General features: G+C 45.3%; 1 protein-coding gene and 4 long non-coding RNA genes across 12 annotated transcripts; 3 read left to right on the forward strand and 2 right to left on the reverse strand.

Moving 5' to 3' along the window:
- Window positions 1-2,016: 2,016 nt before the first annotated feature.
- LOC118382015 (cytohesin-1) lies at window positions 2,017-54,734 on the forward strand. The gene is made up of 12 exons (XM_052519642.1): window positions 2,017-2,124; window positions 4,291-4,355; window positions 13,464-13,530; window positions 14,204-14,322; window positions 20,702-20,782; window positions 24,584-24,696; window positions 28,671-28,819; window positions 32,010-32,121; window positions 38,503-38,579; window positions 44,309-44,377; window positions 45,707-45,861; window positions 53,826-54,734. Exons 3-12 carry the CDS (start codon window positions 13,471-13,473, stop codon window positions 53,902-53,904), a joined length of 1,014 nt encoding a protein of 337 aa, XP_052375602.1. The 5' UTR covers window positions 2,017-2,124; window positions 4,291-4,355; window positions 13,464-13,470; the 3' UTR covers window positions 53,905-54,734.
- LOC127930167 (uncharacterized) lies at window positions 20,789-21,775 on the forward strand. Of its 2 annotated transcripts, none has more exons than XR_008137104.1 (4): window positions 20,789-21,002; window positions 21,086-21,129; window positions 21,225-21,490; window positions 21,667-21,775. It is a non-coding gene; the product is annotated as an uncharacterized LOC127930167 (long non-coding RNA). The 2 variants fall into 2 exon arrangements; XR_008137105.1 differs by having other exon boundaries at window positions 21,225-21,402; window positions 21,623-21,775.
- LOC127930168 (uncharacterized) lies at window positions 29,727-32,099 on the reverse strand. The gene is made up of 3 exons (XR_008137106.1): window positions 31,955-32,099; window positions 31,614-31,749; window positions 29,727-29,822 (listed from the first exon to the last, which is right to left on the reverse strand). It is a non-coding gene; the product is annotated as an uncharacterized LOC127930168 (long non-coding RNA).
- LOC127930165 (uncharacterized) lies at window positions 41,492-43,891 on the forward strand. Of its 4 annotated transcripts, none has more exons than XR_008137101.1 (5): window positions 41,492-41,571; window positions 41,684-41,979; window positions 42,792-42,976; window positions 43,235-43,641; window positions 43,790-43,891. It is a non-coding gene; the product is annotated as an uncharacterized LOC127930165 (long non-coding RNA). The 4 variants fall into 4 exon arrangements; XR_008137102.1 differs by having other exon boundaries at window positions 43,235-43,604; XR_008137099.1 differs by having other exon boundaries at window positions 41,506-41,571; window positions 43,716-43,853.
- A 1,643-nt stretch (window positions 54,735-56,377) lies between the features above and the next one.
- On the reverse strand, window positions 56,378-59,498 carry LOC127930169 (uncharacterized). 4 transcript variants are annotated; one of them, XR_008137109.1, is made up of 4 exons: window positions 58,433-59,498; window positions 57,877-58,006; window positions 57,563-57,757; window positions 56,761-56,876 (listed from the first exon to the last, which is right to left on the reverse strand). It is a non-coding gene; the product is annotated as an uncharacterized LOC127930169 (long non-coding RNA). The 4 variants fall into 4 exon arrangements; XR_008137107.1 differs by having other exon boundaries at window positions 57,920-58,006; window positions 58,433-59,497; XR_008137110.1 differs by lacking the exon at window positions 57,563-57,757 and having other exon boundaries at window positions 56,378-56,852; window positions 57,920-58,006; window positions 58,433-59,496.
- Window positions 59,499-71,441: the final 11,943 nt, after the last annotated feature.

Here is a 71,441-nt window from a genome sequence, read left to right on the forward strand (position 1 = left end):
TCCTGGCACTGCTGTCCTGGCACTGCTGTCCTGGCACTGCTGTCCTGACACTGCTGTCCTGACACTGCTGTCCTGGCACTGCTGTCCTGGCACTGCTGGCCTGAGACACTGAAGTCCTGGCACTGCTGTCCTGGCACTGCTGTCCTGGCACTGCTGGCCTGAGACACTGAAGTCCTGGCACTGCTGTCCTGGCACTGCTGTCCTGGCACTGCTGGCCTGAGACACTGAAGTCCTGGAACTGCTGTCCTGGCACTGCTGTCCTGGCACTGCTGGCCTGAGACACTGAAGTCCTGGCACTGCTGTCCTGGCACTGCTGTCCTGGCACTGCTGTCCTGACACTGCTGGCCTGAGACACTGAAGTCCTGGCACTGCTGTCCTGGCACTGCTGTCCTGGCACTGCTGTCTTAACACTGCTGTCCTGGCACTGCTGTCCTGGCACTGCTGTCCTGGCACTGCTGTCCTGACACTGCTGTCCTGACACTGCTGTCCTGGCACTGCTGTCCTGGCACTGCTGTCCTGGCACTGCTGGCCTGAGACACTGAAGTCCTGGCACTGCTGTCCTGGCACTGCTGTCCTGGCACTGCTGGCCTGAGACACTGAAGTCCTGGCACTGCTGTCCTGGCACTGCTGTCCTGGCACTGCTGGCCTGAGACACTGAAGTCCTGGCTTCGGGTTGTTCTGGCTTGTTGCCCTTTGTGGTGTTGGTGGTGGATGTGATGTCAGACATGAAGCGGAGCTGTTAGTCCTGAACTAGGGCATCATGTCCTGGCAGGTGGAGTTCTCTGTGTGAAGGGGGTCGGGTTGTTCTGGCTTGTTGCCCTTTGTGGTGTAGGTGGTGGATGTGATGTCAGACATGAAGCGGAGCTGTTAGTCCTGAACTAGGGCATCATGTCCTGGCAGGTGGAGTTCTCTGTGTGAAGGGGGTCGGGTTGTTCTGGCTTGTTGCCCTTTGTGGTGTTGGTGGTGGATGTGATGTCAGACATGAAGCGGAGCTGTTAGTCCTGAACTAGGGCATCATGTCCTGGCAGGTGGAGTTCTCTGTGTGAAGGGGGTCGGGTTGTTCTGGCTTGTTGCCCTTTGTGGTGTAGGTGGTGGATGTGATGTCAGACATGAAGCGGAGCTGTTAGTCCTGAACTAGGGCATCATGTCCTGGCAGGTGGAGTTCTCTGTGAGAAGGGGGTCGGGTTGTTCTGGCTTGTTGCCCTTTGTGGTGTTGGTGGTGGATGTGATGTCAGACATGAAGCGGAGCTGTTAGTCCTGAACTAGGGCATCATGTCCTGGCAGGTGGAGTTCTCTGTGTGAAGGGGGTCGGGTTGTTCTGGCTTGTTGCAGTGTTTCCTACCACACTGTATAGGCAGTGTTTCCCCCTGTCTAAAATCATTTGGTTTCAAATGGTTTGACTTTAGGCCCTTGGTGTTGTTGTAGTGTGGCCTTTACAACCCACTTGTAAATGAATGTGGGGAAACACTGTCTTATTCCTTCACTGTGATGTGCTGTGGACCTGACTGTTCTTGGAGTGTCTGTAAACATGGGCAGTAGACTTCCGGCAGGCTGCCCTGTACTGCTGGAAAATCTCAACTCTTTCTCTTGGACTGTTCTCCCCCGGACTGGCTTCTAATGTAGGCTAAGGCTCAGTGTGCAGGAAGCCTTATCTTCTCCTTAGCTTTCAGTGTTTTTGTCGGTTATCGATTTGTTTTACTTCCAAAACAGACCTCTCACCCTCTCCTCTAGTTATTTCCTTCTCTCTCTGTCTCTCTCTTCCTCTCTTTCTCCTCATTCTTTCTCTCTCTGTCTCTCTCTTCCTCTCTTTCTCCTCGTTCTTTCTCTCTCTGTCTCTCTCTCTTCCTCTCTTTCTCCTCGTTCTTTCTCTCTAGGCTCCCAGACCCTACTCAGAGCCTTCAATCTCTTTTTGCTAGGTTTGTCTCATTACCCTGCCTAAGGGAACAGGTAGGCTACAGTGAGAACGATAGGGCCCAGGAAGGTGTGTTCTGTGAGTATTTTGGGATACCCAAACCTAACCTTTCTCTCTGTGTCCCCACAGTGCCAGATGACCTCACCCCTGAGGAGCAGCATGAGCTGGAAAACATCCGCCGACGCAAGCAAGAGCTGCTGGAAGACATTCAGGTATAGTGTGTGTGTGGAGGAGGAGAGGTGTGTGTGGGGAGGAGGAGAGGTGTGTGTGTGGAGGAGGAGAGGTGTGTGTGTGGAGGAGGAGAGGTGCTGGAAGACATTCAGGTATAGTGTGTGTGTGGAGGAGGAGAGGTGTGTGTGTGGAGGAGGAGAGGTGCTGGAAGACATTCAGGTATAGTGTGTGTGTGGAGGAGGAGAGGTGTGTGTGGGGAGGAGGAGAGGTGCTGGAAGACATTCAGGTATAGTGTGTGTGTGGAGGAGGAGAGGTGTGTGTGTGGAGGAGGAGAGGTGCTGGAAGACATTCAGGTATAGTGTGCGTGTGGAGGAGGAGAGGTGCTGGAAGACATTCAGGTATAGTGTGTGTGTGGAGGAGGAGAGGAAATATTGACTTCAGCTGCCAGTTAGCTCCACCTTGCCTTGATCCTCCAGATGCCCCTCACTGCAAAGAGACTGCATATATCCTCCAGATGCCCCTCACTGCAAAGAGACTGCATATATCCTCCAGATGCCCCTCACTGCAAAGAGACTGCATATATCCTCCAGATGCCCCTCACTGCAAAGAGACTGCATATATCCTCCAGATGCCCCTCACTGCAAAGAGACTGCATATATCCTCCAGATGCCCCTCACTGCAAAGAGACTGTATATATCCTCCAGATGCCCCTCACTGCAAAGAGACTGCATATATCCTCCAGATGCCACTCACTGCAAAGAGACTACATATATCCTCCAGATGCCCCTCACTGCAAAGAGACTGCATATATCCTCCAGATGCCCCTCACTGCAAAGAGACTGCATATATCCTCCAGATGCACCTCACTGCAAAGAGACTGCATATATCCTCCAGATACCCCTCACTGCAAAGAGACTGCATATATCCTCCAGATGCCCCTCACTGCAAAGAGACTGCATATATCCTCCAGATATTATGGCCCATGAAGAATGTGGCCTTTCCCCCCACAAAGTGCAGGACACCCTTTAGTAACCTGACTATGTTGAGATGAAGCCTAGCTAGTTGTATGTGGACTAGTTAGTGGTTGACTGGGAGTGTGAGCAGTAGGGAGACTAACAGTAGATAAATAGGGTCAAGGGACCTGGGTCAAATAGGATTTGTTTTTCTTTCAAATACTAGGAGTGTTTGATTGAGCAAGGAATTTGAACGGCAAATACTATTTGAACCCAGGTCTTAGAAGAGCATTAAGAGCTGTAAAATGACTAGATAATTTCATTTGGTGTCACTCCTCACACACCCAGCCAGAATGGGGTTAGCTAAGTTCCCATGAGACATGCAGAGTCCTTCATCCACCCTTCATCTACTGTGTCAGTCAGTGAAGCTCATATCAAGGCAGGGAGGTTAATTAATACATGTATTTCTTACACTACAAGTTAACGTTGCCTCTCCATGGTATCTTATCTTTCATTTACCTTTATTTATCCAGGCTAGTCTTACCAAGAGCACAAAGCACTGGTGACCTTTGTGGTGTGTCTGGTGACCTCTGTGGTGTGTCTGGTGACCCCGGTCATTCTCAGTAACATGGTCCATGTGACACTCTAGCATCCCCTGGTCTGGCTGGCTGTGATGACAACGCAGGAGGACGAGAGATCTCACACCCTCTCTTTATTAGCTGTCCCCCCCATGCCATCATGATGTAGTTCCCCCCTCCAGTCTCCACCCTGTTTCGCCCTCGTATGGGACTGGTGACTGCCAGTCTGGCCCGTCACCATCCCACCCTCCCTCTCTGGAACTGGGCTGTCACAGAGCTGTCAGAAAAGGCAGAATCTGCAATATCTCCATTAATCTCCCAAACATAACCCCAAAATAATCAAATGTCCTGCTCTGTACTCCCTGTGTATGGAGGTCATTCACCAATGTTCCTCCCTTTTAATGTGGTTTGTAAAGAAGAAAGTGTTTGGGAGAAAGAGAGACCTGCTTCAGGGCACGTACACATCCGGTTGATATTAGATTGGAGTGGTTAGTGTCAGTATTGGTTAGGGGTTATGGGGAGACTGCATGGTGGCAGCAGTAGGCACAGACTGGGCACTGATGGGTCTGGAGGAGAAATAGAATGTTCTGGAACTTCACAATCTGTTCTGGGACAGCAGACTGAGAGTAATGCTCTGTGTGTTTGGTCCTAACCCCCTCCTCTCTCTAACTTCCAGCGTCTGAAGAATGAGATAGCAGAAGTGACCAGTGAGATCGAGAACCTGGGTTCCACAGAGGAGAGGTGAGTGTGTAACAGTATGGAATCAGGTTTCCTTAGGGTTCCTTAAGGTTCTTCAGGGTTCCTTGTGTTTTTTAGGTTTCTTCTGGGTTCCTTAGGGTTCTTCAGGGTTCCTTAGGTTTTTTTTTAAGGTTCTTCAGGGTTCCTTACCATCTCCTATCTCCGACAGTCCAAATTGCTTCTTTGTTTGTATTCCATTAACTTAGCAAATGACTGTTGTTAAATATTTATACCTTACTGTCCAGATAGTACCAACCCTCTTCCCCTCCCCAAAACACCACGCACACACATGCACGCACAGGCATGTGCTCACACACACGCTTGCTCACACACACAATCACACCGCCACATACACACACATACACTGACTAGTGCTTTTAAATGTTTGATCAGCCACGCCCACCGTGATGGGGGGGCTATTCAATAATGCAGAGGTGTTTGGGTAGAGCAGACAATGGAGGGTCCCTAGGGAAGGAAGAAGGGAAGGGTACTTTGGAGTGTGGGCCGTGGTGTACTCAAGTTGAGGGGATCCCACCACACACTTCTTTTTCAGACATACACTTTTGTTTGCTCTGGCCATTTACTAAGTTGTATAAAGAGCTCGTTTTCTGAGTCATCTGAGCCTTTACCAGTCCATGTGTCAAAGACCATCAGGTGGTGAAACTGTTGTTTTTGTTTCTGTGAATAACCAACTCCTGTAGCTTTGGAAATGGGCCGTTGTTCAATAGTGGTCATCTGTTATAACTGACGCTGGGGAGTACTGTAGTTCCCAATGACAATAGTGATCATCTGTTATAACTGACGCTGGGGAGTACTGTAGTTCCCAATGACAATAGTGGTCATCTGTTATAACTGACGCTGGGGAGTACTGTAGTTCCCAATGACAATAGTGGTCATCTGTTATAACTGACACTGGGGAGTACTGTAGTTCCCAATGACAATAGTGGTCATCTGTTATAACTGACGCTGGGGAGTACTGTAGTTCCCAATGACAATAGTGGTCATCTGTTATAACTGACGCTGGGGAGTACTGTAGTTCCCAATGACAATAGTGGTCATCTGTTATAACTGACGCTGGGGAGTACTGTAGTTCCCAATGACAATAGTGGTCATCTGTTATAACTGACGCTGGGGAGTACTGTAGTTCCCAATGACAATAGTGGTCATCTGTTATAACTGACGCTGGGGAGTACTGTAGTTCCCAATGACAATAGTGGTCATCTGTTATAACTGACGCTGGGGAGTACTGTAGTTCCCAATGACAATAGTGGTCATCTGTTATAACTGACGCTGGGGAGTACTGTAGTTCAATAGCCAAAGGAATGCTGGGGGAAAGAGGTCATCAAAGAGGAAGTCCGGTGACCTTTGGCTAGCCGGGTTAAGGTGACATAAGAATGCTGATAGTTATTGTTGAGTCACCATTTCATCTTGAATGTTGTCATCAGTGGCCCATTGGAGCAGTTTTGACTGCCAAGGTGATGACAAAATGTTCAATTCATGAAAGTATTACTTGAACTAATAAGTGAATGAACACATAATATTGACCCAATGTGAGATGAGTAAATAGATCATGGAGATCAATGTGTGTGATTTGAAATGACAAGACAAAGGAAAATATTTACATGGCATCACACAAACACTTATTCGTGGAGCTGTTTCCCAGACCCTGATTATGTCTAGCGCTGGACTGAAAAGCATGGAATATCTCCTCTGAAAGTGTTTCCCAGACCCTGATTAAGTCTAGCGCTGGACTGAAAAGCATGGAATATCTCCTCTGAAAGTGTTTCCCAGACCCTGATTAAGTCTAGCGCTGGACTGAAAAGCATGGAATATCTCCTCTGAAAGTGTTTCCCAGACCCTGATTATGTCTAGCGCTGGACTGAAAAGCATGGAATATCTCCTCTGAAAGTGTTTCCCAGACCCTGATTAAGTCTAGCGCTGGACTGAAAAGCATGGAATATCTCCTCTGAAAGTGTTTCCCAGACCCTGATTAAGTCTAGCGCTGGACTGAAAAGCATGGAATATCTCCTCTGAAAGTGTTTCCCAGACCCTGATTAAGTCTAGCGCTGGACTGAAAAGCATTGGAATATCTCCTCTGAAAGTGTTTCCCAGACCCTGATTAAGTCTAGCGCTGGACTGAAAAGCATGGAATATCTCCTCTGAAAGTGTTTCCCAGACCCTGATTAAGTCTAGCACTGGACTGAAAAGCATGGAATATCTCCTCTGAAAGTGTTTCCCAGACCCTGATTAAGTCTAGCGCTGGACTGAAAAGCATGGAATATCTCCTCTGAAAGTGTTTCCCAGACCCTGATTATGTCTAGCGCTGGACTGAAAAGCATGGAATATCTCCTCTGAAAGTGTTTCCCAGACCCTGATTAAGTCTAGCGCTGGACTGAAAAGCATGGAATATCTCCTCTGAAAGTGTTTCCCAGACCCTGGTTATGTCTAGCACTGGACTGAAAAGCATGGAATATCTCCTCTGAAAGTGTTTCCCAGACCCTGATTAAGTCTAGCGCTGGACTGAAAAGCATGGAATATCTCCTCTGAAAGTGTTTCCCAGACCCTGATTAAGTCTAGCGCTGGACTGAAAAGCATGGAATATCTCCTCTGAAAGTGTTTCCCAGACCCTGATTAAGTCTAGCGCTGGACTGAAAAGCATGGAATATCTCCTCTGAAAGTGTTTCCCAGACCCTGGTTATGTCTAGCGCTGGACTGAAAAGCATGGAATATCTCCTCTGAAAGTGTTTCCCAGACCCTGATTAAGTCTAGCGCTGGACTGAAAAGCATGGAATATCTCCTCTGAAAGTGTTTCCCAGACCCTGATTAAGTCTAGCGCTGGACTGAAAAGCATGGAATATCTCCTCTGAAAGTGTTTCCCAGACCCTGATTATGTCTAGCACTGGACTGAAAAGCATTGGAATATCTCCTCTGAAAGTGTTTCCCAGACCCTGATTAAGTCTAGCACTGGACTGAAAAGCATGGAATATCTCCTCTGAAAGTGTTTCCCAGACCCTGGTTAAGTCTAGCGCTGGACTGAAAAGCATGGAATATCTCCTCTGAAAGTGTTTCCCAGACCCTGATTAAGTCTAGCGCTGGACTGAAAAGCATGGAATATCTCCTCTGAAAGTGTTTCCCAGACCCTGATTAAGTCTAGCACTGGACTGAAAAGCATGGAATATCTCCTCTGAAAGTGTTTCCCAGACCCTGGTTAAGTCTAGCGCTGGACTGAAAAGCATGGAATATCTCCTCTGAAAGTGTTTCCCAGACCCTGATTAAGTCTAGCGCTGGACTGAAAAGCATGGAATATCTCCTCTGAAAGTGTTTCCCAGACCCTGATTATGTCTAGCGCTGGACTGAAAAGCATGGAATATCTCCTCTGAAAGTGTTTCCCAGACCCTGATTAAGTCTAGCGCTGGACTGAAAAGCATGGAATATCTCCTCTGAAAGTGTTTCCCAGACCCTGGTTAAGTCTAGCGCTGGACTGAAAAGCATGGAATATCTCCTCTGAAAGTGTTTCCCAGACCCTGATTAAGTCTAGCGCTGGACTGAAAAGCATGGAATATCTCCTCTGAAAGTGTTTCCCAGACCCTGATTAAGTCTAGCACTGGACTGAAAAGCATGGAATATCTCCTCTGAAAGTGTTTCCCAGACCCTGATTAAGTCTAGCACTGGACTGAAAAGCATGGAATATCTCCTCTGAAAGTGTTTCCCAGACCCTGATTAAGTCTAGCGCTGGACTGAAAAGCATGGAATATCTCCTCTGAAAGTGTTTCCCAGACCCTGATTAAGTCTAGCGCTGGACTGAAAAGCATGGAATATCTCCTCTGAAAGTGTTTCCCAGACCCTGATTAAGTCTAGCGCTGGACTGAAAAGCATGGAATATCTCCTCTGAAAGTGTTTCCCAGACCCTGATTAAGTCTAGCACTGGACTGAAAAGCATGGAATATCTCCTCTGAAAGTGTTTCCCAGACCCTGATTAAGTCTAGCGCTGGACTGAAAAGCATGGAATATCTCCTCTGAAAGTGTTTCCCAAACCCTGATTAAGTCTAGCACTGGACTGAAAAGCATGGCATATCTCCTCTGAAAGTGTTTCCCAGACCCTGATTAAGTCTAGCGCTGGACTGAAAAGCATGGAATATCTCCTCTGAAAGTGTTTCCCAGACCCTGATTAAGTCTAGCGCTGGACTGAAAAGCATGGAATATCTCCTCTGAAAGTGTTTCCCAGACCCTGATTAAGTCTAGCGCTGGACTGAAAAGCATGGAATATCTCCTCTGAAAGTGTTTCCCAGACCCTGGTTAAGTCTAGCGCTGGACTGAAAAGCATGGAATATCTCCTCTGAAAGTGTTTCCCAGACCCTGATTAAGTCTAGCGCTGGACTGAAAAGCATGGAATATCTCCTCTGAAAGTGTTTCCCAGACCCTGATTAAGTCTAGCGCTGGACTGAAAAGCATGGAATATCTCCTCTGAAAGTGTTTCCCAGACCCTGATTATGTCTAGCGCTGGACTGAAAAGCATGGAATATCTCCTCTGAAAGTGTTTCCCAGACCCTGGTTATGTCTAGCGCTGGACTGAAAAGCATGGAATATCTCCTCTGAAAGTGTTTCCCAGACCCTGATTAAGTCTAGCACTGGACTGAAAAGCATGGAATATCTCCTCTGAAAGTGTTTCCCAGACCCTGGTTAAGTCTAGCACTGGACTGAAAAGCATGGAATATCTCCTCTGAAAGTGTTTCCCAGACCCTGATTATGTCTAGCGCTGGACTGAAAAGCATGGAATATCTCCTCTGAAAGTGTTTCCCAGACCCTGATTAAGTCTAGCGCTGGACTGAAAAGCATTGGAATATCTCCTCTGAAAGTGTTTCCCAGACCCTGATTAAGTCTAGCGCTGGACTGAAAAGCATGGAATATCTCCTCTGAAAGTGTTTCCCAGACCCTGATTATGTCTAGCGCTGGACTGAAAAGCATGGAATATCTCCTCTGAAAGTGTTTCCCAGACCCTGGTTATGTCTAGCGCTGGACTGAAAAGCATGGAATATCTCCTCTGAAAGTGTTTCCCAGACCCTGATTAAGTCTAGCGCTGGACTGAAAAGCATGGAATATCTCCTCTGAAAGTGTTTCCCAGACCCTGGTTATGTCTAGCGCTGGACTGAAAAGCATGGAATATCTCCTCTGAAAGTGTTTCCCAGACCCTGATTAAGTCTAGCACTGGACTGAAAAGCATGGAATATCTCCTCTGAAAGTGTTTCCCAGACCCTGGTTAAGTCTAGCACTGGACTGAAAAGCATGGAATATCTCCTCTGAAAGTGTTTCCCAGACCCTGATTATGTCTAGCGCTGGACTGAAAAGCATGGAATATCTCCTCTGAAAGTGTTTCCCAGACCCTGATTAAGTCTAGCGCTGGACTGAAAAGCATTGGAATATCTCCTCTGAAAGTGTTTCCCAGACCCTGATTAAGTCTAGCGCTGGACTGAAAAGCATGGAATATCTCCTCTGAAAGTGTTTCCCAGACCCTGATTATGTCTAGCGCTGGACTGAAAAGCATGGAATATCTCCTCTGAAAGTGTTTCCCAGACCCTGATTATGTCTAGCGCTGGACTGAAAAGCATGGAATATCTCCTCTGAAAGTGTTTCCCAGACCCTGATTAAGTCTAGCGCTGGACTGAAAAGCATGGAATATCTCCTCTGAAAGTGTTTCCCAGACCCTGATTAAGTCTAGCGCTGGACTGAAAAGCATGGAATATCTCCTCTGAAAGTGTTTCCCAGACCCTGATTAAGTCTAGCGCTGGACTGAAAAGCATGGAATATCTCCTCTGAAAGTGTTTCCCAGACCCTGATTAAGTCTAGCGCTGGACTGAAAAGCATGGAATATCTCCTCTGAAAGTGTTTCCCAGACCCTGATTAAGTCTAGCGCTGGACTGAAAAGCATTGGAATATCTCCTCTGAAAGTGTTTCCCAGACCCTGATTAAGTCTAGCGCTGGACTGAAAAGCATGGAATATCTCCTCTGAAAGTGTTTCCCAGACCCTGATTATGTCTAGCACTGGACTGAAAAGCATTGGAATATCTCCTCTGAAAGTGTTTCCCAGACCCTGATTAAGTCTAGCACTGGACTGAAAAGCATGGAATATCTCCTCTGAAAGTGTTTCCCAGACCCTGGTTAAGTCTAGCGCTGGACTGAAAAGCATGGAATATCTCCTCTGAAAGTGTTTCCCAGACCCTGATTAAGTCTAGCCCTGGACTGAAAAGCATGGAATATCTCCTCTGAAAGTGTTTCCCAGACCCTGATTAAGTCTAGCGCTGGACTGAAAAGCATGGAATATCTCCTCTGAAAGTGTTTCCCAGACCCTGATTAAGTCTAGCGCTGGACTGAAAAGCATGGAATATCTCCTCTGAAAGTGTTTCCCAGACCCTGATTAAGTCTAGCACTGGACTGAAAAGCATGGAATATCTCCTCTGAAAGTGTTTCCCAGACCCTGATTAAGTCTAGCGCTGGACTGAAAAGCATGGAATATCTCCTCTGAAAGTGTTTCCCAGACCCTGATTAAGTCTAGCGCTGGACTGAAAAGCATGGAATATCTCCTCTGAAAGTGTTTCCCAGACCCTGATTATGTCTAGCGCTGGACTGAAAAGCATGGAATATCTCCTCTGAAAGTGTTTCCCAGACCCTGATTAAGTCTAGCGCTGGACTGAAAAGCATGGAATATCTCCTCTGAAAGTGTTTCCCAGACCCTGGTTAAGTCTAGCGCTGGACTGAAAAGCATGGAATATCTCCTCTGAAAGTGTTTCCCAGACCCTGATTAAGTCTAGCGCTGGACTGAAAAGCATGGAATATCTCCTCTGAAAGTGTTTCCCAGACCCTGATTAAGTCTAGCACTGGACTGAAAAGCATGGAATATCTCCTCTGAAAGTGTTTCCCAGACCCTGATTAAGTCTAGCACTGGACTGAAAAGCATGGACTATCTCCTCTGAAAGTGTTTCCCAGACCCTGATTAAGTCTAGCACTGGACTGAAAAGCATGGAATATCTCCTCTGAAAGTGTTTCCCAGACCCTGATTAAGTCTAGCGCTGGACTGAAAAGCATGGAATATCTCCTCTGAAAGTGTTTCCCAGACCCTGATTAAGTCTAGCGCTGGACTGAAAAGCATGGAATATCTCCTCTGAAAGTGTTTCCCAGACCCTGATTAAGTCTAGCACTGGACTGAAAAGCATGGCATATCTCCTCTGAAAGTGTTTCCCAGACCCTGATTAAGTCTAGCGCTGGACTGAAAAGCATGGAATATCTCCTCTGAAAGTGTTTCCCAGACCCTGATTAAGTCTAGCACTGGACTGAAAAGCATGGAATATCTCCTCTGAAAGTGTTTCCCAGACCCTGGTTAAGTCTAGCGCTGGACTGAAAAGCATGGAATATCTCCTCTGAAAGTGTTTCCCAGACCCTGATTAAGTCTAGCGCTGGACTGAAAAGCATGGAATATCTCCTCTGAAAGTGTTTTGTAGTGCAATAATACTTTCATGAATTGAACATTTTGTCATCACCTTGGCAGTTAAAACTGCTCCAATGTAATCTGTATCCAGGAAACCAGTCCTGACAGCATCGCAGATGGGGGATACAATAATAATCTCTAATTCATTTCATATTATTCAAATGGCTACCCGGACTATTTGCATTGACCCCCTTTTTACACTATTGCTACTCTCTATTTATTATCTATGCATAGTCACTTTACCCCTACCTACATGGACATATTACCTCAATTACCTGGACGAACCTGTACCCCCTCACATTGACTCAGTACCCCCTCACTTTGACTCAGTACCTGTACCCCCTCACTTTGACTCAGTACCGGTACCCCCTCACATTGACTCAGTACCGGTACCCCCTCACTTTGACTCAGTACCGGTACCCCCTCACTTTGACTCAGTACCGGTACCCCCTCACATTGACTCAGTACCGGTACCCCCTCACTTTGACTCAGTACCTGTACCCCCTCACTTTGACTCAGTACCTGTACCCCCTCACTTTGACTCAGTACCCGTACCCCCTCACTTTGACTCAGTACCGGTACCCCCTCACTTTGACTCAGTACCTGTACCCCCTCACTTTGACTCAGTACCTGTACCCCCTCACTTTGACTCAGTACCTGTACCCCCTCACTTTGACTCAGTACCCGTACCCCCTCACTTTGACTCAGTACCCGTACCCCCTCACTTTGACTCAGTACCTGTACCCCCTCACTTTGACTCAGTACCTGTACCCCCTCACTTTGACTCAGTACCTGTACCCCCTCACTTTGACTCAGTACCGGTACCCCCTCACTTTGACTCAGTACCTGTACCCCCTCACTTTGACTCAGTACATGTACCCCCTCACTTTGACTCAGTACCTGTACCCCTCACTTTGACTCAGTACCTGTACCCCCTCACTTTGACTCAGTACCTGTACCCCTCACTTTGACTCAGTACCTGTACCCCCTCACTTTGACTCAGTACCTGTACCCCCTCACTTTGACTCCGTACCTGTACCCCTCACTTTGACTCAGTACCTGTACCCCCTCACTTTGACTCAGTACCCGTACCCCCTCACTTTGACTCAGTACCGGTACCCCCTCACTTTGACTCAGTACCTGTACCCCCTCACTTTGACTCAGTACCCGTACCCCCTCACTTTGACTCAGTACCGGTATCCCCTCACTTTGACTCAGTACCTGTACCCCCTCACTTTAACTCAGTACCTGTACCCCCTCACTTTGACTCAGTACCTGTACCTCTCACTTTGACTCAGTACCTGTACCCCCTCACTTTGACTCAGTACCTGTACCCCTCACTTTGACTCAGTACCTGTACCCCCTCACTTTGACTCAGTACCTGTACCCCCTCACTTTGACTCCGTACCTGTACCCCTCACTTTGACTCAGTACCTGTACCCCCTCACTTTGACTCAGTACCTGTACCCCCTCACTTTGACTCAGTACCCGTACCCCCTGTATATATCCTCCTTATTGTTATTTATTGTGTTACTTTTTTAAGTTTATTTAGCAAATATTTTCTTACTTTGCGTTGTTGGTTCCGTGTATGTGACAAATACAATTGAATTTGATTCTATTTGATGTTGCAGGAAAAACATGCAGAGGAACAAACAAGTGGCCATGGGCCGAAAGAAATTCAACATGGACCCGAAAAAGGTGAGTATCAAATAGACCAGGGCTGGTTTCCCAAAAGCATCGCAGCACCAACATCATCTTCATTCTATTGAAACTAAATGCACGAAAGATGATCTTAGTGCTGCTACGATGCGTTTGAGAATCTCAGCCCAGGGTTATTCACATCTGACCCTACGAGGTCCGGATCCTGCTGCTTCTGTTCTACCTGATCATTATTCTACCCACCTGGTGTCCCAGGTCTAAATCAGTCCCTGGTTAGAGGGGAACAAGGAAACAAGGCAATGCAACTGGCTTCCAGGTTCAGAGTTGAATTGGAGGGAAATAGACATTCTGAATGTGTCCTGTGGGTTTGATATAGTTGTGCTGTTCCAGGTTGTGGGTTTTTTGCATTACCACTGAGCCAACTCTCAGATCTGACAATGTGTGGAGAAGTGTTTGACGTTTCAGGAACCACAATAACAATTGTAGTGACCTTAACCAAACGCCTAGCAACCTCATCAATCAGGAGGTTCCACCCTCTTGACATTATGGTATGGATCGTACCGGTGTTTGAGTCTCGGTCGGGATCACCCCCGATTTAGCAAAAATATGATTTAAATCTTTTGATATGTGCCGCACGGCTACAAACAATACGACCTGGAACGCCCCCGTTGTAACGAGGGTCTGACACGGGATATATGTTTTATTTTCTCAGGGGATTAAGTTCCTGATTGAGAACGACCTGCTTAAGCACACCAGCTCTGACATCGCCCAGTTCCTGTACAAGGGGGAGGGGCTAAACAAGACCGCCATCGGAGACTACCTTGGGGAGAGGTCAGTGGGGGCAAGATGCATGCTACGTCTCTTTATGTGGTTGTGTCAGGGGGAGGGAGGGGGGTTTGTCATGTTTGTGTTTCTGTGTGTGTTGTGTGGTTCAGAAGGGCGTCACTTCTTTCCTGTCAAAGATGTCCCATTTCCAGATCACATACTTTCCTCTGTCAGGTTAGGCAAATCCCCTTTCCCCCAATGCCCTTTTCCCCCAACGGCCCTTTCCCCTTTCCCCCCAATGGCCCTTTCCCCCCGAACGGCCCTTTCCCCTTCCCCCCAACGGCCCTTTCCCCCCAACGGCCCCTTCCCCCCAACGGCCCTTTCCCCCCAACGGCCCTTTTCCCCCAACGGCCCTTTTCCCCCAACGGCCCTTTTCCCCCAACGGCCCTTTCCCCTTTCCCCCCAACGGCCCTTTTCCCCAACGGCCCTTTCCCCTTTCCCCCAACGGCCCTTTCCCCTTTTCCCCCAACGGCCCTTTCCCGTTTCCCCAGTAACGGCCCCTTCCCCCAACGGCCCTTCCCCCCAACGGCCCTTTCCCCCAACGGCCCTTTCCCCCCAACGGCCCTTTCCCCCAACGGCCCTTTCCCCCAAACGGCCCTTTTCCCCCAGCGGCCCTTTTCCCCCAGCGGCCCTTTCCCCTTTCCCCCCAACGGCCCTTTCCCCCCTTCCCCCCAACGGCCCTTTCCCCCTTTCACCCCAATGGCCCTTTCCCCTCAACGGCCCTTTTCCCCCAACGGCCCTTTCCCCCTTTCCCCCAACGGCCCTTTTCCCCCCAACGGCCCTTTCCCTTTTCTCCCCAACGGCCCTTTCCCTTTTCCCCCAACGGCCCTTTCCCCTTTCCCCCAACGGCCCTTTCCCCTTTTCCCAACGGCCCTTTCCCCTTTCCCCCAACGGCCCTTTCCCCTCAACGGCCCTTCCCCCAACGGCCCTTTCCCCCTTTCCCCCCAACGGCCCTTTCCCCCTTTCCCCCAACGGCCCTTTCCCCTCAACGGCCCTTTCCCCCAACGGCCCTTTCCCCCTTTCCCTCAACGGCCCTTTCCCCCAACGGCCCTTTTCCCCCAACGGCCCTTTCCCCTTTTCCCCCAACGGCCCTTTTCCCCCAACGGCCCTTTCCCTTTCCCCCAACGGCCCTTACCCCCAACGGCCCTTTCCCCTTTCCCCTTTTCCCCCAACGGCCCTTTCCCCCTTTCCCCCCAACGGCCCTTTCCCCCTTTCCCCCCAACGGCCCTTTCTCCTTTTCCCCTCAACGGCCCTTTCCCCCTTTCCCCTCAACGGCCCTTTCCCCCCAACGGCCCTTTCCCCCTTTCCCTCAACGGCCCTTTCCTTTCCCCCAACGGCCCTTTCCCCTTTCCCCCAACGGCCCTTTTCCCCCAACAGCCCTTTCCCCTTTCCCCCAACGGCCCTTTTCCCCCAACGGCCCTTTCCCTTTCCCTCAACGGCCCTTTCCCCCAACGGCCCTTTCCCCCTTTCCCTCAACGGCCCTTTCCCCCAACGGCCCTTTCCCCCTTTCCCTCAACGACCATTTCCCCCAACGGCCCTTTCCCCCAACGGCCCTTTCCCCCTTTCCCCTCAACGGCCCTTTCCCCTAACGGCCCTTTTCCCCCAACGGTCCTTTCCCCCAACGGCCCTTTTCCCCAACGGCCCTTTCCCCTTTCCCCCAACGGCCCTTTCCCCCAACGGCCCTTTCCCCCTTTCCCCCAACGGCCCTTTCCCCTCAACGGCCCTTACCCCCAACGGCCCTTTCCCCTTTTCCCCCAACGGCCCTTTCCCCTTTCCCCCAACGGCCCTTTCCCTCAACGGCCCTTTCCCCCTTTCCCCCAACGGCCCTTTCCCCTTTTCCCCCAACGGCCCTTTCCCCTTTCCCCTAACGGCCCTTTCCCTCAACGGCCCTTTCCCCCAACGGCCCTTTCCCCCTTTCCCTCAACGGCCCTTTCCCCCTTTCCCTCAACGGCCCTTTCCCCCAACGGCCCTTTTCCCCCAACGGCCCTTTCCCCTTTTCCCCCCAACGGCCCTTTTCCCCCAACGGCCCTTTCCCCTTTCCCCCCAACGGCCCTTACCCCCCAACGGCCCTTTCCCCTTTCCCCTTTTCCCCCCAACGGCCCTTTCCCCTTTTCCCCCCAACGGCCCTTTCCCCCTTTCCCCTAACGGCCCTTTCTCCTTTTCCCTCAACGGCCCTTTCCCCTTTCCCTCAACGGCCCTTTCCCCCAACGGCCCTTTCCCCCTTTCCCTCAACGGCCCTTTCCCCTTTCCCCCCAACGGCCCTTTCCCCCCAACGGCCCTTTTCCCCCAACAGCCCTTTCCCCTTTCCCCCCAACGGCCCTTTTCCCCCAACGGCCCTTTCCCCTTTCCCCTCAACGGCCCTTTCCCCCAACGGCCCTTTCCCCCTTTCCCCTCAACGGCCCTTTCCCCCCAACGGCCCTTTCCCCCTTTCCCCTCAACAGCCCTTTCCCCCCAACGGCCCTTTCCCCCCAACGGCCCTTTCCCCCCAACGGCCCTTTCCCCTTTTCCCCCCAACGGCCCTTTCCCCCCAACGGCCCTTTCCCCCTTTCCCCTCAACGGCCCTTTCCCCCAACGGCCCTTTTCCCCCAACGGCCCTTTCCCCCAACGGCCCTTTTCCCCCACCGGCCCTTTCCCTTTCCCCCAACGGCCCTTTCCCCCCTTTTTCCCCCAACGGCCCTTTCCCCCTTTCCCCCCAACGGCCCTTTCCCCTCAACGGCCCTTACCCCCCAACGGCCCTTTCCCCTTTTCCCCCAACGGCCCTTTCCCCCTTTCCCCCAACGGCCCTTTCCCCTCAACGGCCCTTTCCCCCCAACGGCCCTTTCCCCCTTTCCCCTCAACGGCCCTTTCTCCCTTTCCCCCCAACGGCCCTTTCCCTCAACGGCCCTTTCCCTCAACGGCCCTTTTTCCCCCAACGGCCCTTTCCCCCAACGGCCCTTTCCCCTTTTCCCCCAACGTCCCCTTCCCCTTTCCCCCCAACGGCCCTTTCCCCCTTTCCCCCCAACGGCCCTTTCCCCCAACGGCCCTTTCCCCCTTTCCCCCCAACGGCCCTTTCCCCCTTTCCCCCAACGGCCCTTTCCCCCCAACGGCCCTTTCCCCCTTTCCCCCCAACGGCCCTTTCCCCCCAACGGCCCTTTCCCCCTTTCCCCCAACGGCCCTTTCCCCCTTTCCCCTCAACGGCCCTTTCCCCCCAACGGCCCTTTCCCCTTTTCCCCCCAACGGCCCTTTCCCCTCAACGGCCCTTTCCCCTTTTCCCCCCAACGGCCCTTTCCCCTTTTCCCCCAACGGCCCTTTCCCCTTTTCCCCTCAACTGCCCTTACCCCCAACGGCCCTTTCCCCTTTTCCCCCAACGGCCCTTTCCCCCAACGGCCCTTTCCCCCTTTCCCCCCAACGGCCCTTTTCCCCCAACGGCCCTTTTCCCCCAACGGCCCTTTCCCCCCAACGGCCCTTTCCCCTTTTCCCCCAACGGCCCTTTCCCCCTTTCCCCCCAACGGCCCTTTCTCCTTTTCCCCTCAACGGCCCTTTTCCCCTTTCCCCTCAACGGCCCTTTCCCCCCAACGGCCCTTTCCCCTTTCCCCCAACGGCCCTTTCCCCTCAACGGCCCTTTCCCCTTTCCCCCAACGGCCCTTTCCCCTTTTCCCCCAACGGCCCTTTTCCCCCAACGGCCCTTTCCCCTCAACGGCCCTTTCCCCCAACGGCCCTTTCCCCCTTTTCCCTCAACGGCCCTTTCCCCCTTTTCCCTCAACGGCCCTTTCCCCCCAACGGCCCTTTTCCCCCAACGGCCCTTTCCCCTTTTCCCCCAACGGCCCTTTTCCCCCAACGGCCCTTTCCCCTTTCCCCCCAACGGCCCTTACCCCCAACGGCCCTTTCCCCTTTCCCCTTTTCCCCCAACGGCCCTTTCCCCCAACGGCCCTTTTCCTTTTCCCCTCAACGGCCCTTTCCCCTTTCCCTCAACGGCCCTTTTTCCCCAACGGCCCTTTCCCCCTTTCCCCTCAACGGCCCTTTCCCCTTTCCCCCAACGGCCCTTTTCCCCCAACGGCCCTTTCCCCCAACGGGCCCTTTTCCCCAACGCCCTTTCCCCTTTTCCCTTTTCCCCCAACGGCCCTTTTTCCCTCAACGGCCCTTTCCCCCAACGGCCCTTTCCCCCTTTCCCCTCAACGGCCCTTTCCCCCTTTCCCCCAACGGCCCTTTCCCCAACGGCCCTTTCCCTTTTCCCCCAACGGCCCTTTCCCCTTTCCCCTCAACGGCCCTTTCCCCCAACGGCCCTTTTCCCCCAACGGCCCTTTCCTCAACGGCCCTTTTCCCCCAACGGCCCTTTCCCTTTCCCCCAACGGCCCTTTCCCCCAACGGCCCTTTCCCCTTTCCCCCAACGGCCCTTTTCAACGGCCCTTACCCCCCAACGGCCCTTTCCCCTTTTCCCCCAACGGCCCTTTCCCCCTTTCCCCCAACGGCCCTTTCCTCAACGGCCCTTTCCCCCAACGGCCCTTTCAACCCCTTTCCCCTCAACGGCCCTTTCTCCCTTTCCCCCAACGGCCCTTTCCCCTCAACGGCCCTTTCCCTCAACGGCCCTTTCCCCCAACGGCCCTTTCCCCCAACGGCCCTTTCCCCTTTTCCCCCAACGTCCCCTTCCCCCTTTCCCCCCAACGGCCCTTTCCCCCCTTCCCCCAACGGCCCTTTCCAACCCCTTTCCCCCAACGGCCCTTTCCCCCTTTCCCCCAACGGCCCTTTCCCCCAACGGCCCTTTCAACCCCTTTCCCCCAACGGCCCTTTCCCCCAACGGCCCTTTCCCCTTTCCCCCAACGGCCCTTTCCCCCTTTCCCCCCAACGGCCCTTTCCCCCCAACGGCCCTTTCCCCTTTCCCCCCAACGGCCCTTTCCCCTCAACGGCCCTTTCCCCTTTTCCCCCCAACGGCCCTTTCCCCTTTTCCCCCCAACGGCCCTTTCCCCTTTTCCCCTCAACTGCCCTTTCCCCCAACGGCCCTTTCCCCTTTTCCCCCAACGGCCCTTTCCCCCAACGGCCCTTTCCCCCTTTTCCCCCAACGGCCCTTTTCCCCAACGGCCCTTTTCCCCTCTAACGGCCCTTTCCCCCAACGGCCCTTTCCCTTTTCCCCCAACGGCCCTTTCCCCTTTCCCCCAACGGCCCTTTCTCCTTTTCCCCTCAACGGCCCTTTTCCCCTTTCCCTCAACGGCCCTTTCCCCCAACGGCCCTTTCCCTCAACGGCCCTTTCCCCCAACGGCCCTTTCCCCTCAACGGCCCTTTTCCTCAACGGCCCTTTCCCCTCAACGGCCCTTTCCCTTTCCCCCAACGGCCCTTTTCCCCCAACAGCCCTTTCCCCCAACGGCCCTTTTCCCCAACGGCCCTTTCCCTTTCCCCCAACGGCCCTTTTCCCCAACGGCCCTTTCCTTTCCCTCAACGGCCCTTTCCCCCAACGGCCCTTTTCCCCTTTCCCTCAACGGCCCTTTTCCCCCAACGGCCCTTTCCCCCAACGGCCCTTTCCCCCAACGGCCCTTTCCCCTTTTCCCCAACGGCTCTTTCCCCTTTTCCCCCAACTTTTTTCCCCCAACGGCACTTTTCCCCCAACGGCCCTTTCTCCTTTCCTCAACGGCCCTTTTCCCCCAACGGCTCTTTCCCTTTTCCCCCAACGGCTCTTTCCCCTTTTCCCCCAACGGCCCTTTCTCCTTTTCCCCAACGGCCCTTTCCCCCAACGGCCCTTTCCCCTTTACAACGGCCCTTTCCCCCTTTCCCTGCCCCCACAACTGTAAAAGTTGAGTCTCTCCTGAAGAAATACCATCTTTTATATTAATTCAAAGCCATATAACAGGCAACACCCAATGTATGTGCGTTGTGTGTGTTATTACCTGGGTGCATTGCCTAACTACATCCTGGGTGTGGTCGGCTAGTCGACAAGCCAGACCAGGAAATGGAGAGCTGAGTTGTGTTTATTAGGTCATGAACACCACCCAGATATCGTCATGGATGCTCAGCTCTGTCCAATTGGTATAAATAGATTTCTGATTCCAGTGGGGGAGGGGCAGACTGTGTGTGTGCTCTCCCTGATTGGTCAGGAATCCCCCAGGGCAGAGCTGGTTTTGACCTTGTCAGGGATAGGTCCTGGGAGGCCTCCTGTCTATCTCAGGGGGAGTATCACTAACTCCAAAGGCCACAGATGTCAAGAAGAGTGATGTCATGCTAGAGGTATCACCGTGTGTGTGTGTGTGTCCCTCCCCCAGTTTTTATTGATTGTGTGAGCATATACATATGTGTGTCTGGCTGTGTGTCTAAATGTCTGTGTGTTTGTCATTTTTTGTGTCTGTGTCTCTACACTCAAATAATTGAACAATGATTTCAGAAAATCGTTACTAAACAAATTATATTATTTTCCCTACAGAGATGAGTTCAACCTCCAGGTCCTCCATGACTTTGTGGAGCTCCATGAATTCACTGACTTGAACCTAGTCCAGGCCCTGAGGTAAGAGCCTCCCAGTGGGGCTTTATAACCATCCAGGCCCTGAGGTAAGAGCCTCCCAGTGGGGCTTTATAACCATCCAGGCCCTGAGGTAAGAGCCTCCCAGTGGGGCTTTATAACCATCCAGGCCCTGAGGTAAGAGCCTCCCAGTGGGGCTTTATAACCATCCAGGCCCTGAGGTAAGAGCCTCCCAGTGGGGCTTTATAACCATCCAGGCCCTGAGGTAAGAGCCTCCCAGTTTATAATCATCCAGGCCCTGAGGTAAGAGCCTCCCAGTGGGAGCTTTATAACCATCCAGGCCCTGAGGTAAGAGCCTCCCAGTGGGGCTTTATAACCATCCAGGCCCTGAGGTATCCAGAACCTGAGGTAAGAGCCTCCCAGTGGGGCTTTATAACCATCCAGGCCCTGAGGTTAGAGCCTCCCAGTGGGGCATCCAGGCCCTGAGGTAAGAGCCTCCCAGTGGGGCTTTATAACCATCCAGGCCCTGAGGTAAGAGCCTCCCAGTGGGGCTTTATAACCATCCAGGCCCTGAGGTAAGAGCCTCCCAGTGGGGCTTTATAACCATCCCCAGGCCCTGAGGTAAGAGCCTCCCAGTGGGGCTTTATAACCATCCAGGCCCTGAGGTAAGAGCCTCCCAGTGAGGCTTTATAATCATCCAGGCCCTGAGGTAAGAGCCTCCCAGTGGAGCTTTATAACCATCCAGGCCCTGAGGTAAGAGCCTCCCAGTGGGGCTTTATAACCATCCAGAACCTGAGGTAAGAGCCTCCCAGTGAGGCTTTATAACTATCCAGAACCTGAGGTAAGAGCCTCCCAGTGAGGCTTTATAACCATCCAGGCCCTGAGGTTAGAGCCTCCCAGTGGGGCTTTATAATCATCCAGGCCCTGAGGTAAGAGCCTCCCAGTGGGGCTTTATAACCATCCAGGCCCTGAGGTAAGAGCCTCCCAGTGGGGCTTTATAACCATCCAGGCCCTGAGGTAAGAGCCTCCCAGTGGGGCTTTATAACCCCCCCACCCTCCCCGTACAAATTGCTTCTACAAATCACACACACACACACACACACACACACACACTCAAAACGTCTCTTGACTCTCCAGAGAGCCAAAGCACAGACTTCTATCAAAACCTCTTCCTGATATAGAATTGTCCTATAGTTACCTAACGTTGTCATTATCCTCCTGATATAGAATTGTCCTATAGTTACCTAACGTTGTCATTATCCTCCTGATATAGCACTGTCCTACAGTTACCTAACATTGTCATTATCCTCCTGATATAGAATTGTCCTACAGTTACCTAACGTTGTCATTATCCTCCTGATATAGCACTGTCCTACAGTTACCTAACATGTCATTATCCTCCTGATATAGCACTGTCCTACAGTTACCTAACGTTGTCATTATCCTCCTGATATAGCACTGTCCTACAGTTACCTAACGTTGTCATTATCCTCCTGATATAGCACTGTCCTATAGTTACCTAACGTTGTCATTATCCTCCTGATATAGCACTGTCCTATAGTTACCTAACGTTGGCATTATCCTCCTGATATAGCACTGTCCTACAGTTACCTAACGTTGTCATTATCCTCCTGATATAGCACTGTCCTACAGTTACCTAACGTTGTCATTATCCTCCTGATATAGCACTGTCCTATAGTTACCTAACGTTGTCATTATCCTCCTGATATAGCACTGTCCTATAGTTACCTAACGTTGGCATTATCCTCCTGATATAGCACTGTCCTACAGTTACCTAACGTTGTCATTATCCTCCTGATATAGCACTGTCCTATAGTTACCTAACGTTGTCATTATCCTCCTGATATAACATTGTCATATAGTTACCTAACGTTGCTATTAATCATTAGATATTTGGGTTATTGTATTGGTACACTCCCTGGAAAAGACGCTAGTCTACTACCTGTTTCTGTAGTGAGGCAGCTTGATGTAGAGGTCCTGGATGGCAGGAAGCTTGGCCCCAGTGATGTACTGGGCCGTACGCACTACCCTCTGTAGTGCCTTGCGGTCAGAGGCTGAGCAAATGCCGTACCAGGCAGTGATGTAAACATGCTCTCGATGTTGCAGCTGTAGAACCTTTTCAGGATCTCAGGACCCATGCTAAATCTTTTTAGTTTCCTGAGGGGGAATAGGCTTTGTCGTGCCCTCTTCACGACTCTCTTGGTGTGCTTGGACCATTCTAGTTTGTTGGTGATGTGGACACCAAGGAATTGAAGCTCTCAACCTGCTCCACTACAGCCCCGTCGATGAGAATGGGAACGTGCTCGGTCCTCCTTTTCCTGTAGTCCACAATCAGGTTGTTATTCTGCCACCACCCGTACAGAAACAGGAGATAGACTATCCTCCTGTCTTGGGTGTGTACTTGTACATCAAGCTGCCTCACTACAGAAACAAGAAGTAGATAGACTAGCGTCCTGGGGGTGTACCTGTACATCAAGCTGCCTCACTACAGAAACAGGAAGTAGATAGACTAGCGTCCTGGGGGTGTACCTGTACATCAAGCTGCCTCACTACAGAAACAGGAAGTAGATAGACTAGCATCCTGGGGGTGTACCTGTACATCAAGCTGCCTCACTACAGAAACAGGAAGTAGATGGTTTAGGGTCCTGTCTATGGTGTGTACCTGTACATCAAGCTGCCTCTCTACAGAAACAGGAAGTAGATGGTTTAGGGTCCTGTCTATGGTGTGTACCTGTACATAATAATAATAATATATGCCATTTAGCAGACGCTTTTATCCAAAGCGACTTACAGTCAGTCATGTGTGCATACATTCTACGTATGGGTGGTCCCGGGAATCGAACCCACTACCCTGGCGTTACAAGCGCCATGCTCTACCAACTGTGCAGGCTGCCTCTACAGAAACAGGAAGTAGATGGTTTAGGGTCCTGTCTATGGTGTGTACCTGTACATCAAGCTGCCTCACTACAGAAACAGGAAGTAGATGGTTTAGGGTCCTGTCTATGGTGTGTACCTGTACATCAAGCTGCCTCTCTACAGAAACAGGAAGTAGACTATCCTCCTGTCTATGGGGTGTATCTGTACATCAAGCTGCCTCACTACAGAAACAGGAAGTAGACTAGGATCTTTTCCAGGGAGTGTATCTATACACCTGCTTCAGTCTACAGAAACATGAGATAGACTCCTGCTTCTATGAGCTGTTCCAGTATTAGCCAAGACTTGTGGAAGGCTACTTACTTCCTGACACACTGATATCAGCCCCGACACACTGTAATACAGCACTTCACAGAATAGCAATTAGATAATAGTTGAGCTGGTACACCCCCACCAATGTTAAAATGAAGACACGTTAAGAAAACACATCTACCAAGACAGAAGAGAACTGCAGGGCTAAATTAGTATGGCTACAACAAGTTAGCATCTGTCCCAAATGTGGCAGCCTAATCCCCGAAAGAGTGCACTACTTTTGACCGTTTACATGCTGGTCATTTAGCAGAAACTCTTAACCATAGCGACTTCCAGTCAGTGCATTTCACTAAGTTAGATAGCGACTTCCAGTCAGTGCATTTCACTAAGTTAGATAAAGCAAACAGGAGTTGTTCTGGCTCAGACAAGGCTTACCTACTTTACATGAGAAACAATGGTCCCACTTTCACACCCTCATCAGTAGATAACAAAGGCTTTTAGTCGTCTAGATATGTATATCAACCTACTGGTCAAAAGAAGTGTACTACGTAGGAAATAGAGTGCCATTTGGTATTTAGCCAAAGTTAGTAGTTGAAAGATGGTATTGCTGACTGACCTCTCTTTCTCCTCCACTAACAGACAGTTCCTGTGGAGCTTCCGGCTGCCTGGCGAGGCCCAGAAGATCGACCGCATGATGGAGGCTTTCGCCCAGAGATACTGCCAGTGCAACCCTGGCGTCTTCCAGTCCACAGGTAGGACCACAGGCTTGGACCTCAGTACCAGGCATGTAGTGAAGGGTCAACGAGATTTACACTAAAGCATTGTTACAGCTAGGAGCACCGCCTGTCATGGTGATGGACAATTGAAGGGTTAATCCAGGGGTTTTGCTTTCTGACCCACCATTTGAATTTTCTACTGAGGGTGAAGCTGAGAGGGAATATACGGTATGAGGGGATATACGGTATGAGGGGATATACGGTATGAGGGGATATACGGTATGAGGGGATATGCGGTATGAGGGGATATACGTTAGGAGGGGATATACGTTAGGAGGGGATATATGGTACGAGGGGATATACGGTACGAGGGGATATACGGTAGGAGGGGATATACGGTAGGAGGGGATATACGGTAGGAGGGGATATACGGTATGAGGGGATATACGGTAGGGGAGGGGATATACGGTAGGAGGGGATATACGGTAGGAGGGGGGGATATACGGTAGGAGGGGATATACGGTAGGAGGGGATATACGGTAGGAGGGATATACGGTAGGAGGGGATATACGGTAGGAGGGGATATACGGTACGAGGGGATATACGGTACGAGGGGATATACGGTATGAGGGGATATACGGTACGAGGGGGGATATACGGATATACGGTACGAGGGGATATACGGTAGGAGGGGATATACGGTACGAGGGGATATACGGTACGAGGGGATATACGGTACGAGGGGATATACGGTAGGAGGGGATATACGGTAGGGGATATACAGTATGAGGGGATATACGGTATGAGGGGATATACGGTATGAGGGGATAAGGGGATATACGGTATGAGGGGATATACGGTAGGAGGGGATATATGGTACGAGGGGATAAGGGGATATACGGTATGAGGGGATATACGGTAGGAGGGGATATACGGTATGAGGGGATATACGGTAGGAGGGGATATACGGTATGAGGGGATATACGGTATGAGGGGATATACGGTAGGAGGGGATATACGGTAGGAGGGGATATACGGTAGGAGGGGATATACGGTAGGAGGGGATATACGGTAGGAGGGGATATACGGTAGGAGGGGATATACGGTAGGAGGGGATATACGGTAGGAGGGGATATACGGTAGGAGGGGATATACGGTAGGAGGGGATATACGGTAGGAGGGGATATACGGTAGGAGGGGATATACGGTATGAGGGGATATACGGTATGAGGGGATATACGGTAGGAGGGGATATACGGTAGGAGGGGATATACGGTAGGAGGGGATATACGGTAGGAGGGGATATACGGTAGGAGGGGATATACGGTATGAGGGGATATACGGTAGGAGGGGATATACGGTAGGAGGGGATATACGGTAGGAGGGGATATACGGTAGGAGGGGATATACGGTAGGAGGGGAGGGGATATACGGTAGGAGGGGATATACGGTAGGAGGGGATATACGGTAGGAGGGGATATACGGTAGGAGGGGATATACGGTAGGAGGGGATATACGGTAGGAGGGGATATACGGTATGAGGGGGAGGGGATATACGGTAGGAGGGGATATACGGTAGGAGGGGATATACGGTAGGAGGGGATATACGGTAGGGGATATACGGTAGGAGGGGATATACGGTAGGAGGATATACGGTAGGAGGGGATATACGGTAGGAGGGGATATACGGTAGGAGGGGATATACGGTATACGGTAGGAGGGGATATACGGTAGGAGGGGATATACGGTAGGAGGGGATATACGGTAGGAGGGGATATACGGTAGGAGGGGATATACGGTAGGAGGGGATATACGGTAGGAGGGGGGATATACGGTAGGAGGGGATATACGGTAGGAGGGGATATACGGTTTGAGGGGATATACGGTAGGAGGGGATATACGGTAGGAGGGGATATACGGTAGGAGGGGATATACGGTAGGAGGGGATATACGGTAGGAGGGGATATACGGTAGGAGGGGATATACGGTAGGAGGGGATATACGGTAGGAGGGGATATACGGTAGGAGGGGATATACGGTAGGAGGGGATATACGGTAGGAGGGGATATACGGTAGGAGGGGATATACGGTAGGAGGGGATATACGGTAGGAGGGGATATACGGTAGGAGGGGATAGGTAGGGGATATACAGTATGAGGGGATATCTGTAGGAGGGGATATACGGTAGGAGGGGGATATACGGTAGGAGGGGTACGAGGGGATATACGTGTAGGGGATATACGAGGGGATATACGGTAGGAGGGGATATACAGTATGAGGGGATATACGGTATGAGGGGATATTTGTTATATCTGAAGTTACTGTATACCTGTTATAGGGTATCCCATTCCAACAAGTCTGTGTTCACTGATCCTCTTTTCAGAGAGGAAGATGTCATTCTTCAGTGTACAGGTACAATAATAGAATGCCATTCTAGGAGTATTATTCCTGCTGCATTTTGCAGGCATGGTGAAGCACAGACCTGGGTTCAAATACTATTCAAGTAATTCAAAATACTTCATCTGTGCTTGATTAAGCTTGCCTGGCTTAATGGACCAATAGAATAGTCCCAATACTCCAAACCCCTCCCACCTGGTACTCTAGACAGACAAAAGCAAACACTAAAAGTATTTTAAAGATTTCTAATAGCATGTGAACCCAGGCCTGGTGGGGTGTGTGAACCCAGGCCTGGTGGGGTGTGTGAACCCAGGCCTGGTGGGGTGTGTGAACCCAGGCCTGGTGGGGTGTGTGAACCCAGGCCTGGTGGGGTGTGTGAACCCAGGCCTGGTGGGGTGTGTGAACCCAGGCCTGGTGGGGTGTGTGAACCCAGGCCTGGTGGGGTGTGTGAACCCAGGCCTGGTGGGGTGTGTGAACCCAGGCCTGGTGGGGTGTGTACTGGAAGGGTGTTTGGTGTGTTCACAGGGACATTGTGTCCAGGCTGCTTGTTACATGGATGCAGATGGATGTGAATAATTCATGGTCTTTTCTCTCTGAGACAAACAGGACAGATAATGGAAAGTGCTACTGCTGTGTCAGCCAGCCTCTGACCACATTGTCTCTCTGCACACGCCTGCATACACACATGCGCACACACACACATGTATGCACACACCACACACATATGTATGCACACACCGCACAGACATACACACATGCATGCACAAAGACACACACACACACACTGAGAGTCACACACACACACTGAGCGACACACACACAAACTGAGCGACACACACACACACTGAGCGACACACACACACTTAGTGACACACACACACAAACTCAGCGACACATACACACTGAGCGACACACACACAAACTGAGCGACACACACACACACTGAGCGACACACACACACTAAGCGACACACACAAACTGAGCGACACACACACACTTAGCGACACACACACAAACTGAGCGACACACACAGACTTAGCGACACACACACAAACTGAGCGACACACACACAGACTTAGCGACCAACACACTCTTTCATGCCGGTCCAGCTCACTCTTCCTTAACATGGTCTCTCTCTCTGAATCTAGTCCCCTGTCCTTTAAGCTCCAGTCATTTACATGTTTTGATCCTATTGTCCCGGAGAATCTTTATTCCGAAGTTGTAACACTTTATATTTGCGAGCACTGCAGCTGACCATCAATCACTCCGGTGTAAATTGTGTGTCGGCTGTGTGGTGAAAAAATACAAATCCACTCCTATATTCACGTGTCCAATAACAGTGTTTTGGTTGTAATGGGGACAGTGCTGTTTGTTTCTGGGACTGTGTCCAGGCATCTATCTGTATGACAATGTTGGGCTCCCAATTTTCAAATGTGTGCCTGTGTGTGTGCCTGAATGCTTGTGTGTGTGTGTGTGTGTGTGTGTGTGTGTGTGTGTGTGTGTGTGTGTGTGTGTGTGTGTGTGTGTGTGTGTGTGTGTGTGTGTGTGTGTGTGTGTGTGTGTGTGTGTGTGTGTGTGTGTGTGTGTGTGTGTGTGTGTGTGAATTTCTCCAGACACCTGTTACATCCTGTCGTTTGCCATCATCATGCTGAACACCAGCCTCCACAACCCCAACGTGAAGGACAAGCCGGCCGTGGAGCGTTTCATCTCCATGAACAGAGGAATCAACGATGGAGGAGACCTTCCAGAGGACCTGCTCAGGGTGTGTGAACAGAGACATCAACGAGGCCTCTCCATCTCTCTGTCCATCCCCCTGCCCCAGGGGTCCTCTCCCTTCCTCTCTGTCTCTCTGTCCATCCCCCTGCCCCAGGGGTCCTCTACCTTCCTCTCTGTCCATGCCCCCTGTCCATCCCCTGCCCCAGGGGCCCTCTACCTTCCTCTCTGTCCATCCCCCTGCCCCAGGGGTCCCTACCTTCCTCTCCTATATTCTCTGTCCATAACCCCCTGCCCCAGGGGTCCTCTACCTTCCTTCCATCTCTCTGTCCATCCCCCTGCCCCAGGGGTCCTCTACCTTCCTCAATCTGTCCATCCCCCTGCCCCAGGGGTCCTCTACCTTCCTCTCCATCTCTCTGTCCATCCCCCTGCCCCAGGGGTCCTCTACCTTCCGTCTCTCTGTCCATCCCCCTGCCCCAGGGGTCCTCTCCTGTCCTCTCTGTCCATCCCCCTGCCCCAGGGGTCCTCTACCTTCCTCTCCATCTCTCTGTCCATCCCCCTGCCCCAGGGGTCCTCTCCTTCCTCTCCATCTCTCTGTCCATCCCCCTGCCCCAGGGGTCCTCTACCTTCCTCTCCATCTCTCTGTCCATCCCCCTGCCCCAGGGGTCCTCTACCTTCCTCTCCGTCTCTCTGTCCATCCCCTGCCCCAGGGGTCCTCTACCTTCCTCTCCCTCTCTGTCCATCCCCTGCCCCAGGGTCCTCTACCTTCCTCTCCATCTCTCTGTCCATCCCCCTGCCCCAGGGGTCCTCTACCTTCCTCTCCGTCTCTCTGTCCATCCCCCTGCCCCAGGGGTCCTCTACCTTCCTCTCCATCTCTCTGTCCATCCCCCTGCCCCAGGGGTCCTCTACCTTCCTCTCCATCTCTCTGTCCATCCCCTGCCCCAGGGGCCCTCTACCTTCCTCTCCGTCTCTCTGTCCATCCCCCTGCCCCAGGGGTCCTCTACCTTCCTCTCCGTCTCTCTGTCCATCCCCCTGCCCCAGGGGTCCTCTACCTTCCCTCTGTCCATCTCTGTCCATCTCATCCCCCTGCCCCAGGGTCCCATCTGTCCATCCCCTGCCCCAGGGGTCCTCTACCTTCCTCTCCATCTCTCTGTCCATCCCCCTGCCCCAGGGGTCCTCTACCTTCCTCTCCATCTCTCTGTCCATCCCCCTGCCCCAGGGGTCCTCTACCTTCCTCTCCATCTCTCTGTCCATCCCCCTGCCCCAGGGGTCCTCTACCTTCCTCTCCATCTCTCTGTCCATCCCCCTGCCCCAGGGGTCCTCTACCTTCCTCTCCATCTCTCTGTCCATCCCCCTGCCCCAGGGGTCCTCTACCTTCCTCTCTGTCTCTCTGTCCATCCCCCTGCCCCAGGGGTCCTCTACCTTCCTCTCCATCTCTCTGTCCATCCCCCTGCCCCAGGGGTCCTCTACCTTCCTCTCCATCTCTCTGTCCATCCCCCTGCCCCAGGGGTCCTCTACCTTCCTCTCTGTCTCTCTGTCCATCCCCCTGCCCCAGGGGTCCTCTACCTTCCTCTCTGTCCATCCCCCTGCCCCAGGGGTCCTCTACCTTCCTCTCTGTCTCTCTGTCCATCCCCCTGCCCCAGGGGTCCTCTACCTTCCTCTCTGTCCATCCCCCTGCCCCAGGGGTCCTCTACCTTCCTCTCTGTCCATCCCCCTGCCCCAGGGGTCCCTCTACCTCCTCTGTCTCTCTGTCCATCCCCCTGCCCCAGGGGTCCTCTACCTTCCTCTCCCTCTCTGTCCATCCCCCTGCCCCAGGGGTCCTCTACCTTCCTCTCCATCTCTCTGTCCATCCCCTGCCCCAGGGGTCCTCTACCTTCCTCTCTGTCTCTCTGTCCATCCCCCTGCCCCAGGGGTCCTCTACCTTCCTCTCTGTCTCTCTGTCCATCCCCCTGCCCCAGGGGTCCTCTCCCTTCCTCTCTGTCTATCCCCCTGCCCCAGGGGCCCTCTACCTTCCTCTCCATCTCTCTGTCCATCCCCCTGCCCCAGGGGTCCTCTCCCTTCCTCTCTGTCCATCCCCCTGCCCCAGGGGCCCTCTACCTTCCTCTCCATCTCTCTGTCCATCCCCCTGCCCCAGGGGTCCTCTACCTTCCTCTCCGCCTCTCTGTCTATCCCCCTGCCTCAGGCGTCTTCTACCTTCCTCTCTGTCTCTCTGTCCATCCCCCTGCCCCAGGGGTCCTCTACCTTCCTCTCCATCTCTCTGTCCATCCCCCTGCCCCAGGGGTCCTCTACCTTCCTCTCCGTCTCTCTGTCTATCCCCCTGCCCCAGGGGTCCTCTACCTTCCTCTCCATCTCTCTGTCCATCCCCCTGCCCCAGGGGTCCTCAACATTCCTCTCCATCTCTCTGTCCATCCCCCTGCCCCAGGGCCTCTACCTTCCTCTCTGTCTCTCTGTCCATCCCCTGCCCCAGGGGTCCTCTACCTTCCTCTCCATCTCTCTGTCTATCCCCCTGCCCCAGGGGTCCTCTACCTTCCTCTGCCCCCTCTCTGTCCATCCCCCTGCCCCAGGGGTCCTCTACCTTCCTCTCCATCTCTCTGTCCATCCCCCTGCCCCAGGGGTCCTCTACCTTCCTCTCCATCTCTCTGTCCATCCCCTGCCCCAGGGGTCCTCTACCTTCCTCTCTGTCCATCCCCTGCCCCAGGGGTCCTCTCCATCTCTCTGTCTATCCCCCTGCCCCAGGGGTCCTCTACCTTCCTCTCTATCTCTCTGTCTATCCCCCTGCCCCAGGGGTCCTCTACCTTCCTCTCTATCTCTCTGTCCATCCCCCTGCCCCAGGGGTCCTCTACCTTCCTCTCCGTCTCTCTGTCCATCCCCCTGCCCCAGGGGTCCTCTACCTTCCTCTCCGTCTCTCTGTCCATCCCCCTGCCCCAGGGGTCCTCTACCTTCCTCTCTGTCCATCCCCCTGCCCCAGGGGTCCTCTACCTTCCTCTCCGTCTCTCTGTCCATCCCCCTGCCCCAGGGGTCCTCTACCTTCCTCTCTGTCCATCCCCCTGCCCCAGGGTCCTCTACCTTCTGTCCATCCCCCTCCAGGGGTCCTCTCTCTGTCCATCCCCCTGCCCCCATCCCCCTGCCCCAGGGGTCCTCTACCTTCCTCTCTGTCCATCCCCCTGCCCCAGGGCTCCTCTACCTTCCTCTCCGTCTCTCTGTCCTCAAGTCCTAGTGTTATTTTCTCCTCCACACAGAACCTGTATGACAGCATCAAGAACGAGCCCTTCAAAATCCCTGAGGACGACGGGAACGATCTCACACACACCTTCTTTAACCCAGACCGGGAGGGCTGGCTGCTTAAACTGGGTGAGCGGGACCAGACGCTGAAATAACCTTAACAACATTTAAATAACGTTGATGCATTGAACTAATGTTGAAATCCCAAAGGTCTGTATCCTCTCCAATCCTCTCCAGTATTACTGTGCCCATCGATGACTGTGTTTATGACTGTCTACCAGAGGTCTACGTACTGACCAATGGGCCCATCTTGATCAGACTGTGTGTGTGTGTGTGTGTGTGTGTGTGTGTGTGTGTGTGTGTGTGTGTGTGTGTGTGTGTGTGTGTGTGTGTGTGTGTGTGTGTGTGTGTGTGTGTGTGTGTGTGTGTGTGTGTGTGTGTGTGTGTGTGTGTGTGTGTGTGTGTGTGTGTGTGTGGGGGGGGCCCCTGCCCACCCCCAATGCATTATGGATGAGGCCCTGAGATCAGACGACCACATGTGGAGGGCTTTCAATAATGCACGACTAGGCATATTCATACACTCACTCACACATAGACGCACACACACTCATACCTACCCATGATACACAGACAGACGGACGGATGCACATTCTGTACATAGAGGGACAACCTGTACAGTGGAGTATAAACCAGTGAACACATGACAACAACACTTCCTTCCCCTCTAATGTTACAATGACTCTTCCAGGATCCCAGTGATCAGCCTTCCAGCCAAGAGAAGCACATTATGTCCTGTCATCTAACCGAGACGTAGGGACTTCCTAATTCTCCACCCTGTCTGCTTCCCAGTGGATCTTACACAGCCTCTGTTTAGATGAATTCACAATGACTCTGATATAAATTCACAATGATCTGGGCCATGTTCATTAGGTACAAAATGTTTTGCAACGGAAAATGAACGTATGCGTTTCTTATTGGACAAGTCCAGGTAGTGCCTCGCTGTTTCGTTCCATTTTCTCCCATTTGGTGCCTAATGAATAGGACCCTGAAGTTTAATTGAAACCCTTAATCAGTGTGAGTCTTTCCCACCTTCCAGTAAGATGAAGAAGTCTCCAATCACACTCCAGAGATACATAACTGGGAATATTGACATTCAGGTTCTACTCATTTGGGTGGAAGATGAAATAATTGGCCTGAAAGAACTGGGACCCTAGAGGAGGTGCTGTGCAATGCGTTGCTTTACACAAGTTGGCACCAGTGTAACAATGCATTGAACTCAAATGATTTGGGGTGAGCAGAAGCCCCCTCTGGTGGTTGTTAATGTACTGCAGGATAACTCCTCTTAACCCAGAGCGTTATATTGAGAAATAGCCTATGATTCATCTAAATTAAACTGATCAGTTTTCATCAAATCTGATAATATTACCATGTAACCTGACGAATTTAAATATCAAAACGCCTCTTTGAAGGCCTGTTCCTCCGAGTGCCAACATTGTAAACCAGTGCATCGAGCCACTCCTCCAATCAGATGAGCAAGAAGTGGTGCTATGATTTTTTTTATAATTTAATTTGATTTTTGTTTTCTTTTTCTTCCTCGTTTGTTTGTTTGCTCCATGATTTTGGCTGTTGTCTTTCCTCAGGAGGTATGTACATCTGCTCTTCCCCAACACTAGTTCATCTTCTCAGCTCTCCGGTGCTTTCGGTGGTCCACCATTGCTTCCGTTCTCCTTCATTTATTTCCGTTCTTCGCTTTGAACGTTTTTATTGTGTTATTTGTGGATTTTGTTGCTGTTGGGTTTCCTTGTTCCGCCATCATCGACTGAATCTACTATTAATTGTATGTTTGTATGTTTGTTGGTCTTCCATTGAGCTGGTGGTTTGTCCACGTGCTTTCTCTCTCTCTCTGTATTGGTCGCCGGGCGGTTGCTAGGTGCTTTGCCTGGTTAGGCCGCTCGGGGAACAACATGGTGGCCATTCTGTTTTGTAGTGAAGAGTTTGACCTCTCTGTGATGCTGTGGTGATTTCCCTTTTCAGTCTCCGTGTTTTGGCGGGCTGCAGTATTCCTCTTTCCAGAGAGAACACGACAAAGGCTTTGAAGACAGATCTACGAATATACGTCCTTTTGAATTAGCAACCAATTAGCTACCATTTAGGAACATATTGAAAATTGACCAGCATTTTAGATTGTGAATATTAAATCAGAAGTTCTGGCTGACAAGAACAATGTCTGCTGTTGATATCTCTTTAATGGGATCATATGAGGGGAATACTGCAGCTACACCAACTGGTTCCAGCTCTGCTCTCTCCGTCATGCTGTTAATGACCTGAAGGGTGATGGTCTGGCTTTGGCCCGGTCTGGCTTTGGCCTGGGCTGGTGTGGCTTTGGCCTGGGCTGGTGTGGCTTTGGTCTGGTGCAGACATGGGTTCAAATAACATTTGTTTTCTTCCAAATACTTCAGCAGCTCTTGTTTGAGCTTGCCTGGCACCTGGCACAATGGAACCAAAAGTACAAAACCCTCCAGGCAGGATCACTCAAACGCTCAAAGTGTTTGAAAGAAAACAACTACTGTGATCCCAGGTCTGGTCTGGTGTGGTGCTGGACTGGACTACAGTGAGGTGGGGGTGGGGAGAATGGAGAATGGGGGATGTGTGTTGAGAAGGGGAGTTTAGGAAGGGACTGGGGACCAACTGGGACTATCTATGGAATAATGCATAAGTGCACTACATAATTAGTGTTTAGAATATAGGCTACATACTAGCTAGTGTGTTTAGGAATAGAGATTGAATCATCTGATAGGACCAAGGAAAGCACATTTTACTTGACATGTAAACCGGAGGTCTTCCTCATCAATTTAAAAGTCATTTTGACAACCAAGTTGCCCCTGTTAATCACAGTATGATACAATTATAAAATGTATTTTATGTGACTTGAAGCTGGTGGTGAAAAGAGACCAGTGCTGAACATGTCCTGGGTCATGTTCAGTGGGGCACAGCATGGCAAAACAAAACTCTGCTTTCTTATTGAACAAATTCAGCTGTTACAGTACCTCACTGTTTCACTCCATTTCAAAAACATTCTCTCATTACTAAACATGACCCAGGTCCCTCCTAACCTTCCCTGTTCTGACCCCCCTGTGCATGGGCGATCGCTCCTCCTCCACTCCTCCCCAGCCCGGCACCCCCTGACCTGCCTGCACCAACCAACAAAAATCTCCTCGGGCAAAGCCGCCTTGTCTGGGACATTTTTTGCCAGGGTCCTCGCTCTCTGAGTGACTGACAGGAACTGAAGTGGTCAACCAATCATCAATCAATCACAATCTCCTCCAAGCCAATCAACTGTCATATCATCAGCTGTGAGATTCTGCCATTTGTCTCTACATGAGTCTGTCTGTCAAGTGTCGTTTCAACATTCATATGTCACGTTCTGAGGACAAGATGACGATAACACAGTGACAAAATGGCGGCAAGGAGAACGTGTTTGTGGTCATGTTCCAATGTCCACACTAGCCCACTACTTAGAATACCTGCCCAATACCACAGGAGGTTGGTGACACCTTAATTGGGGAGGATGGGCTCGTGGTAATGGCTGGAGCGGAATAGGTGGAATGGTATGAAATACATCAAACATATGATTTCCATGGTTTCCACGGTTTCCATGTGTTTCCATGGTTTCCATGTGTGATGCCATTCCATTGGCTCCGTTCCAGACATTATTATGAGCCTTCCTCCCATCAGCAGCCTCCATTGTTTTATACTAAGAAGTGTGCTGGTATGTGGATATCGGGGCGGCGATTGTTTAAGTGCCCTCTCATGACCTCTGTAGTGTGATAGCTGATCATATACATTAGCATCGCTGCTATATGATCAATACAAGTGTGTCTTTCCTGGCCTGTTGTGATCAACACTTCTGTTAGATGGTGTCCACAACACTGCTCTTCTGTCTTGGTAGATGGCTTTTCTTAGTGTGTCTGTTTAGTGTCTTCATACTAACATTGGTGGTGGTGTAACAGTTCAACGACCTTGGCACTTTCAGTAGAGCCAGACATTGAACAGCCAGGCATTGAACAGCCAGACATTGAACAGCCAGGCATTGAACAGCCAGGCATTGAACAGCCAGGCATTGAACAGCCAGGCATTGAACAGCCAGGCATTGAACAGCCAGGCATTGAACAGCCAGGCATTGAACAGCCAGACATTGAACAGCCAGGCATTGAACAGCCAGGCATAGAACAGCCAGGCATTGAACAGCCAGACATTGAACAGCCAGGCATTGAACAGCCAGGCATTGAACAGCCAGGCATTGAACAGCCAGGCATTGAACAGCCAGGCATTGAACAGCCAGGCATTGAACAGCCAGCATTGAACAGCCAGGCATTGAACAGCCAGACATTGAACAGCATTGAACAGCCAGACATTGAACAGCCAGGCATTGAACAGCCAGGCATTGAACAGCCAGACATTGAACAGCCAGACATTGAACAGCCAGACATTGAACAGCCAGACAAGCATTTATGTCATCATATTGATTTGTCTTTAATCAGAAATGGTATGTATGGTGTTTTCTCCTGGAGCATGTAGGTGTGTGTCCATGTCCACGGTGTATCCAAGCCATTTAGTTTTGATGGAGGGAATTTAGACTTAGAGGAGGCAAAAGGGGTCCCTTAAACGGACAGAAATATTGTCCAGAAATGACCTAATTGGACAGAAAGATGTCTTCAGACAGTAAATTGACTGGTGTTTATATCATATATCACTGTGAATACGGCCAACGACAGAAAGTTCCAGCCAGAGATGCCTATAGTAGCCTACTGACATATCTCCAGGTTAGCTCCAGTCCCCCCCAGACGCTGTTTATTGGCATCTCTTCCTCCCAGCGTGAGCTTGCTGCTAGCTGCCATCTGCTGCTGTGATCAGGTTTCTCCCTAACAGGAAGTGGGAGTGGCGGTGCGGTCGGGGGTCTGCCACAGATCACTGAGCTGCTGAGTTAACCAGAGACACCCCGCCGGGTGTGAAAGAGGCAAAGGATTTGAGCCAATAGTACTATTTGACATTCCCCATAGTAGGATCTCATTAATTCTTGGAGGTCTAAACTTTAACAAGTGTTTGGTTTTATATCCCAGCTATCCCAGCTAGGGGCGACAGGTTAGCCTAGTGGTTAGAGCGTTGGCCTAGTAACCAGAAGGTTGCAAGTTCAAAACCTGAGCTGACCAGGTACAAATCTGTCGTTCTGCCCCTGAACAGGCAGTTAACCCACTGTTCCTAGGCCGTCATTGAAAATAAGAATTTGTTCTTAACTGACTTGCCTAGTTAAATAAAGGTGAAATAAAACATCTCCTTTAGAGATTGTCTACTCTGAGAGGCTATTGATCTCCTTTAGAGGTTGTCTACTCTGAGAGGCTATTGATCTCCTTTAGAGGTTGTCTACTCTGAGAGGCTATTGATCTCCTTTAGAGGTTGTCTACTCTGAGAGGCTATTGATCTCCTTTAGAGGTTGTCTACTCTGAGAGGCTATTGATCTCCTTTAGAGGTTGTCTACTCTGAGAGGCTGTTGATCTCCTTTAGAGGTTGTCTACTCTGAGAGGCTATTGATCTCCTTTAGAGGTTGTCTACTCTGAGAGGCTATTGATCTCCTTTAGAGGTTGTCTACTCTGAGAGGCTGTTGATCTCCTTTAGAGGTTGTCTACTCTGAGAGGCTATTGATCTCCTTTAGAGGTTGTCTACTCTGAGAGGCTGTTGATCTCCTTTAGAGGTTGTCTACTCTGAGAGGCTGTTGATCTCCTTTAGAGGTTGTCTACTCTGAGAGGCTATTGATCTCCTTTAGAGGTTGTCTACTCTGAGAGGCTATTGATCTCCTTTAGAGGTTGTCTACTCTGGGAGGCTGTTGATCTCCTTTAGAGGTTGTCTACTCTGGGAGAGACTAAGTCCTGAGTCAGCTATATTGCGGACCTACAGAGGAGAGGTGGCACAGTTAAAATGAGCCCTCAGGTTTCAAACAGTATTAAACATGATATACGGTTCTCTCTAATCTATAAGGCTAAGGGCTTTTCACTACAGAGCTGAGCCGAACTAAGCTGTACTGAGATGGCCCGGTTATGCGTCCACCATAGTTGCTGGAACTGTTCTGAAAGGAAAATGTGAAAAGAACATATCGGAGCCAACAGGCTAAAGGCGATTACAGTGTAAAAAGGCGATTACAGAATACCTTGGTCTTATCAAAGCCCAGTTTAGTCAACAGAACTCCTCTGTAATCTCATGCTTCTCTCTCATGTAGAGTAGAATAACTGGTTGTCTAGATGCTATGGTGTGGGTTGCTGGAGGAGCATGGTACTGTGCGGTGCTTGATGGGAATGTAGGGAGATGGGAGTTGTAGTTCTATACCTGTTATCTGCCTGTCTGTCTATCCATGCGTCTGTCTGCCTGTCTGCTGCTCTGTCCTCCGCGTCCGGTGCCCATCCCTCTCTTTCTCTCTCCACCCCTGAGTCTGGCTAACACCGTCTCTCTATTCCTCAGGGGGACGCGTCAAGACCTGGAAGAGAAGATGGTTCATTCTCACGGACAACTGTCTGTATTACTTTGAGTACACCACTGTAAGTACAACTGTCTGTATTACTTTGAGTACACCACTGTAAGTACAACTGTCTGTATTACTTTGAGTACACCACTGTAAGTACAACTGTCTGTATTACTTTGAGTACACCACTGTAAGTACAACTGTCTGTATTACTTTGAGTACACCACTGTAAGTACAACTGTCTGTATTACTTTGAGTACACCACTGTAAGTACAACTGTCTGTATTACTTTGAGTACACCACTGTAAGTACAACTGCCTGTATTACTTTGAGTACACCACTATAAGTACAACTGTCTGTATTACTTTGAGTACACCACTGTAAGTACAACTGTCTGTATTACTTTGAGTACACCACTGTAAGAACAACTGTCTGTATTATGGTTGGTTGTACACCACTGATGGGAATGTACAGATGTCTGTATTACTTTGAGTATCACCACTGTAAGTACAACTGTCTGTATTACTTTGAGTACACCACTGTAAGTACAACTGTCTGTAGTACTTTGAGTACACCACTGTAAGTACAACTGTCTGTATTACTTTGAGTACACCACTGTAAGTACAACTGTCTGTAGTACTTTGAGTACACCACTGTAAGTACAACTGTCTGTATTACTTTGAGTACACCACTGTAAGTACAACTGTCTGTATTACTTTGAGTACACCACTGTAAGTACAACTGTCTGTATTACTTTGAGTACACCACTGTAAGTACAACTGTCTGTATTACTTTGAGTACACCACTGTAAGTACAACTGTCTGTATTACTTTGAGTACACTACTGTAAGTACAACTGTCTGTATTACTTTGAGTACACCACTGTAAGTACAACTGTCTGTATTACTTTGAGTACACCACTGTAAGTACAACTGTCTGTATTACTTTGAGTACACCACTGTAAGTACTGGACTGGAACTGGAAGCCATCGGTTATCATGTTCAATTCAATCTTAAATGTCTGCAACAGGCACACATAAATACATGGCTATTATGATGGATATTACAGTTGCGAGTTTCAACTCATTGTCACACTGTAACCTGTTCTGTTTGTGTACTCGTTCACTGCTCTACTGTGTATTCATCGGTGGCAGGTAGCCTAGCGGTTAAGAACGTTGTGCCAGTAACCGAAACGTTGCTGGTTCGAAGCCCCGAGCCAACTATTGGAAAAATCTGTAGATGTGCCCTTGAGCAAGGCACTTAACCCTAATTGCTCCTGTAACCCACTCTGGATAAGAGTGTCTGTAAAATGACTATGTAAATGTATAAAAATTATTCAGAGTAATGCCATTAACAGGGATATTCCATTCACAATAAAATATAATATAGTGTAATATCCCTTTAATAACCACCACATTTTGTAGTGTAATATCCCTTTAATAACCACCACATTTTGTAGTGTAATATCCCTTTAGTAACACCACATTTTGTAGTGTAATATCCCTTTAGTAACACCACATTTTGTAGTGTAATATCCCTTTAATAACCACCACATTTTGTAGTGTAATATCCCTTTAGTAACACCACATTTTGTAGTGTAATATCCCTTTAATAACCACCACATTTTGCAGTGTAATATCCCTTTAGTAACACCACATTTTGTAGTGTAATATCCCTTTAATAACCACCACATTTTGTAGTGTAATATCCCTTTAGTAACCACCACATTTTGTAGTGTAATATCCCTTTAGTAACACCACATTTTGTAGTGTAATATCCCTTTAATAACCACCACATTTTGTAGTGTAATATCCCTTTAATAACCACCACATTTTGTAGTGTAATATCCCTTTAGTAACCACCACATTTTGTAGTGTAATATCCCTTTAATAACCACCACATTTTGTAGTGTAATATCCCTTTAATAACCACCACATTTTGTAGTGTAATATCCCTTTAGTAACACCACATTTTGTAGTGTAATATCCCTTTAGTAACACCACATTTTGTAGTGTAATATCCCTTTAGTAACACCACATTTTGTAGTGTAATATCCCTTTAGTAACACCACATTTTGTAGTGTAATATCCCTTTAATAACCACCACATTTGTAGTGTAATATCCCTTTAGTAACACCACATTTTGTAGTGTAATATCCCTTTAATAACCACCACATTTGTAGTGTAATATCCCTTTAATAACCACCACATTTTGTAGTGTAATTTCCCTTTAGTAACACCACATTTTCTAGTGTAATATCCCTTTAATAACCACCACATTTGTAGTGTAATATCCCTTTATCCACATTTTGTAGTGTAACCACCACATTTTGTAGTGTAATATCCCTTTAGTAACACCACATTATGTAGTGTAATATCCCTTTAGTAACACCACATTATGTAGTGTAATATCCCTTTAATAACCACCACATTTGTAGTGTAATATCCCTTTAGTAACCACCACATTTTGTAGTGTAATATCCCTTTAGTAACCACCACATTTTGTAGTGTAATATCCCTTTAATAACCACCACATTTTGTAGTGTAATTTCCCTTTCGTAACACCACATTTTCTAGTGTAATATCCCTTTAATAACCACCACATTTCCTAGTGTAATATGCCTTTAATAACCACCACATTTTCTAGTGTAATATCCCTTTAATAACCACCACATTTCCTAGTGTAATATCCCTTTAATAACCACCACATTTCCTAGTGTAATATGCCTTTAATAACCACCACATTTCCTAGTGTAATATCCCTTTAATAACCACCACATTTCCTAGTGTAATATCCCTTTAGTAACACCACATTTTGTAGTGTAATATCCCTTTGTAACACCACATTTTGTAGTGTAATATCCCTTTAGTAACACCACATTATGTAGTGTAATATCCCTTTAGTAACACCACATTGTGCTGTCTGTATTTTAAGCCATGTCCCACAGCAGTCCTTAACAGGTTCATCTTAACTTCCATGTTCTGTCCTCTTAACAGATTCATCTTAACTTCCATGTTTCTGTCCTCTTAACAGGTTCATCTTAACTTCCATGTTTCTGTCCTCTTAACAGGTTCATCTTAACTTCCATGTTTCTGTCCTCTTAACAGATTCATCTTAACTTCCATGTTTCTGATCCTCTTAACAGATTCATCTTAACTTCCATGTTTCTGTCCTCTTAACAGATTCATCTTAACTTCCATGTTTCTGTCCTCTTAACAGGTTCATCTTAACTTCCATGTTTCTGTCCTCTTAACAGGTTCATCTTAACTTCCATGTTTCTGTCCTCTTAACAGATTCATCTTAACTTCCATGTTTCTGTCCTCTTAACAGATTCATCTTAACTTCCATGTTTCTGTCCTCTTAACAGATTCATCTTAACTTCCATGTTTCTGTCCTCTTAACAGGTTCATCTTAACTTCCATGTTTCTGTCCTCTTAACAGGTTCATCTTAACTTCCATGTTTCTGTCCTCTTAACAGGTTCATCTTAACTTCCATGTGTCTGTCCTCTTAACAGATTCATCTTAACTTCCATGTGTCTGTCCTCTTAACAGGTTCATCTTAACTTCCATGTTTCTGTCCTCTTAACAGATTCATCTTAACTTCCATGTTTCTGTAACTTCCCTCTTAACAGGTTCCATCTTAACTATCCATGTTTCTGTAACAGATTCATCTTAACTTCCATGTTTCTGTCCTCTTAACAGATTCATCTTAACTTCCATGTTTCTGTCCTCTTAACAGATTCATCTTAACTTCCATGTTTCTGTCCTCTTAACAGATTCATCTTAACTTCCATGTTTCTGTCCTCTTAACAGATTCATCTTAACTTCCATGTTTCTGTCCTCTTAACAGATTCATCTTAACTTCCATGTTTCTGTCCTCTTAACAGATTCATCTTAACTTCCATGTTTCTGTCCTCTTAACAGATTCATCTTAACTTCCATGTTTATGTCCTCTTAACAGATTCATCTTAACTTCCATGTTTATGTAACCATCTTAACTTCCATGTTTCTGTCCTCTTAACAGATTCATCTTAACTTCCATGTTTCTGTCCTCTTAACAGATTCATCTTAACTTCCATGTTTCTGTCCTCTTAACAGATTCATCTTAACTTCCATGTTTCTGTCCTCTTAACAGATTCATCTTAACTTCCATGTTTCTGTCCTCTTAACAGATTCATCTTAACCTCCATGTTAACAGATTCATCTTAACTTCCATGTTTCTGTCCTCTTAACAGATTCATCTTAACTTCCATGTTCATCTTAACTTCCATGTTTCTGTCCTCTTAACAGGTTCATCTTAACTTCCATGTTTCTGTCCTCTTAACAGATTCATCTTAACTTCCATGTTTCTGTCCTCTTAACAGGTTCATCTTAACTTCCATGTTTCTGTCCTCTTAACAGGTTCATCTTAACTTCCATGTTTCTGTCCTCTTAACAGGTTCATCTTAACTTCCATGTTTCTGTCCTCTTAACAGGTTCATCTTAACTTCCATGTTTCTGTCCTCTTAACAGGATCATCTTAACTTCCATGTTTCTGTCCTCTTAACAGATTCATCTTAACTTCCATGTTTCTGTCCTCTTAACAGGTTCATCTTAACTTCCATGTGTCCTCTTGTCCATGTTTCTGTCCTCTTAACAGGTTCATCTTAACTTCCATGTTTCTGTCTTAACAGGTTCATCTTAACTTATGTTTCTGATTCATCTTAACTTCCATGTTTCTGTCCTCTTAACAGATTCATCTTAACTTCCATGTTTCTGTCCTCTTAACAGGTTCATCTTAACTTCCATGTTTCTGTCCTCTTAACAGATTCATCTTAACTTCCATGTTTCTGTCCTCTTAACAGGTTCATCTTAACTTCCATGTTTCTGTCCTCTTAACAGGTTCATCTTAACTTCCATGTTTATGTCCTCTTAACAGGTTCATCTTAACTTCCATGTTTCTGTCCTCTTAACAGATTCATCTTAACTTCCATGTTTCTGTCCTCTTAACAGGTTCATCTTAACTTCCATGTTTCTGTCCTCTTAACAGGTTCATCTTAACTTCCATGTTTCTGTCCTCTTAACAGGTTCATCTTAACTTCCATGTTTCTGTCCTCTTAACAGGTTCATCTTAACTTCCATGTTTCTGTCCTCTTAACAGGTTCATCTTAACTTCCATGTTTCTGTCCTCTTAACAGATTCATCTTAACTTCCATGTTTCTGTCCTCTTAACAGATTCATCTTAACTTCCATGTTTCTGTCCTCTTAACAGATTCATCTTAACTTCCATGTTTCTGTCCTCTTAACAGATTCATCTTAACTTCCATGTTTCTGTCCTCTTAACAGGTTCATCTTAACTTCCATGTTTCTGTCCTCTTAACAGATTCATCTTAACTTCCATGTTTCTGTCCTCTTAACTTCCATGTTTCTGTCCTCTTAACAGGTTCATCTTAACTTCCATAACAGGTTCATCTTAACTTCCATGTTTCTGTCCTCTTAACAGATTCATCTTAACTTCCATGTTTCTGTCCTCTTAACAGATTCATCTTAACTTCCATGTTTCTGTCCTCTTAACAGGTTCATCTTAACTTCCATGTTTCTGTCCTCTTAACAGGTTCATCTTAACTTCCATGTTTCTGTCCTCTTAACAGGTTCATCTTAACTTCCATGTTTCTGTCCTCTTAACAGATTCATCTTAACTTCCATGTTTCTGTCCTCTTAACAGGTTCATCTTAACTTCCATGTTTCTGTCCTCTTAACAGGTTCATCTTTCCATGTTTCTGTCCTCTTAACAGGTTCATCTTAACTTCCATGTTTCTGTCCTATAGGACAAAGAGCCCAGAGGGATCATTCCACTGGAGAACCTCAGCATCCGAGAGGTTGAGGACAAGAAGCCTGTAAGCACATACTGCACTCTTTGCTGGTTCGACCACACAACACACACATTTGTTTTACTCTCCTTTGGGGACCAAACAATTGATTCCCATTCAAAATCCTATTTTCCCTGACCCCTGACCTTAATCCTAATTGTAACTCTAAACCTAACCTCTAAGCCTAAAATAGTCATTTTTTTATTGTGGGGACTGGCAAAATGTTCCTTGTTTTGCTATCCTTGTGAGGACTTCTGGTCCCCACAAGGATAGTAAAAACACACACATTGGAGATAAAGGAACACTGTCAAATTTCTTGATCTTAATATGATCAGGAAGTATAATCAGGAAATAAGACCGTTATTTCACCTCCCATTCGTTTGCGATTGAGGCATGTAGCTGCTCAACACAACTAATGATGTGTGACATGGACAAATATTGACATGAGTACTTTTCTGAGATCTGCGAGATATGACAAAATGATTTTGGACTGATCCATCCTGTCATCTCCTTCCTCCTGAAGAGTGTGCACCAGTTCACTACTCCCCATACAATGGACAGCATTGGATTGGTGTAAACAATCTCCATATTGCAGTAATTTCCTTGCAAATCCATGAAGGGAAGTGAACAAGTGCACAGTTCAGCAGAAAGGGGAGATTATAGTTCAATAATGTCTCAGACTAGACGTTGTCTCCCCCTGGTGGTAGTGTGGAACAACACATCAAATCAAAGTTTATTTGTCATGTGCGCTGAATACAACACTGACCTTACAGTGAAATACTTACTTACAGTTACAGGCTCTAACCAATAGTGCGAAAAAAATGTGTGTATGTGTGTGTGTGTGTGTGTGTGTGTGTGTGTGTGTGTGTGTGTGTGTGTGTGTGTGTGTGTGCGTGTGCGTGTGTTCGTGTGTGTGTGTGTGTAGGTATGTAAAGAAATAAAACAGTAAAAAAACATTTGAAATAAGAGTAGAGGCTACACCTGTTAGTCAGGCTTATTGAGGTAGTATGTACATGTAGATATGGTTAAAGTGACTATGCATATATGATGAGCAGAGAGTAGCAGTAGCATAAAAGAGGGGTTGGCGGGTGGTGGGTGGCTGGACACAATGCAGATAGCCCGGTTAGCCAATGTGCGGGAGCACACACACACACACCTTCTTAAACTCAGCTGTTCTGATACAGTTGTGGCATTCCTCACATTCTCTCTCCTTGCCTCATTCTCAAAACGTTTTGGAGGAGAAGAAACGATTGGAGGAACCTTAGATGTTCTGCTCCAATGTGTTTAGAGAAGATGAGGAAGGACCTGAGTAATCAAGACAACACCATTTAGATTCCCTCTCCTCTCCCTGCATAGAACTGCTTTGAACTCTTCATCCCAGAGAACAAGGACCAGGTGATCAAGGCCTGTAAGACGGAGGCGGACGGCAGAGTGGTGGAGGGGAACCACACCTTCTACAGGATCTCTGCTCCCACCACGGAGGAGAAGGATGAGTGGATGAACAGCATCAAGTCAGTACTACTACTTATCAACAAGTTATCAATGGCTTATAGATGTGTTGTGATGTTGTTATGAATGGGTTATAGATGTGTTGTGATGTTGTTATGAATGGGTTATGGATGTGTTGTGATGTTGTTATGAATGGCTTATAGATGTGTTGTGATGTTGTTATGAATGGCTTATAGATGTGTTGTGATGTTGTTATGAATGGGTTATGGATGTGTTGTGATGTTGTTATGAATGGGTTATAGATGTGTTGTGATGTTGTTATGAATGGCTTATAGATGTGTTGTGATGTTGTTATGAATGGGTTATAGATGTGTTGTGATGTTGTTATGAATGGGTTATGGATGTGTTGTGATGTTGTTATGAATGGGTTATAGATGTGTTGTGATTTTATTATGAATGGGTTATAGATGTGTTGTGATGTTGTTATGAATGAATTATAGATGTGTTGTGATGTTGTTATGAATGGGTTATGGATGTGTTGTGATGTTGTTATGAATGGGTTATGGATGTGTTGTGATGTTGTTATGAATGGGTTATAGATGTGTTGTGATGTTGTTATGAATGGGTTATAGATGTGTTGTGATGTTGTTATGAATGGTTATAGATGTGTTGTGATGTTGTTATGAATGGGTTATAGATGTGTTGTGATGTTGTTATGAATGGGTTATGGATGTGTTGTGATGTTGTTATGAATGGGTTATAGATGTGTTGTGATTTTATTATGAATGGGTTATAGATGTGTTGTGATGTTGTTATGAATGAATTATAGATGTGTTGTGATGTTGTTATGAATGGGTTATAGATGTGTTGTGATGTTATTATGAATGGGTTATAGATGTGTTGTGATGTTGTTATGAATGGGTTATGGATGTGTTGTGATGTTGTTATGAATGGGTTATAGATGTGTTGTGATGTTGTTATGAATGGGTTATGGATGTGTTGTGATGTTATGAATGGGTTATAGATGTGTTGTGATGTTGTTATGAATGGGTTATAGATGTGTTGTGATGTTGTTATGAATGGGTTATGGATGTGTTGTGATGTTGTTATGAATGGGTTATAGATGTGTTGTGATGTTGTTATGAATGGGTTATGGATGTGTTGTGATGTTGTTATGAATGGGTTATGGATGTGTTGTGATGTTGTTATGAATGGGTTATAGATGTGTTGTGATGTTGTTATGAATGGGTTATGGATGTGTTGTGATGTTGTTATGAATGGGTTATAGATGTGTTGTGATGTTGTTATGAATGGGTTATAGATGTGTTGTGATGTTGTTATGAATGGCTTATAGATGTGTTGTGATGTTGTTATGAATGGGTTATAGATGTGTTGTGATGTTGTTATGAATGGGTTATAGATGTGTTGTGATGTTGTTATGAATGGGTTATAGATGTGTTGAATGATGTTGTTATATGAATGGGTTATAGATGTGTTGTGATGTTGTTATGAATGGGTTATGGATGTGTTGTGATGTTGTTATGAATGGGTTATGGATGTGTTGTGATGTTGTTATGAATGGGTTATAGATGTGTTGTGATGTTGTTATGAATGGGTTATGGATGTGTTGTGATGTTGTTATGAATGGGTTATAGATGTGTTGTGATGTTGTTATGAATGGGTTATAGATGTGTTGGGTTGATGTTGTTATGAATGGGTTATAGATGTGTTGTGATGTTGTTATGAATGGGTTATGGATGTGTTGTGATGTTGTTATGAATGGGTTATAGATGTGTTGTGATGTTGTTATGAATGGGTTATAGATGTGTTGTGATTTGTTATGAATGGGTTATAGATGTGTTGTGATTTTGTTATGAATGGGTTATAGATGTGTTGTGATGTTGTTATGAATGGGTTATGGATGTGTTGTGATTTTGTTATGAATGGGTTATAGATGTGTTGTGATGTTGTTATGAATGGCTTATAGATGTGTTGTGATGTTGTTATGAATGGGTTATAGATGTGTTGTGATGTTATTATGAATGGGTTATGGATGTGTTGTGATGTTGTTATGAATGGGTTATAGATGTGTTGTGATGTTGTTATGAATGGGTTATAGATGTGTTGTGATGTTGTTATGAATGGGTTATAGATGTGTTGTGATGTTGTTATGAATGGGTTATGGATGTGTTGTGATGTTGTTATGAATGGGTTATGGATGTGTTGTGATGTTGTTATGAATGGGTTATAGATGTGTTGTGATGTTGTTATGAATGGGTTATGGATGTGTTGTGATGTTGTTATGAATGGGTTATGGATGTGTTGTGATGTTGTTATGAATGGGTTATGGATGTGTTGTGATGTTGTTATGAATGGGTTATGGATGTGTTGTGATGTTGTTATGAATGGGTTATAGATGTGTTGTGATGTTGTTATGAATGGGTTATGGATGTGTTGTGATGTTGTTATGAATGGGTTATGGATGTGTTGTGATGTTGTTATGAATGGGTTATGGATGTGTTGTGATGTTGTTATGAATGGGTTATAGATGTGTTGTGATGTTGTTATGAATGGGTTATAGATGTGTTGTGATGTTGTTATGAATGGGTTATAGATGTGTTGTGATGTTGTTATGAATGGGTTATGATGTGTTGTGATGTTGTTATGAATGGGTTATAGATGTGTTGTGATGTTGTTATGAATGGGTTATAGATGTGTTGTGATGTTGTTATGAATGGGTTATAGATGTGTTGTGATGTTGTTATGAATGGGTTATAGATGTGTTGTGATGTTGTTATGAATGGGTTATAGATGATGTTGTTATGAATGGGTTATAGATGTGTTGTGATGTTGTTATGAATGGGTTATAGATGTGTTGTGATTTTGTTATGAATGGGTTATAGATGTGTTGTGATGTTGTTATGAATGGGTTATAGATGTGTTGTGATGTTGTTATGAATGGGTTATGGATGTGTTGTGATGTTGTTATGAATGGGTTATAGATGTGTTGTGATGTTGTTATGAATGGGTTATAGATGTGTTGTGATGTTGTTATGAATGGGTTATAGATGTGTTGTTTGAATGGGTTATAGATGTTGTGATGTTGTTATGAATGGGTTATAGATGTGTTGTGATGTTGTTATGAATGGGTTATAGATGTGTTGTGATGTTGTTATGAATGGGTTATAGATGTGTTGTGATGTTGTTATGAATGGGTTATAGATGTGTTGTGATGTTGTTATGAATGGGTTATAGATGTGTTGTGATGTTGTTGTTATGAATGGTTTGAATAGATGTGTTGATTTTGTTATGAATGGGTTATAGATGTGTTGTGATGTTGTTATGAATGGGTTATAGATGTGTTGTGATGTTGTTTGAATGGGAATTATGAATGGGTTATAGATGTGTTGTGATGTTGTTATGAATGGGTTATAGATGTGTTGTGATGTTGTTATGAATGGGTTATAGATGTGTTGTGATGTTGTTTATAGATGTTGTGTTATAGATGTGTTGTGATGTTGTTATGAATGGGTTATAGATGTGTTGTGATGTTGTTATGAATGGGTTATAGATGTGTTGTGATGTTGTTATGAATGGGTTATAGATGTGTTGTGATGTTGTTATGAATGGGTTATGGATGTGTTGTGATGTTGTTATGAATGGGTTATAGATGTGTTGTGATTTTGTTATGAATGGGTTATAGATGTGTTGTGATGTTGTTATGAATGGGTTATGGATGTGTTGTGATGTTGTTATGAATGGGTTATAGATGTGTTGTGATGTTGTTATGAATGGGTTATAGATGTGTTGTGATGTTGTTATGAATGGGTTATAGATGTGTTGTGATGTTGTTATGAATGGGTTATAGATGTGTTGTGATGTTGTTATGAATGGGTTATAGATGTGTTGTGATGTTGTTATGAATGGGTTATAGATGTGTTGTGATGTTGTTATGAATGGGTTATGGATGTGTTGTGATGTTGTTATGAATGGGTTATAGATGTGTTGTGATGTTGTTATGAATGGGTTATGATGTTGTTGAATGATGTTGTTTATGAATGGGTTATAGATGTGTTGTGATGTTGTTATGAATGGGTTATGGATGTGTTGTGATGTTGTTATGAATGGGTTATAGATGTGTTGTGATGTTGTTATGAATGGGTTATAGATGTGTTGTGATGTTGTTATGAATGGGTTATAGATGTGTTGTGATGTTGTTATGAATGGGTTATATGTGTTGTGATTTTGTTATTGTTATAGATGTTGTGATGTTGTTATGAATGGGTTATAGATGTGTTGTGATGTTGTTATGAATGGGTTATAGATGTGTTGTGATGTTGTTATGAATGGGTTATAGATGTGTTGTGATGTTGTTATGAATGGGTTATAGATGTGTTGTGATGTTGTTATGAATGGGTTATAGATGTGTTGTGATTTTGTTATGAATGGGTTATAGATGTGTTGTGATGTTGTTATGAATGGGTTATAGATGTGTTGTGATGTTGTTATGAATGGGTTATAGATGTGTTGTGATGTTGTTTGAATGGGTTATTATGAATGGGTTATAGATGTGTTGTGATGTTGTTATGAATGGAGATGATGTTGTTATGAATGGGTTATGGATGTGTTGTGATGTTGTTATGAATGGGTTATAGATGTGTTGTGATGTTGTTATGAATGGGTTATGGATGTGTTGTGATGTTGTTATGAATGGGTTATATGGGTTATAGATGTGTTGTGATGTTGTTATGAATGGGTTATAGATGTGTTGTGATGTTGTTATGAATGGGTTATAGATGTGTTGTGATGTGATGTTGTTATGAATGGGTTATAGATGTTGTTGTGATGTTGTTATGAATGGCTTATAGATGTGTTGTGATGTTGTTATGAATGGGTTATAGATGTGTTGTGATGTTGTTGTTAGATGTGTTGTGATGTTGTTATGAATGGGTTATAGATGTGTTGTGATGTTGTTATGAATGGGTTATAGATGTGTTGTGATGTTGTTATGAATGGGTTATAGATGGTTTATAGATGTGTTGTGATGTTGTTATGAATGGGTTATAGATGTGTTGTGATGTTGTTATGAATGGGTTATAGATGTGTTGTGATGTTGTTATGAATGGGTTATGGATGTGTTGTGATGTTGTTATGAATGGGTTATAGATGTGTTGTGATGTTGTTATGAATGGGTTATAGATGTGTTGTGATGTTGTTATGAATGGGTTATAGATGTGTTGTGATGTTGTTATGAATGGGTTATGGATGTGTTGTGATGTTGTTATGAATGGGTTATGGATGTGTTGTGATGTTGTTATGAATGGGTTATGGATGTGTTGTGATGTTGTTATGAATGGGTTTATGGATGTGTTGTGATGTTGTTATGAATGGGTTATAGATGTGTTGTGATGTTGTTATGAATGGGTTATGGATGTGTTGTGATTTGTTATGAATGGGTTATAGATGTGTTGTGATTTTGTTATGAATGGGTTATAGATGTGTTGTGATGTTGTTATGAATGGGTTATAGATGTGTTGTGATGTTGTTATATGGATGTGTTGTGATGTTGTTATGAATGGGTTATAGATGTGTTGTGATGTTGTTATGAATGGGTTATAGATGTGTTGTGATTTTGTTATGAATGGGTTATAGATGTGTTGTGATGTTGTTATGATGTGTTGTGATGTTGTTATGAATGGGTTATAGATGTGTTGTGATGTTGTTATGAATGGGTTATAGATGTGTTGTGATGTTGTTATGAATGGGTTATGAGATGAATGGGTTATAGATGTGTTGTGATGTTGTTATGAATGGGTTATAGATGTGTTGTGATGTTGTTATGAATGGGTTATGGATGTTGTTTATGAATGGGTTATAGATGTGTTGTGATGTTGTTATGAATGGGTTATGGATGTGTTGTGATGTTGTTATGAATGGGTTATAGATGTGTTGTGATGTTGTTATGAATGGGTTATGATGTGTTGTGATGTTGTTATGAATGGGTTATAGATGTGTTGTGATGTTGTTATGAATGGGTTATGGATGTGTTGTGATGTTGTTATGAATGGGTTATAGATGTGTTGTGATGTTGTTATGAATGGGTTATGGATGTGTTGTGATGTTGTTATGAATGGGTTATAGATGTGTTGTGATTTTGTTATGAATGGGTTATGGATGTGTTGTGATTTTGTTATGAATGGGTTATAGATGTGTTGTGATGTTGTTATGGATGTGTTGTGATGTTGTTATGAATGGGTTATAGATGTGTTGTGATGTTGTTATGAATGGGTTATAGATGTGTTGTGATGTTGTTATGAATAGATGTGTTATAGATGTGTTGTGATGTTGTTATGAATGGGTTATAGATGTGTTGTGATGTTGTTATGAATGGGTTATAGATGTGTTGTGATGTTGTTATAGATGTGTTGTGATGTTGTTGTTGAATGGGTTATAGATGTGTTGTGATGTTGTTATGAATGGGTTATAGATGTGTTGTGATGTTGTTATGAATGGGTTATAGATGTGTTGTGATGTTGTTATGAATGGGTTATAGATGTGTTGTGATGTTGTTATGAATGGGTTATAGATGTGTTGTGATGTTGTTATGAATGGGTTATAGATGTGTTGTGATTTTGTTATGAATGTTATAGATGTGTTGTGATGTTGTTATGAATGTTATGGATGTGTTGTGATGTTGTTATGAATGGGTTATAGATGTGTTGTGATGTTGTTATGAATGGGTTATGGATGTGTTGTGATTTTGTTATGAATGGGTTATGGATGTGTTGTGATTTTGTTATGAATATGTTATGGATGTGTTGTGATGTTGTTATGAATGGGTTATAGATGTGTTGTGATGTTGTTATGAATGGGTTATAGATGTGTTGTGATTTTGTTATGAATGGGTTATGGATGTGTTGTGATTTTGTTATGAATGGGTTATAGATGTGTTGTGATGTTGTTATGAATGGGTTATAGATGTGTTGTGATGTTGTTATGAATGGGTTATAGATGTGTTGTGATGTTGTTATGAATGGGTTATAGATGTGTTGTGATTTTGTTATGAATGGGTTATAGATGTGTTGTGATGTTGTTATGAATGGGTTATAGATGTGTTGTGATTTTGTTATGAATGGGTTATAGATGTGTTGTGATTTTGTTATGAATATGTTATGGATGTGTTGTGATGTTGTTATGAATGGGTTATAGATGTGTTGTGATGTTGTTTTGGTTATAGATGTGTTGTGATGTTGTTATGAATGGGTTATAGATGTGTTGTGATGTTGTTATGAATGGGTTATGGATGTGTTGTGATTTTGTTATGAATGGGTTATGGATGTGTTGTGATGTTGTTATGAAGATGTGTTGTGATGTTGTTATGAATGGGTTATAGATGTGTTGTGATGTTGTTATGAATGGGTTATAGATGTGTTGTGATGTTGTTATGAATGGGTTATGGATGTGTTGTGATGTTGTTATGAATGGGTTATAGATGTGTTGTGATGTTGTTATGAATGGGTTATAGATGTGTTGTGATGTTGTTATGAATCCTTTATATTTGATAATCCTAAAATCTCTTAATTTGATGTGTAATCCTAAAATACTCTCTTAATTTGATGTGTAATCCTAAAATACTCTCTTAATTTGATGTGTAATCCTAAAATACTCTCTTAATTTGATGTGTAATCCTAAAATACTCTCTTAATTTGATGTGTAATCCTAAAATACTCTCTTAATTTGATGTGTAATCCTAAAATACTCTCTTAATTTGATGTGTAATCCTAAAATACTCTCTTAATTTGATGTGTAATCCTAAAATACTCTCTTAATTTGATGTGTAATCCTAAAATACTCTCTTAATTTGATGTGTCATCCTAAAATACTCTCTTAATTTGATGTGTCATCCTAAAATACTAGTAGCTTCCTTTTGACCTCTGTTCCTTTCCACCATACACATTGATAATAAACTTGGTTATCCCACCAGGGGAGTGTACTGACTACCCCCCTTCTACCCCCACCCTCACAGAGCTGCCATCAGCAGGGATCCCTTCTATGAGATGCTGGCCACCCGCAAGAAGAAGGTCTCCTCCATGAAGAGACACTAGAGCTGCTCAGGACTCCTCCTCTTCCCCCCGTTGAGAGAGTTTGGACCCATCCTGCTGAGACCCTGAGACTTGTGTTTTCAGGCCTGGGGATGGGGTTGGGGCAGGAGCTGCAGACTGGGGGTTGGGGCAGGGGCTGCAGACTGGGTTTTGGGGCAGGGGCTGCAGACTGGGGTTGGGGCCTCTTGCCTCGGTCAGCATTTCTCTGGGATAGGCTCTAGCTTTGGGATTCCACAGACCGACTAACAGGACAGGGTGCATGCTGTCCTGCCTCCCCTCCTCCTCTTCCCCCTGCTCCTGTCTCTGTGGCTGAATGCTCTCCGTCTCTCTCTAAACTCTTTGCTGTGTGTATTTTGGGAGGAAGGGGTCTATCGCTTTCTGGGTAAAATGGATCCCCTCCCTCAAAAAGACATGTGCACACACACCCATACTCTCACACACACTAATGTCACACACACACTGAACACACACACACACACACACACACACACACACACACACACACACACACACACACACACACACACACACACACACACACCTCATCTAAACTCAGCAGGTCTGATGGAGTTGTTGTGGCATCCCAACCAAAATATTCTTACTAGCTTTCAAAAGGAAAGGTGAGATGCTTTTCTGTATACGTTAATATGATGGGCAACATGTGTGTTTGTAGAGCTTACTACTGTATATATTTCCCTCAGAATCTTGAGCTTTTGGGTTTCAGTTTTAGTTTTTGATAACGTTTTTAGAAAGACTGAGGGGGAATGGGTTATATTGCCAACCGACGATTTTTTTGAAACGAGAATAAACTTTTTTGAAGTCTTTCTGTCAAAGTTGCCTCTCAGGAGATTGTTACTTGGCTCTGGATCGGTCTGTATCAGGATAAACTTAGACTCTGTCCAAACTGTCACTCAGTAACTGAAGGAAGAGTTCATTTACAATGAGTTTTTAAAATGAACATAATGAAATGAACATGTTTGCCATTACATTTGCCTGTTTATATGCACATAATCTGTGACAATAATTGAGCTTTGACAGCTATATTCCTCCATAGCTGTTTTCCCCTGACTCTTTGTTGTTCATATGTTTCCCCAGTTGTTTGACAGCAGTTTAGACGTGCTAACTTTGTTGTGAAAACACACTCCGAAACACGGTTGTTAACACAGTGTCGTGTTCATTAGGCACCGAAACGGAAGAACGGCGACTGAAAAAGGTGGGGACTAACTTGACTTGTCCAATAAGATGTGTTCATTTTCGTTTTCTGTTGTGTGCACTAATGTACACTTCCCTGATGAGTGAGTGGTTTGCACATGGTCTTAGTGTGGGATTATGGACGAGGGCTCAGTTATCGCACTTCATTTCCTGTTGGACTTGGAGGTCCATTCAGGGGACTAGAGAGTCTGTCAGCGAAAGTGTCTGTGTATCTGTCAGTCAGTACGGGCCACAACTCAGGGGCTCACAGAGATTTGAGGTGTCTGGAAATTGAGGTATTGTCCTCATCTGCCCTGTCCCTCTATTCTGTTCTCTCTTTCCTTGTCTTTCACTCTCTTTCTTGTCTTTTTCTCTTCATTTCTCTCTCTTTCTTGTCTTTCTCTTCTCTCTTCACTTCTCTCTTTCCTTGTCTTTCACACATCTCTTTCTCTTCACTTTCCTTCACTTCTCTCTTTTCTTTCCTTCTCTCTTCACTCTTCTCTCTCTCTTCACTTCTCTCTTTCCTTGTCTTTCACATCTCTCTTTCCTTTTCCTCTCTTCACTTCTTTCCTTGTCTCTTCTCTTCTTCTCTTCACTTCTCTTCTTTCCTGTCTTTCACATCTTCTCTTTTTCTCTTTCTTGTCTTCTTCTCTCTTTCCTTGTCTTTCACTTCTCTCTTTCCTTGTCTTTCACTTCTCTCTTCACTTCTCTCTTTCCTTGTCTTTCACACATCTCTCTTTTTCCTCTCATATTATCCTCTCTCTTCACTTCTCTCTTTCCTTGTCTTTCTCTTCTCTCTTCACTTCTCTCTTTCCTTGTCTTTCACTTCTCTCTTTCCTTGTCTTTCACTTCTCTCTTTCCTTGTCTCTTCACTTCTCTCTTTCCTTGTCTTTCACGCTTCTCTCTTTCTCTCGCTCACTTTCTGTAAATGTAACATACACACAAGATAATGTAACAATAATCACATGTTATGGTGTACAACTGACTAGGTATCCCCCTTTCCCAGTATCCCATTTCCTATTCATTGTCTACCTGACACTCCCAATGAAATGTGTCCTATCATGCTGCTGGTTAGCTAATTCACAAAGATGCTCTTTCTAAGTGGAGCTGGTTATTTTTACCTCTTAAATGCAACAAAGATGCCCTCACCTATCTTTTTATCCCATAGGAGCACTCTTAAATGACCTTCCTCATTTGTAGACACAGTATAAAATGCTAGAACAATCCAGGTTTCACCTTCTTCAACCCACACTCAACATCCTAAAGCATTGGAATAGCTCTCTCACTTATTTCAGATAGCTGTTGCATCCTTTACTGTACTAGGAATACAGTAATAATACCTGTAAGACAAACAACGCCTAGGAATACAGTAATAATACCTGTAAGACAAACAACGCCTAGGAATACAGTAATAATACCTGTAAGACAAACAACACCTAGGAATACAGTAATAATACCTGTAAGACAAACAACACCTAGGAATACAGTAATAATACCTGTAAGACAAACCAAGCCTGGGCAGTGGACTGTCCGTTCCTAATTGGAACACCCTGGAATGTTTGGATTGGATTTGAGACAAAACACAGCTGTTGATCAGGAATGTACCACTATGCTCCATAGTGATGGAACTACTCTGATCAGGAATGTACCACTATGCTCCATAGTGATGGAACTACTCTGATCAGGAATGTACCACTATGCTCCATAGTGGTGGAACTACTCTGATCAGGAATGTACCACTATGCTCCATAGTGGTGGAACTACTCTGATCAGGAATGTACCCACTATGGTGAACTCCTGATTAGGAAGTCCATAGTGGTGGAACTACTCTGATTAGGAATGTACCACTATGCTCCATAGTGGTGGAACTACTCTGATTAGGAATGAATGTACCACTATGCTCCATAGTGGTGGAACTACTCTGATCAGGAATGTACCACTATGCTCCATAGTGGTGAACTACTCTGATCAGGAATGTACCACTATGCTCCATAGTGGTGAACTACTCTGATTAGGAATGTACCACTATGCTCCATAGTGGTGGAACTACTCTGATCAGGAATGTACCACTATGCTCCATAGTGGTGAACTACTCTGATCAGGAATGTACCACTATGCTCCATAGTGGTGAACTACTCTGATCAGGAATGTACCACTATGCTCCATAGTGGTGAACTACTCTGATCAGGAATGTACCACTATGCTCCATAGTGGTGAACTACTCTGATCAGGAATGTACCACTATGCTCCATAGTGGTGAACTACTCTGATCAGGAATGTACCACTATGCTCCATAGTGGTGAACTACTCTGATCAGGAATGTACCACTATGCTCCATAGTGGTGAACTACTCTGATCAGGAATGTACCACTATGCTCCATAGTGTACCACTATGCTCCATAGTGGTGAACTACTCTGATGAATGAACTATGCTCCATAGTGGTGAACTATCTGATCAGGAATGTACCACTATGCTCCATAGTGGTGGAACTACTCTGATCAGGAATGTACCACTATGCTCCATAGTGGTGGAACTACTCTGATCAGGAATGTACCACTATGCTCCATAGTGGTGAACTACTCTGATCAGGAATGTACCACTATGCTCCATAGTGGTGGAACTACTCTGATCAGGAATGTACCACTATGCTCCATAGTGGTGGAACTATGCTCCATAGTGGTGAACTACTCTGATCAGGAATGTACCACTATGCTCCATAGTGGTGGAACTACTCTGATCAGGAATGTACCACTATGCTCCATAGTGGGAACTACTCTGATCACTACTCTGATCAGGAATGTACCACTATGCTCCATAGTGGTGAACTACTCTGATCAGGAATGTACCACTATGCTCCATAGTGGTGGAACTACTCTGATCAGGAATGTACCACTATGCTCCATAGTGGTGGAACTACTCTGATCAGGAATGTACCACTATGCTCCATAGTGGTGAACACTGATCAGGAATGCTATGCTCCATAGTGGTGGAACTACTCTGATCAGGAATGTACCACTATGCTCCATAGTGGTGGAACTACTCTGATCAGGAATGTACCACTATGCTCCATAGTGGTGAACTACTCTGATCAGGAATGTACCACTATGCTCCATAGTGGTGAACTACTCTGATCAGGAATGTACCACTATGCTCCATAGTGGTGAACTACTCTGATCAGGAATGTACCACTATGCTCCATAGTGGTGAACTACTCTGATCAGGAATGTACCACTATGCTCCATAGTGGTGGAACTACTCTGATCAGGAATGTACCACTATGCTCCATAGTGGTGAACTACTCTGATCAGGAATGTACCACTATGCTCCATAGTGGTGAACTACTCTGATCAGGAATGTACCACTATGCTCCATAGTGGTGGAACTACTCTGATCAGGAATGTACCACTATGCTCCATAGTGGTGAACTACTCTCCCAGTGAAAGACCTCTGCAGTCAGCTGTGGTTTACATGATTTGTTTTTTAAAGTGGAATCATACATGGCATCACAATTGCATCCAGCAAATGCAGTTTTATTTGTGCATAAAACCTTCTCTACTCTGTGATCAGTGCCTGGCTGTCTGTTATTCATGGTTTTCCTCATTTATGGAGGCACATTCATGCCAAAAATAAAGAAGCAGTGATATTGACAAATTATTCATCAGTATTAGTTTTATTTCAATCTTTTTTTTGTGCCAAGAATCTGCTTCCATAGCACATAGCCCTGTTTCTCTGATGAGTTTCTCCTAGCCTCGTCTCAGCAGACTGCTTATAGAGATGACAAGGAAACAGCAAATAAAACAATCAGAAATATAGACACAGTTTGGTTACTGGTTATTTATCAAGGTTGTATATACTTAAATGTATAGTGGATTTATCTGTTTTTTCATGTTATTTTGGAGTTTTAATGTAGCAATATGATGTTATTATTAGCCATTTTTATTTTTGTTTCGTAGTGTTTGATTTGAGGTTTCTATCATTGCCATGTAATCAAAAGCTGAAATAAAGTAAAGACTAACTTGTCACTACGTCTGACTGACTGAGTGTGTACTAGATGGCCATTCTGGAATTCATTCAAAATATCAAATGTTTGTCTTTAATAATAGCTCATACAACAATCACATTAAAAACAGTTTGTTTAACTCTTGTTTTGTGCATTATAATTATGACATGTTCATTTTAAAACCTTGTTCTTAATCTATGAACAAAACCAAGGGAATTGGACAGATGTAGATTTTTGCTCCGGGTTTGGCTCTTATTGAACAGACCCACTAGAGGGCAGCACACTATCAGTACATGAGCTGTAGAGGAGAGAGAGGAACAATAAGTCATACTGTCATAACGTCCACATAGAGGCAGCCTATTACCTCACCTGTGAAGCCTATTGGCCTCTGACTAAAGAACAAGCAGTAGCTGGAGAACAGCACTTCAAACTGTTTTGTCATCATTACTTCCTTTAGCCTATTATTTCCATAAACTAACATTCATAGCCTTTACACTGGTACAGACTGACTGAGAAATATCAATATTTACAACTGAATGTGTATCATATTAAATGATGCCTGGAAACTGAAACTGAATCAATAAAAATGACTCTTTGCAATGGGATGGTGGCTGCTGGAAACAGCAGTGAATTAATGGCATTGTGATGGTAGAATGTAGAAAACGGCACTACAAACTAACACAAACACTGGTTGTCTCCAAGTAGGAATAGCAGACTATTCAGGTACAAGCTGCATGTCATATGTTGCAGATTCAATAAAAACATTGCATTCTGGAACTCTAGTAAAATAACCTTATTTTAACTGGCCCCAAAATGTATCTAGGTATATATGTTCTGCTTGAATCCTGCAACAGCCCTGGATACCTAAATGCCCCATGTATTGTCTCCCAGACAGCTTTTATGGGCATACTAACCTTTTATCTTTATTAAATAACAAAAAACATCCTGAAATTTAAAAAATATATAGTTGTGCTCATGGGTGTGGAGAGGTATGCTCCTTTCTGTCCCAGTGCTGTAAAAACATGGTTTCCCTGTTTTATATATATTTACATACTATGATGTTGGAAAAATACTGTGAAATTGTGAAAATGGTGCTAATGCTGTTTCAGTATAAGAGCGGTTTGAAAAGACCACCTGAAATTTCAGCCTGTTTTGCTGAGATGGATTTTTGGACTGCCTGGTGACATAGACCAATAACATAGAGAGTTTCAAACCTCTCTGCCAATAACAGCTTGTTTTCAGGTTCCTCCCATTAGGCTCGTCCAATTAGGCCACTCAGACCAGACTCCCAGGCAGTCCGAGCAAAATTCGGGCTTCAGTAATTGCTATTTGCTAAGAAGTAATTTTTGTTTATTTTGGACCATTTTAATAGAAAAGAAAGAACTGTTAAGGTCCAAAAACGGCATCTGTTAAAGGTTCTGGATCTTCCAGCAGGACAACAACCACAAACACACATCAAAAGCACCCGGGAATGGTTCAAGAAGAAACACCGAACTGTTCTGGAGTAGCCAATGAAAAGTTCAGATCTGAATCACATCCAAGAGCTGAAAACAGCAGTTGGTGGAGGCCTTCCCTCTAACATTAAAACATTAAAGCAGTTGGTGGAGGCCTTCCCTCTAACATTAAAACATTAAAGCAGTTGGTGGAGGCCATCCCTCTAACATTAAAACATTAAAGCAGTTGGTGGAGGCCATCCCTCTAACATTAAAACATTAAAGCAGTTGGTGGAGGCCATCCCTCTAACATTAAAACATTAAAGCAGTTGGTGGAGGCCATCCCTCTAACATTAAAACATTAAAGCAGTTGGTGGAGGCCATCCCTCTAATATTAAAACATTAAAGCAGTTGGTGGAGGCCATCCCTCTAACATTAAAACATTAAAGCAGTTGGTGGAGGCCATCCCTCTAACATTAAAACATTAAAGCAGTTGGTGGAGGCCATCCCTCTAACATTAAAACATTAAAGCAGTTGGTGGTGACCATCCCTCTAACATTAAAACATTAAAGCAGTTGGTGGCGACCATCCCTCTAACATTAAAACATTAAAGCAGTTGGTGGAGGCCATCCCTCTAACATTAAAACATTAAAGCAGTTGGTGGAGACCATCCCTCTAACATTAAAACATTAAAGCAGTTGGTGGAGGCCATCCCTCTAACATTAAAACATTAAAGCAGTTGGTGGAGGCCATCCCTCTAACATTAAAACATTAAAGCAGTTGGTGGAGGCCATCCCTCTAACATTAAATCATTAAAGCAGTTGGTGGAGGCCATCCCTCTAACATTAAAACATTAAAGCAGTTGGTGGAGGCCATCCCTCTAACATTAAAACATTAAAGCAGTTGGTGGAGGCCATCCCTCTAACATTAAAACATTAAACAGCCATCCTCTAACATTAAAACATTAAAGCAGTTGGTGGAGGCCATCCCTCTAACATTAAAACATTAAAGCAGTTGGTGGAGGCCATCCCTCTAAACATTAAAACATTAAAGCAGTTGGTGGAGGCCATCCCCTAACATTAAAACATTAAAGCAGTTGGTGGAGGCCATCCCTCTAACATTAAAACATTAAAGCAGTTGGTGGAGGCCATCCCCTAACATTAAAGCAGTTGGTGGAGGCCATCCCTCTAACATTAAAACAGTTGGTGGAGGCCATCCCTCTAACATTAAAACATTAAAGCAGTTGGTGGAGGCCATCCTCTAACATTAAACATTAAAGCAGTTGGTGGAGGCCATCCCTCTAACATTAAAACATTAAAGCAGTTGGTGGAGGCCATCCCTCTAACATTAAAACATTAAAGCAGTTGGTGGAGGCCATCCCTAACATTAAAACATTAAAACATTAAAACATTAAAGACCATCCCTCTAACATTAAAACATTAAAGCAGTTGGTGGAGGCCATCCCTCTAACATTAAAACATTAAAGCAGTTGGTGGAGGCCATCCTCTAACATTAAAACATTAAAGCAGCCATCCCTCTAACATTAAAACATTAAAGCAGTTGGTGGAGGCCATCCCTCTAACATTAAAACATTAAAGCAGTTGGTGGAGGCCATCCCTCTAACATTAAAACATTAAAGCAAGACCATCCCTCTAACATTAAAACATTAAAGCAGTTGGTGGAGGCCATCCTCTAACATTAAAACATTAAAGCAGTTGGTGGAGGCCATCCTCTAACATTAAAACATTAAAGCAGTTGGTGGAGGCCATCCCTCTAACATTAAAACATTGGAGGCCATCCTCTAACATTAAAACAGCAGTTGGTGGAGGCCATCCCTCATTAAAACATTAAAGCAGTTGGTGGAGGCCATCCCTCTAACATTAAAACATTAAAGCAGTTGGTGGAGGCCATCCCTCTAACATTAAAACATTAAAGCAGTTGGTGGTGACCATCCCTCTAATATTAAAACATTACAGCAGTTGGTGGAGGCCATCCCTCTAATATTAAAACATTAAACAGTTGGTGGAGGCCATCCCTCTAATATTAAAACATTACAGCAGTTGGTGGAGGCCATCCCTCTAACATTAAATCATTAAAGCTGTTGGTGGAGGCCATCCCTCTAACATTAAAGCAGTTGGTGGAGGCCATCCCTCTAACATTAAAACATTAAAGCAGTTGGTGGAGGCCATCCCTCTAACATTAAAACATTAAAGCAGTTGGTGGAGGCCATCCCTCTAACATTAAAACATTAAAGCAGTTGGTGGAGGCCATCCCTCTAACATTAAAACATTAAAGCAGTTGGTGGAGGCCATCCCTCTAACATTAAAACATTAAAGCAGTTGGTGGAGGCCATCCCTCTAACATTAAAACATTAAAGCAGTTGGTGGTGACCATCCCTCTAACATTAAAACATTAAAGCAGTTGGTGGAGGCCATCCCTCTAACATTAAAACATTAAAGCAGTTGGTGGAGGCCATTAAAACATTAAAGCAGTTGGTGGAGGCCATCCCTCTAACATTAAAACATTAAAGCAGTTGGTGGTGACCATCCCTCTAATATTAAAACATTAAAGCAGTTGGTGGAGGCCATCCCTCTAACATTAAAACATTAAAGCAGTTGGTGGAGGCCATCCCTCTAACATTAAAACATTAAAGCAGTTGGTGGAGGCCATCCCTCTAACATTAAAACATTACAGCAGTTGGTGGTGACCATCCCTCTAACATTAAAACATTAAAGCAGTTGGTGGAGGCCATTAAAACCCTCTAACATTAAAACATTAAAGCAGTTGGTGGAGGCCATCCCTCTAACATTAAAACATTAAAGCAGTTGGTGGAGGCCATCCCTCTAACATTAAAACATTAAAGCAGTTGGTGGAGGCCATCCCTCTAACATTAAAACATTAAAGCAGTTGGTGGGTGCCATCCCTCTAACATTAAAACATTAAAGCAGTTGGTGGAGGCCATCCCTCTAACATTAAAACATTAAAGCAGTTGGTGGTGACCATCCCTCTAACATTAAAACATTAAAGCAGTTGGTGGAGGCCATAACATTAAAACATTAAAGCAGTTGGTGGAGGCCATCTCTAACATTAAAACATTAAAGCAGTTGGTGGAGGCCATCCCTCTAACATTAAAACATTAAAGCAGTTGGTGGAGGCCATCCCTCTAACATTAAAACATTAAAGCAGTTGGTGGAGGCCATCCCTCTAACATTAAAACATTAAAGCAGTTGGTGGAGGCCATCCCTCTAACATTAAAACATTACAGCAGTTGGTGGAGGCCATCCCTCTAACATTAAAACATTAAAGCAGTTGGTGGAGACCATCCCTCTAACATTAAAACATTAAAGCAGTTGGTGGAGGCCATCCCTCTAAAACATTAAAGCAGTTGGTGGAGGCCATCCCTCTAACATTAAAGCAGTTGGTGGAGGCCATCCCTCTAACATTAAAACATTAAAGCAGTTGGTGGAGGCCATCCCTCTAACATTAAATCTAACATTAAAGCAGTTGGTGGAGGCCATCCCTCTAACATTAAAGCAGTTGGTGGAGGCCATCCCTCTAACATTAAAAGTTACCATCCCTCTAACATTAAAGCAGTTGGTGGAGGCCATCCCTCTAACATTAAAAGCAGTTGGTGGAGGCCATCCCTCTAATATTAAAACATTAAAGCAGTTGGTGGAGGCCATCCCTCTAACATTAAAATCATTAAAGCAATTGGTGGAGGCCATCCCTCTAACATTAAAGCAGTTGGTGGAGGCCATCCCTCTAACATTAAAACATTAAAGCAGTTGGTGGAGGCCATCCCTCTAACATTAAAACATTAAAGCAGTTGGTGGTGACCATCCCTCTAACATTAAAACGTTAAAGCAGTTGGTGGAGGCCATCCCTCTAACATTAAAGCAGTTGGTGGAGACCATCCCTCATTAAAACATTAAAGCAGTTGGTGGAGGCCATCCCTCTAACATTAAAACATTAAAGCAGTTGGTGGAGGCCATCCCTCTAACATTAAACATTAAAGCAGTTGGTGGAGGCCATCCCTCATTAAAACATTAAAGCAGTTGGTGGAGGCCATCCCTCTAACATTAAAGCAATTGGTGGAGGCCATCCCTCTAACATTAAAGCAGTTGGTGGAGGGAGGCCATCCCTCTAACATTAAAACATTAAAGCAGTTGGTGGAGGCCATCCCTCTAACATTAAAACATTAAAGCAGTTGGTGGTGACCATCCCTCTAATATTAAAACATTACAGCAGTTGGTGGAGGCCATCCCTCTAATATTAAAACATTAAAGCAGTTGGTGGAGGCCATCCCTCTAATATTAAAACATTAAAGCAGTTGGTGGAGGCCATCCTCTAACATTAAAACATTAAAGCAGTTGGTGGAGGCCATCCCTAACATTAAAACATTAAAGCAGTTGGTGGAGGCCATCCCTCTAACATTAAAACATTAAAGCAGTTGGTGGAGGCCATCCTCTAACATTAAAACATTAAAGCAGTTGGTGGAGGCCATCCCTCTAACATTAAAACATTAAAGCAGTTGGTGGAGGCCATCCCTCTAACATTAAAACATTAAAGCAGTTGGTGGAGGCCATCCCTCTAACATTAAAACATTAAAGCAGTTGGTGGAGGCCATCCCTCTAACATTAAAACATTAAAGCAGTTGGTGGAGGCCATCCCTAACATTAACATTAAAACATTAAACATTGGTGGAGGCCAAAACATTAAAGCAGTTGGTGGAGGCCATCCCTCTAACATTAGGCCAAACATTAAAGCAGTTGGTGGAGACCATCCTCTAATATTAAAACATTAAAGCAGTTGGTGGAGGCCATCCTCTAACATTAAAACATTAAAGCAGTTGGTGGAGGCCAAAACATTAAAGCAGTTGGTGGAGGCCATCCCTCTAACATTAAAACATTAAAGCAGTTGGTGGAGGCCATCCCTCTAACATTAAAACATTAAAGCAGTTGGTGGAGGCCATCCCTCTAACATTAAAACATTAAAGCAGTTGGTGGAGGCCATCCCTCTAAAACATTAAAACATTAAAGCAGTTGGTGGAGGCCATCCCTCTAACATTAAAACATTAAAGCAGTTGGTGGAGGCCATCCCTCTAACATTAAAACATTAAAGCAGTTGGTGGAGGCCATCCCTCTAAAAATTAAAGCATTAAAACATTAAAGCAGTTGGTGGAGGCCATCCCTCTAACATTAAAACATTAAAGCAGTTGGTGGAGGCCATCCCTCTAACATTAAAACATTAAAGCAAGGCCATTAAACATTAAAACATTAAAGCAGTTGGTGGAGTGCCATCCCATTCTAACATTAAAACATTAAAGCAGTTGGTGGAGGCCATCCCATCTAACATTAAAACATTAAAGCAGTTGGTGGAGGCCATCCCTCTAACATTAAAACATTAAAGCAGTTGGTGGTGACCATCCCTCTAATATTAAAACATTAAAGCAGTTGGTGGAGGCCATCCCTCTAACATTAAAACATTAAAGCAGTTGGTGGAGGCCATCCCTCTAACATTAAAACATTAAAGCAGTTGGTGGAGGCCATCCCTCTAACATTAAAACATTAAAGCAGTTGGTGGTGACCATCCCTCTAACATTAAAACATTAAAGCAGTTGGTGGAGGCCATCCCTCATCCCTCCAACAGTTGGTGGAGACCATCCCTCTAACATTAAAGCAGTTGGTGGAGGCCATCCCTCTAACATTAAAACATTAAAGCAGTTGGTGGAGGCCATCCCTCTAACATTAAAACATTAAAGCAGTTGGTGGAGGCCATCCTCTAACATTAAAGCAGTTGGTGGAGGCCATCCTCTAACATTAAAACATTAAAGCAGTTGGTGGAGGCCATCCCTCTAACATTAAAACATTAAACATTAAAGCAGTTGGTGGAGGCCATCCCTCTAACATTAAAACATGGAGGCCATTAAAACAAAGCAGTTGGTGGAGGCCATCCCTCTAATATTAAAACATTAAAGCAGTTGGTGGAGGCCATCCCTCTAACATTAAAACATTAAAGCAATTGGTGGAGGCCATCCCTCTAAAACATTAAAGCAGTTGGTGGAGGCCATCCCTCTAACATTAAAACATTAAAGCAGTTGGTGGAGGCCATCCCTCTAACATTAAAACATTAAAGCAGTTGGTGGTGACCATCCCTCTAACATTAAAACATTAAAGCAGTTGGTGGAGGCCATCCCCCTAAAACATTAAAGCAGTTGGTGGAGGCCATCCCTAACATTAAAACATTAAAGCAGTTGGTGGAGGCCATCCCTCTAACATTAAAACATTAAAGCAGTTGGTGGAGGCCATCCCTCTAACATTAAAACATTAAAGCAGTTGGTGGAGGCCATCCCTAACATTAAAACATTAAAGCAGTTGGTGGAGGCCATCCCTCTATTAAAACATTAAAGCAGTTGGTGGAGGCCATCCCTCTAACATTAAAACCATGGAGGCCATCCCTCTAACATTAAAACATTAAAGCAGTTGGTGGAGGCCATCCCTCTAACATTAAAACATTAAAGCAGTTGGTGGAGACCATCCCTCTAACATTAAAACATTAAAGCAGTTGGTGGAGGCCATCCCTCTAACATTAAAGCAGTTGGTGGAGGCCATCCCCTAACATTAAAGCAGTTGGTGGAGGCCATCCCTCTAACATTAAAACATTAAAGCAGTTGGTGGAGGCCATCCCTCTAACATTAAATCATTAAAGCAGTTGGTGGAGGCCATCCCATTAAAACATTAAAGCAGTTGGTGGAGGCCATCCCTCTAACATTAAAGCAGTTGGTGGAGGCCATCCCTCTAACATTAAAGCAGTTGGTGGAGGCCATCCCTCTAACATTAAAACATTAAAGCAGTTGGTGGAGGCCATCCCTAACATTAAAACATTAAAAACCATCCCTCTAATATTAAAACATTAAGCAGTTGGTGGAGGCCATCCCTCTAATATTAAAACATTAAAACAGTTGGTGGAGGCCATCCCTCTAATATTAAAACATTAAAGCAGTTGGTGGAGGCCATCCCTCTAACATTAAACATTAAAGCAGTTGGTGGAGGCCATCCCTCTAACATTAAAGCAGTTGGTGGAGGCCATCCCTCTAACATTAAAACATTAAAGCAGTTGGTGGAGGCCATCCCTCTAACATTAAAACATTAAAGCAGTTGGTGGAGACCATCCCTCTAACATTAAAACATTAAAGCAGTTGGTGGAGGACCATCCCTCTAACATTAAAACATTAAAGCAGTTGGTGGAGGCCATCCCTCTAACATTAAAACATTAAAGCAGTTGGTGGAGGCCATCCCTCTAACATTAAAACATTAAAGCAGTTGGTGGAGGCCATCCCTCTAACATTAAAACATTAAAGCAGTTGGTGGAGGCCATCCCTCTAACATTAAAACATTAAAGCAGTTGGTGGAGGCCATCCCTCTAACATTAAAACATTAAAGCAGTTGGTGGAGGCCATCCCTCTAAAACATTAAAGCAGTTGGTGGAGGCCATCCTCTAACATTAAAACAGCAGTTGGTGGAGGCCATCCCTCTAACATTAAAACATTAAAGCAGTTGGTGGAGGCCATCCCTCTAACATTAAAACATTAAAGCAGTTGGTGGAGGCCATCCCTCTAACATTAAAACATTAAAGCAGTTGGTGGAGGCCATCCCTCTAACATTAAAACATTAAAGCAGTTGGTGGAGGCCATCCCTCTAACATTAAAACATTAAAGCAGTTGGTGGAGGCCATCCCTCTAACATTAAAGCAACATTAAAGCAGTTGGTGGAGGCCATCCCTCTAACATTAAAACATTAAAGCAGTTGGTGGAGGCCATCCCTCTAACATTAAAACATTAAAGCAGTTGGTGGAGGCCATCCCTAACATTAAAACATTAAAGCAGTTGGTGGAGGCCATCCCTCTAACATTAAAAAAACAGTTGGTGGAGGCCATCCCTCTAACATTAAAACATTAAAGCAGTTGGTGGAGGCCATCCCTCTAACATTAAAACATTAAAGCAGTTGGTGGAGGCCATCCCTCTAACATTAAAACATTAAAGCAGTTGGTGGAGGCCATCCCTCTAACATTAAAACATTAAAGCAGTTGGTGGAGGCCATCCTCTAACATTAAAACATTAAAACAGTTGGTGGAGGCCATCCCTCTAACATTAAAACATTAAAGCAGTTGGTGGTGACCATCCCTCTAACATTAAAACATTAAAGCAGTTGGTGGAGGCCATCCCTCTAACATTAAAGCAGTTGGTGGAGGCCATCCCTCTAACATTAAAACATTAAAGCAGTTGGTGGTGACCATCCCTCTAATATTAAAACATTACAGCAGTTGGTGGAGGCCATCCCTCTAACATTAAAGCAGTTGGTGGAGGCCATCCCTCTAACATTAAAACATTAAAGCAGTTGGTGGAGGCCATCCCTCTAACATTAAAACATTACAGCAGTTGGTGGTGACCATCCCTCTAACATTAAAACATTAAAGCACTTGGCCATCCCTCTAACATTAAAGCAGTTGGTGGACCAACCCTCTAACATTAAAACATTAAAGCAGTTGGTGGAGGCCATCCCTCTAACATTAAAACATTAAAGCAGTTGGTGAAGGCCATCCCTCTAACATTAAAACATTAAAGCAGTTGGTGGAGGCCATCCCTCTAATATTAAAACATTAAAGCAGTTGGTGGAGGCCATCCCTCTAACATTAAAACATTAAAGCAGTTGGTGGAGGCCATCCCTCTAACATTAAAACATTAAAGCAGTTGGTGGAGGCCATCCCTCTAACATTAAAACATTAAAGCAGTTGGTGGAGGCCATCCCTCTAACATTAAAACATTAAAGCAGTTGGTGGAGGCCATCCCTCTAACATTAAAACATTAAAGCAGTTGGTGGAGGCCATCCCTCTAACATTAAAACATTAAAGCAGTTGGTGGAGGCCATCCCTCTAACATTAAAACATTAAAGCAGTTGGTGGTGACCATCCCTCTAACATTAAAACATTAAAGCAGTTGGTGGAGGCCATCCCTCTAACATTAAAACATTAAAGCAGTTGGTGGTGACCATCCCTCTAACATTAAAACATTAAAGCAGTTGGTGGAGGCCATCCCTCTAACATTAAAACATTAAAGCAGTTGGTGGAGGCCATCCCTCTAACATTAAAACATTAAAGCAGTTGGTGGTGACCATCCCTCTAACATTAAAACATTAAAGCAGTTGGTGGAGGCCATCCCTCTAACATTAAAACATTAAAGCAGTTGGTGGAGGCCATCCCTCTAACATTAAAACATTAAAGCAGTTGGTGGAGGCCATCCCTCTAACATTAAAACATTAAAGCAGTTGGACCATCCTCTAACATTAAACCATCAGTTGGTAGGCCATTAAAACATTAAAGCAGTTGGTGGAGGCCATCCCTCTAACATTAAAGCAGTTGGTGGAGGCCATCCTCTAACATTAAAACATTAAAGCAGTTGGTGGAGGCCATCCCTCTAACATTAAAACATTAAAGCAGTTGGTGGAGGCCATCCCTCTAACATTAAATCATTAAAGCAGTTGGTGGAGGCCATCCCTCTAACATTAAAGCAGTTGGTGGAGGCCATCCCTAACATTAAACATTGGAGGCCATCCCTCTAACATTAAAACATTAAACAGTTGGTGGAGGCCATCCCTCTAACATTAAAACATTAAGCAGTTGGTGGAGGCCATCCCTCTAACATTAAATCATTAAAGCAATTGGTGGAGGCCATCCCTCATTAAAACATTAAAGCAGTTGGTGGAGGCCATCCCTCTAACATTTGAAAGCACATTGGCAGTTGGTGGAGGCCATCCCTCTAACATTAAAACATTAAAGCAGTTGGTGGTGACCATCCCTCTAACATTAAAACATTAAAGCAGTTGGTGGAGGCCATCCCTCTAACATTAAAGCAGTTGGTGGAGACCATCCCTAACATTAAAACATTAAAGCAGTTGGTGGAGGCCATCCCTCTAACATTAAAACATTAAAGCAGTTGGTGGAGGCCATCCCTCTAACATTAAAACATTAAAGCAGTTGGTGGAGGCCATCCCTCTAACATTAAAACATTAAAGCAGTTGGTGGAGGCCATCCCTCTAACATTAAATCATTAAAGCAGTTGGTGGAGGCCATCCCTCTAACATTAAAGCAGTTGGTGGAGGCCATCCCTCTAACATTAAAACATTAAAGCAGTTGGTGGAGGCCATCCCTCTAACATTAAAACATTAAAGCAGTTGGTGGAGGCCATCCCTCTAATATTAAAACATTAAAGCAGTTGGTGGAGGCCATCCCTCTAATATTAAAACATTAAAGCAGTTGGTGGAGGCCATCCCCTAAAACATTAATATTAAAACATTAAAACAGTTGGTGGAGGCCATCCCTCTAACATTAAATCATTAAAAGCAATTGGTGGAGGCCATCCCTCTAACATTAAAGCAGTTGGTGGAGGCCATCCCTCTAACATTAAAACATTAAAGCAGTTGGTGGAGGCCATCCCTCTAACATTAAAACATTAAAGCAGTTGGTGGAGGCCATCCCTCTAACATTAAAACATTAAAGCAGTTGGTGGAGGCCATCCCTCTAACATTAAAACATTAAAGCAGTTGGTGGAGGCCATCCCTCTAACATTAAAACATTAAAGCAGTTAATATTAAAACATTAAAGCAGTGGAGGCCATCCCTCTAACATTAAAACATTACAGCAGTTGGTGGAGGCCATCCCTCTAATATTAAAACATTAAAGCAGTTGGTGGAGGCCATCCCTCTAACATTAAAACATTAAAGCAGTTGGTGGAGGCCATCCCTCTAACATTAAAACATTAAAGCAGTTGGTGGAGGCCATCCCTCTAAGCATTAATCCCTCTAACATTAAAACATTAAAGCAGTTGGTGGAGGCCATCCCTCTAATATTAAAACATTAA

The sequence above is a fragment of the Oncorhynchus keta genome, chromosome 5 (genome assembly GCF_023373465.1).
Source record: "Oncorhynchus keta strain PuntledgeMale-10-30-2019 chromosome 5, Oket_V2, whole genome shotgun sequence".
In the NCBI taxonomy this organism is placed as follows: domain Eukaryota; kingdom Metazoa; phylum Chordata; class Actinopteri; order Salmoniformes; family Salmonidae; genus Oncorhynchus; species Oncorhynchus keta.

Bases quoted from the DNA above. Each gene is read 5' to 3' on its own strand.
- LOC118382015 (XM_052519642.1), top strand. From the start codon at position 13,471: ATGCAGAGGAACAAACAAGTGGCCATGGGCCGAAAGAAATTCAACATG. The intron at 13,531-14,203 runs GTGAGTATCAAA...TTATTTTCTCAG, and splicing joins TCAACATGGACCCGAAAAAG to GGGATTAAGTTCCTGATTGA. The intron at 14,323-20,701 runs GTCAGTGGGGGC...TTTTCCCTACAG, and splicing joins GGAGACTACCTTGGGGAGAG to AGATGAGTTCAACCTCCAGG.